General features: G+C 44.8%; 1 protein-coding gene across 2 annotated transcripts; it reads right to left on the bottom strand.

Moving 5' to 3' along the window:
* Positions 1-34,829: 34,829 nt before the first annotated feature.
* Positions 34,830-53,177, bottom strand: SUCLG1 (succinate-CoA ligase GDP/ADP-forming subunit alpha). Of its 2 annotated transcripts, XM_035103083.3 has the most exons (9): positions 53,084-53,177; positions 48,759-48,862; positions 46,234-46,350; positions 45,824-46,036; positions 43,303-43,360; positions 41,885-41,968; positions 39,756-39,907; positions 36,088-36,276; positions 34,830-35,245 (listed from the first exon to the last, which is right to left on the bottom strand). In XM_035103083.3, the coding sequence occupies exons 1-9, from the start codon at positions 53,142-53,144 to the stop codon at positions 35,219-35,221; spliced, it is 1,005 nt and encodes a 334-aa protein (XP_034958974.1). In that variant the 5' UTR covers positions 53,145-53,177; the 3' UTR covers positions 34,830-35,218. The 2 variants fall into 2 exon arrangements, with proteins under 2 accessions (XP_034958974.1, XP_088516788.1); XM_088660662.1 differs by lacking the exons at positions 34,830-35,245; positions 36,088-36,276; positions 39,756-39,907 and adding an exon at positions 40,193-40,472 and having other exon boundaries at positions 41,857-41,968.
* Positions 53,178-72,089: the final 18,912 nt, after the last annotated feature.

Raw genomic sequence — 72,089 nt, 5'->3', positions numbered from 1 at the left:
GTTATCTAATTGCTGGGTAGTGAACTAGGACAGGACCTTAACCACCCATCCCATGACAATGCACTTTCATCTTCAAAACTTAAGAATAACTATTTATAAATATCAAAGGAGCAAACCCAATAGAAGTCTTGCCCTTTTTTGTCTTCAGCACTTTCCTCCCCGCCCTCCTTTGCCTAGGTGAAGTCAATTTCAATGAACAGCTCTGATTTTTTTTCGCCAGCGGAGCGGAGGAGGGATAGCAGGAAAATAGGGCTTTCGAGGCAGGTCAGAATGTCCCCTGGTGTTCAATCCTGCTTTGCCTACTTTGCTCAACCCATCAGCAGCCATCTTTGGCATCTTTTTTTTTTGGAGGGGGGGTTAGTCATCTCATTAGGAATGAACTGATTTCATTAAGGTTTGTTTGTTTATTTCCATTTATAAAATATTCCATTTGAATCATTTCAATGCGATTTCACAACTAAGAATGAGAACAATAAGAGCATCCACAGTAAAACACAGCCCCTCCCAAAAAAAAAATCAAAATCATATATAAAAATAATTAAAGCCATTTCAAATCCAAGACAGAAACCAACCTTCCAATTATAAGGCTTGTTGAGAAAGTTCTTCGATGGGTACCAAAAAGGCAATAGATAGTGATGGTGCCCATCTGCTATGCAACGAGGAGGGAATGCCAAAGGATTGGTTCCACCACGCTAAAAGCTTGATTCCTTCATCATACAGAATGGACCTCCTATCAGATGGTATCTGCAGGAAGTCCTCCTTTGCAGGTGGTTGGTTATATGCAGGGTGAGGCAATCTTTAGCTGGTTGGCGATTGTGTGTGCATGTTGGACCATTTCACTTCCTTCCCAAACCTCAAAATTATTCTCTGCAAGGTTTGATGGTGAATATTCCACAAATCATAGAATCATAGAATGATAGAGTTGGAAGGGTCCACAAGAGCCATCTAGTCCAACCCCCTGCCAAGCAGGAAACACCATCAAAGCATTGCTGACAGATGGCTGTCAAGCCTCCGCTTAAAGACCTCCAAAGAAGGAGACTCCACCACACTCCTTGGCAGCAGGTTCCACTGCCAAACAGCTCTTACTGTCAGGAAGTTCTTCCTAATGTTTAGGTGGAATCTTCTTTCTTGTAGTTTGAATCCATTGCTCCGTGTCCGCTTCTCTGGAGCAGTAGAAAACAACCTTTGACCCTCCTCTATATGGCATCCTTTAATATATTTGAACATGGCTATCATATATATCACCCCTTAACCTTCTCTTCTCCAGGCTAAACATGCCCAGCTCCCTAAGCCGTTCCTCATAAGGCATCGTTTCCAGTCCTTTGTCCATTTTGGTTGCCCTCCTCTGGACACGTTCCAGCTTGTCAGTATCCTTCTTGAACTGTGGTGCCCAGAACTGGACACAGTACTCCAGGTGAGGTCTGACCAGAGCAGAATACACTGGTACTATTACTTCCCTTGATCTAGATCAGGAATCCCCAAACTTCGACCCTCCAGATGTTTTGGACTACAATTCCCATCATCCCTGACCACTGGTCCTCTTAGCTAAGGGGATGCCTGATCTAGATGCTATACTCCTATTGATGCAGCCCAGAATTGCATTGACTTTTTAAGCTGTCCACTAGGTTTGAAAATAGGCTCTAAATATTTGTTGAGCATAGCAATATGATATCTACGTATATCCAGATTTGATATGCAAACATTTAATTAATATAAAACTGTGTTAATCCTGCCCAAGCCCCTCAATTTTGCTTGAATCCTAGCCTGTTTGTGTTGTGATCCAAATTTAAGACAGTGTCCTGGACACTAACAAGCAGGGGGTCAGTGCGGGGCAGGTGGGCATGGGCCATCAGTTCCCCATCCCTGTTTTGGACTGCACAATAATTTGGGAACCTTTGTTGACTTTGTGGTTCCTAAATTTCACAGCTATCCCTCTGGGGTTTGTTCCTTGGAGAAAGAGCACCTCACCTCTGCTTTTCCAGTTGTGCAAAGCAGCAACTCTCCCCTGCTCTTAATTGAAATGAAACATACAGGGTCTCTCACTCCCCATGAGAATACTTGGAAGCAAGAATGACCCACAACTTCCGTTCCCAGTTACAAATGGACATCAAAGATTGGGGTGGGGTATCCGGTCGGATAATTCAGTGGGAGGTGTGTGACCTTCTGAGGCCTGACTTTGCCTGCCTCTGCAGCCAACTCCTGTTTCGTGTCATTAAGGCTTTTATCACATTTGATTTAGTTCACACCAAGGAGTGTTGTCACCACCACTTAAGAGTGCAGTTCCCCAGGCTCAGAGCTCTGGAAGGGCACTTCACTTTTCATACCTCTTGGCTCTGATTGCCACTTCTCACCTGCTGCAGGGAACTGTTCTTCCCATCTCAAGCAACAGCTAAGAGTCTCTCTTTCCACCTCCAGCGGAGGGAAGCAATGTTCAGGTCGTGTTGCTAGAGAAGGAAGTATTGCCTGAACCAAATGTACAGTATTAGATTTTGGAAGATGCTGCATTCATCTTGAAGGTTTTTCCTCTCATTTATAGCCTGACATTCCTCCAAGAGGTTCAGGGTGGTATGGAGATCGTGACTGTAATATTCGCTGCTTTAACAGTGACACCACAGGAGACAGACTGGATTATGGAACAAACAAGCTTCAACGTAACATCATGTAGTTCTTCTGACTGCTCTTCTCAGAATGACTTCAGCTACTGGTGTTTACCAAAACATTTTCCTTCCGTGAGCCCATGTGGGTTTCTGCTACTGTTATAACTCTTCTAACTCAAAAGCAAGTCTCCAAACTAAAGGTAAAGGACTCCTGGATGGTTAAGTCTAGTCGAAATCTACTATGGGGTGTGGCACTCATCTCCGCTTTCAGGCCGAGGGAGCCAGCATTGGTCTGCAGGCAGCTTTTCCTGGTCATGTGGCCAGCATGACTAAACTTCTTCTGGTGCACAAAACACCGCGAGGAGTGCCAGAACACACAGAAATGCCATTTACCTTCCCACCGCAGCAGTACCTATTTATCTACTCGTGCTGGTATGCTTTTGAACTGCTAGGTTGGCAGGAGCTGGGACAAAGCAACGGGAATTCATCCCATTGCAGGGGTTCAAACTGCTGACCTTTAGACCACAGCGCCACCTGTGTCCCATTACCTTTACCCTCACCAAACTAAACACAACCCATTATGATATTTCTAGAGACCTGCTTCCAAGTCATATGGTTATTTCAATGCAGAGATGAGGTGGTTGTGGTCCTCCAGAAGTTATTGGACCACAGCTCCCACCCCACTCCAATCATAAACCATGCTGGCTGGGTCTTATGGGAGATGGAGTCCAACACATCTAGAGTGCCGCAGGTTCTCCACTCATGGGTACGTTAAGCATGTTGACAAGCAGCAAATCCACTGTCCCATATCAGATTCCCAGAAATATGACCCTGAGAGCTCAAAGATGGCTCTGCTTCTTGGTCTCAGCCCAACCCACGACTGTAATAAATTTGCCCCTTTACACCTGCCTTCTTATCAGCCCCAAATGTAAATGAACTGTGAAAAACACTCCATGAATCAAAAGTGGAGATGGTATATGTACTTTCCCTTTTTTATTTGTTTGTGACACGCACATATTTTTTTAAAAAAAATAAAAACTATTTGAACAAAATAAAGAGGGTGTTCTAAAGGCTCAAGACCCCAAATCACATCCCATCTGAAGTAAGAGGTAGAGTTCAAAGTCTTAAAGACCAGAGAGTTCTTGCTTCCTGAATGACGTTGAGGCATCACTGAATTACTGCCCCTGCTAGTGTGGAATAATTTCCTGATTTGATTCTTCTTTCCATTTGTGTTAGCCTTTAGACTGTAAGCTTGCAGAGAGGGCTTGTGTTTTGCTATTTCACATACTTTTATAAAGAAAGCAACAGTAACCTTTGTAATTCAATTGTAAAGGAAATATCTCAAGAAATGCAACCTACTTTATAATGAATGTCAGTCTTACTTGATATTATGGTGTGTGTGTATGCATGCATATATATATATATATTCTCACATTCAGAAGTGGATAATAAAACTGTTTGTTTGTTTTTAATTAAACTAGTATTTATAGCCCCTCTTTCAGTTGTAACAGTTTACAACATGGCTAACGGTAAGTCTAAAACCACGATGCAGAGTTTAAAGCCATCCATTAATAGTATTAAAAAAAACTTTTTAGTGCTCCAATCAAAGGAAGAACAACAAAAAAATAACAGCAGGAGCATCTCTTACTGGCATACTGTACTAGTAAAAGCTGGAATGATATTTCAGTAAGTTTAGGTTTGGTGCAGTGGTTAGCATTTTGGGACTAGGACCTGAGAGACCAGGGTTCAAACCCTCACTCATCCACGAATCTTGGACCAGTTAGTCTTACCCACCTCACAGGGATGTTTGTGAGGATAAAATAGAGGGAGGAATGTGTTGAAAGTGCAACAACATTCAGTTCCCTTCACTGCTGGGTTCAGCATTATAACAATCCAGACAGGGGTGTAGCAAGTGGGTGGGCAATGGGGGTGGGATGCCCCAGGTGCCACCGTGGAGGGGGGTGACACTCGGCGCCCCCCCTCCACAAGTCCCAAGCCAACGAGCCCCACAGCCTGGTAAAAAGCCTTGCTCCTGCTCAGCGCGCGCTTTGCTTCTTCCTGCTCCAGCGGGCGGAGGGGAGGGGCGTGCCAGGGAGGGGTACCAGCGCCATACGGACAGTGCCGGGATCCAAATGCCACCACTGGCAACCCGCTATGCAGCACACATGCACAGCAACACCCCGCCCCCAGATGCGCATCAGGTTTGCCGCTCCGGGTGCAGGAGCGGCTTCCTACGCGTCTGAATCCAGAGGTTTAGGAGAAGGTCTCTGAAAACACACAAGGGCAATGCAATGTAACCTCTACTTACAACCATAATCATAGCTGCCAAGTCTCCCGTTTTTCGCGGGAAACCCCCAGATTTTAATACATTTCCCACTGTTATCCCAAATAGAAAAAAATCCCGGAAATCCCCCGGATTTCCTACCTGCCAGGGAGGCTCCATTTCGGGTGCCGCTGGGCAGAGCGGTACTGGAAGTTGCTTCTATGGTGCTGCACCACTGCTGATCCCACATTTTTCAGTGGGAGACTTGGCAGCTATGACCATAATCCGTTCCGGAGGTCCGGTCATAACTAGAAATGTACATAAGTAGAGGCACACTTTCCCATAGAAAGTAATGGAAAACTGAATTGATCTGTTCTAGACGATGAAAAACACCCCCTAAAACAGCAATTTAACACAGTTTTTACTTTCTAACGAGACCATAGATCCATAAAATGAAGGCAATGATCAATGTACTGTACTATAAAATAAATAAGACAGTATTGTAGATGAAAAAAATTAACACTTTTTTTTCCTTATGTGCACTGAGGGTGGGTGGGCTTGCCTGGCTACAAGCTGGGGGTGGGGCAAGGGTCAGTAAAGAGCTGATTCACTTTGGCCAGGGTCACTTTTTTTCCTTGGCAAGCCAGGTTCTTCTCTGGACTTCCTCAAGTTAGTTCCTCGGTGGAGTTTGGGGCTGCAGTGTGCCCTGCTGTGCCTTTTGCAGGTGGCACCTCTTCCACAGCTTCAGGGGTGGGATGAGGGACCTCTCCCCGGAGGCGGAGGCCTCAGCGCTACTCTGCAGCCGGCCAGGCGAGCTCCGGGCTGCTGGCAAGGCCTCTGTTTGTATCTAGAGGAAAGTTCGTAAGTCGAAGCACCTACTGAAAGTCGTAACTGGAATCGTATGTAAGTAGAGCCATACGTAAGTCGAGGTTGACTATATAGCGTCATCGCTGAAGATTTCCTATCAGTTTGCTGAAGGGCATATTGATTCAGGGCAAAGTTTAGGGAACACATTTCTGTACTAAAATACAGTCATACCTCGACATCCCAATGCTTCAACTTCCGAAGGTTTCGACTTCCGAAGTCGACAACCCCTGGAAGTCTTTTCTCCGCACGTGCCCGGCGCGTACGTTATGCGCCTGCGCCGAAGCGGCGCTTCGAGAACCGAAAACCTCGACTTACGAAGACGGCCGCGGAACGGATTGTCTTCGTAAGTCGAGGTACCACTGTATCACCAAACAATGCACAGAAAAGAAAAACAACCACTATTTTTAAAATAAATACTAGTAAATAAATAGATTGATACAAATTACTAATAAATACATAATGATATAAATCCTTTCTCCTTCTGATATATCTCCCCACGCATCAGCTCTCAGCCTACTGGCTCTCACTCAGCACAAAAACGAACTCAAAGCTCACTCCCAAAATTACACAACAAAGAGGGTCCCTGGAACCTGCTGACATCACCCTGGTCTCTAACTCTGGTCTCTCACTCTTTTGTGGGCATGCACCAGGGTTGATGTGACTTCCTCTAGCTGCCCACAGTTGTGTCTCATTCAGCTGCACTGCACATACCCAGTTCCAGTCTACAGCAGGTGTGCTTAGGTGAGTTTCCCAAGGGAACAATATGGGGGCAAGATCTCAAGCTATCCATCGATTTTGCCTTTCCTGAATTTTCCGGCAGAGTAATTGGCTAAAGAAGCATGGTCCAAAATGTGATTAAAATGCATACTTTGAGAGAAAATACACTTGAGATTCATACTTAAATAGGTTGTTGTTGTTTAGTCGTTTAGTCGTGTCCGACTCTTCGTGACCCCATGGACCATAGCACGCCAGGCACTCCTGTCTTGCACTGCCTCCCGCAGTTTGGTCAAACTCATGTTCGTAGCTTTGAGAACACTGTCCAACCATCTTGTCCTCTGTCGTCCCCTTCTCCTAGTGCCCTCAATCTTTCCCAACATCAGGGTCTTTTCCAAGGATTCTTCTCTTCTCATGAGGTGGCCAAAGTATTGGAGCCTCAGCTTCACGATCTGTCCTTCCAGGGAGCACTCAGGGCTGATTTCCTTAAGAATGGATAGGTTTGATCTTCTTGCAGTCCATGGGACTCTCAAGAGTCTCCTCCAGCACCACAATTCAAAAGCATCAATTCTTCGGCGATCAGCCTTCTTTATGGTCCAGCTCTCACTTCCATACATCACTACTGGGAAAACCATAGCTTTAACTATACGGACCTTTGTAGGCAAGGTGATGTCTCTGCTTTTTAAGATGCTGTCTAGGTTTGTCATTGCTTTTCTCCCAAGAAGCAGGCGTCTTTTAATTTCGTGACTGCTGTCACCATCTGCAGTGATCAAGGAGCCCAAGAAAGTAAAATCTCTCACTGCCTCCATTTCTTCCCCTTCTATTTGCCAGGAGGTGATGGGACCAGTGGCCATGATCTTGGTTTTTTTGATGTTGAGCTTCAGACCATATTTTGCGCTCTCCTCTTTCACCCTCATTAAAAGGTTCTTTAATTCCTCCTCGTTTTCTGCCATCAAGGTTGTGTCATCTGCATATCTGAGGTTGTTGATATTTCTTCCGGCAATCTTAATTCCGGCTTGGGATTCATCTAGTCCAGCCTTTCGCATGATGAATTCTGCATATAAGTTAAATAAGCAGGGAGACAATATACAACCTTGTCGTACTCCTTTCCCAATTTTGAACCAATCAGTTGTTCCATATCCAGTTCTAACTGTAGCTTCTTGTCCCACATAGAGATTTCTCAGGAGACAGATGAGGTGATCAGGCACTCCCATTTCTTTAAGAACTTGCCATAGTTTGCTGTGGTCGACACAGTCAAAGGCTTTTGCATAGTCAATGAAGCAGAAGTAGACGTTTTTCTGGAACTCTCTAGCTTTCTCCATAATCCAGCGCATGTTTGCTATTTGGTCTCTGGTTCCTCTGCCCTTTCGAAATCCAGCTTGCACTTCTGGGAGTTCTCGGTCCACATACTGCCTAAGCCTGCCTTGTAGAATTTTAAGCATAACCTTGCTAGCGTGTGAAATGAGCGCAATTGTGCGGTAGTTGGAGCATTCTTTGGCACTGCCCTTCTTTGGAATTGGGATGTAGACTGATCTTCTCCAATCCTCTGGCCATTGCTGAGTTTTCCAAACTTGCTGGCATATTGGGTGTAGCACCTTAACAGCATCATCTTTTAAAATTTTAAATAGTTCAGCTGGAATATCATCACTTCCACTGGCCTTGTTATTAGCAGTGCTTTCTAAGGCCCATTTGACTTCACTCTCCAAGATGTCTGGCTCAAGGTCAGCAACCACACTACCTGGGGTGTACGAGACCTCCATATCTTTCTGGTATAATTCCTCTGTGTATTCTTGCCACCTCTTCTTGATGTCTTCTGCTTCTGTTAGGTCCTTACCACTTTTGTCCTTGATTATGGTTATCTTTGTACGAAATGTTCCTTTCATATCTCCAATTTTCTTGAACAGATCTCTGGTTTTCCCCATTCTATTGTTTTCCTCTATTTCTTTGCATTGATCATTTAAGAAGACCCTCTTGTCTCTCCTTGCTGCTTTTTGGAAATCTGCATTCAGTTTCCTGTATCTTTCCCTATCTCCCTTGCATTTTGCTTGCCTCCTCTCCTCCGCTATTTGTAAGGCCTCGTTGGACAGCCATTTTGCTTTCTTGCATTTCCTTTTCCTTGGGATGGTTTTCGTTGCTGCCTCCTGTATAATGTTACGAGCCTCCATCCATAGTTCTTCAGGCACTCTGTCCACCAAATCTAAATCCTTAAACCTGTTCCTCACTTCCACTGTGTATTCATAAGGGATTTGATTCAGATTATATCTTACTGGCCCAGTGGTTTTTCCTACTTTCTTCAGTTTAAGCTGGAATTTTGCTATAAGAAGCTGATGATCTGAGTTACAGTCAGCTCCAGGTCTTGTTTTTGCTGACTGTATAGAGCTTCTCCATCTTTGGCTGCAGAGAATATAATCAATCTGATTTCGATGCTGCCCATTTGGTGATATCCATGTGTAGAGTCGTCTCTTGTGTTGTTGGAAGAGAGTGTTTGTGATGACCAGCTTGTTCTCTTGACAGAACTCTATTAGCCTTTGCCCTGCTTCATTTTGAACTCCAAGGCCAAACTTGCCAGTTATTCCTTTTATCTCTTGATTCCCTACTTTAGCATTCCAATCCCCTGTAATGAGAAGAACATCCTTCTTTGGTGTCATTTCTAGAAGGTGTTGTAGGTCTTCATAGAATTGGTCAATTTCACTTTCTTCAGCACCGGTAGTTGGTGCATAAACTTGGATTACTGTGATGTTAAAAGGTCTGCCTTGGATTCGTATCGAGATCATTCTGTCATTTTTGAGATTGCATCCCAATACAGCTTTTGCCACTCTTTTGTTGACTATGAGGGCCACTCCATTTCTTCTACAGGATTCTTGCCCACAGTAGTAGATATGATAGTCACCCGAACTGAATTCGCCCATTCCCTTCCATTTTAGTTCACTGATGCCCAGGATGTCGATATTTATTCTTGTCATCTCATTTTTGACCACATCCAGCTTACCTCCATCCATGGTTCTTACATTCCAGGTTCCTATGCAATATTTTTCTTTACAGCATCGGACTTTCCTTTCGCTTCCAGGCATATCCGCAACTGAGCGTCCTTTCGGCTTTGGCCCAGCCGCTTCATCAGCTCTGAATCTACTTGTACTTGTCCTCCGCTCTTCCTCAGTAGCATGTTGGACGCCTTCCGACCTGAGGGGCTCATCTTCCAGCGTCATAACTTTTATATGCCTGTTGTCTTTGTCCATGGAGTTTTCTTGGCAGGGATACTGGAGTGGCTTGCCAGTTCCTTCTCCAGGTGGATCACGTTTAGTCAAAACTCTCCACTATGACCTGTCCATCTTGGGTGGCCCTGCATGGCATAGCTCATAGCTTCTCCGAGTTATTCAAGCCCCTTCGCCACGACAAGGCATTGATCCATGAAGGGGTACTTAAATAAGTACTTAAATAGGTACTTAAATGTGAATGTTCAAATGCTGGGTTGTTTTTTTTAAAAAAAGAAAATGTAAAAACCGGACAGAGCAGACTTATGGATGGGCATGTGTGAACCATAGAATGGTAGAACCATAGAGTTGGAAGGGACCCCAAGGGTGATCTAGTCCAACCCCCTGCTATGCAAGAATCTCAACTAAAGCATTCAAGATAGATGGCCATCCAACCTCTGCTTAAAAACCTCCAATGAAGGAGAGTCCACCACCTCCCAAGGGAGACCATTCCACTGTCAAAAGCTCTTACTGTTGGAAAATGAGAAGGATAAGAATTCGTCCACTCCTACTTTTTGGTGATGGCTGGAATCTTGGGGAGAGTCAGCATGAGTTATCGGTAATTGTGATTAGTCTTCCAATGTATCATTTGCCTTTCTTTAAGAGGCTCTTGGTTCTCTCCTCCCAAAAGGGATTTCAGGTGCCAAAGGGGAAGGAGGGAAGAAACTGGGAGAAAGAATAAAACTGCCTTTCCTTCGTGTGGACAACGATTATCCCACAGTTTAAAATCACGCTCATTAAAGTCAGTTTCTATAGGAACAGAATCAGAGGTCTTTTTCATTGCTCAGAAATGATTTCTCCAAATAGAAAGGAGAGAGAGAGAGAGAGAGAGAGACCACAGTTTCATTTCTAGCTGTGATAAAAAATATAGTATAAATGATACATAAACAGCACGAAGCATCAGTGGAAGACTGAATATATGTGTGCGTTTTGTGAATCTTTGTACTTTTGTCCATTTACTGTATTTATTTTTCCTGATTCGAACTATAAAATTGTGATTTTATTGAGTCAAAATGAGAGTACCCCTAAATATTTTTTTAAGAAAAAAGGCACTGCACACACCAAATCCTCCAGATTGAAAAATAATTTTGAGGTCTCAGTGTTCATGAAATAAATAACTGAAGCCAAGCCCATTGTCAGCAACATCTTAAGCCCAAATAAACAGGATGAACATTCATTCTTCTTGAATCTTAATCTTCTGCCCTGGAGCTCTGAAGATCAGAGACTCACTTGTTGAAAAGCCTTCATTAGCCATGTTGGCCACTCATTGTTAACCTGGCAGTGTTTAGCTGCTCCTGCAGTCAGGGCTGGCCCTACGGCAAGGCTGGGTGGCGCAGGGCCGCCAGGGGGGGGTGCTGGGAAACGGGGGGGGCGCCAGAGGGATCTTCGCGCCAGGGCACCAGATATGCTTAAGACGGCCCTGCCTGCAGTCAATAAACACAGGGTCAAGGGCAGCCCAGGGCTATGGCACACTCCAACAAAGACATGGACAGTGTGTTCTCCTAACCAAGAATGTCTAAGAGAAGGGAGCCCTATTGAGTTCAATGGGGATTAATGGACCAAAGGATTGCAGTCTAAATGTTTTTTTGAGTTTGAGTTCTGAGTCCAAAAGTGGGAACCTGGACAGGAGTAGGTATCTGAAAATAGGAATCATATATAAAATCCTTGGTAAAGAATGACAGTCGGAGAGAAGACAAGTTTGCTGGTTCCCCCCCCCCCAAGCAATCAGAGACTGGGCCTGCGTGAAGCTAACCTCTCCTCCACCTTTTTCATGCCTCTTCTGGTTCTTGGAGAATGAGGGAAGCTTGTCACAGCAGGAGGGGGAGACAGCCATGATGCTTCACCAGCCTGAGTCATCTCTGCCTCTTGGCCTCTCGCCTCCCCTGCTTCAGCTTCTGCCTCTGCTTCTAGGCCTCTCTTTGACAAACTCTCCTAGCCCTGTTACCTCTTCAGCTTCTGACACCTCCTCTTTCCAGTCTTCTCCCTCTAACCATTCATGATTGTCCCACCACCAATTCCCAGGCTCTGAGTCTTCTTCCCTTGGTGGTTCCCCAGCTGGTTCCTCACACCATTCCTCTGCATCCAGCCAGTCCATGACACCTGGTAAGCTGCAGTGATGACGGTGACATGCGGTCAGGTGAGTGCTGTTGCCCCTCTCCTCTAACCGCTACTACCTCCACAACCCCTGAAGGCAGCAAACTAGGTTAGGCATTCAGGGCAGGCTCTGTGGCACACTCCACTCTGTCATCTTACACCTCGCTGCCATTCCTTGCCCCCAAGCATCCTCTAGCAAGCTGCCATCTATGTGCACTGGAAATCACACTGATGCTGAAGCAGGGAAGAAGCTGATCTTCCAAACTACAAATGACTCTGCGTGCAATTTTAATATGATTATCGTAGGGTGAAAATACAAGAAGATAATCTGTTATGGGGAGGGTGGAGGAGTTATAAACGAAACCTTAATGGGCAATTTAATTGACTTCATCCATCTAAGGAAAGAGAGCGTAGCATAGGAGACTTGGGACCACCAGAAAAGTTAAGCCAAACATCTTGACAGGGCTAGTATTAATAGCTCACTTGACAGAGGATGAGAGATCTCAGTCGCCATATCCCTGCCTGCATCAGGTAAACCAGCCTATAAATCACCCTAATCGCCATGCCTCCTCTAAAGGCTGGAATGCAACTTTTTCCACGTAAGCTGCAAGTGAATGACTAGTGCAAAGCCCAAAGGTCCAAGTGCATCAAAGAGCTGTGATTAACGCAGATCAAAAGCCTCTAAGTTAACCAGAGTCTCAAAGACCATATTGAAACTGCAATGCTTTTGGGGAATCCGGTATTCATAACACTTCAAAATACAAGTGCTGCCGCGAGTGTTTACTGCTAAGAATACCGAAAAGAAGGGGCTCCTGGGCCGGTTTGTTAAGTGTTCTGTATCCCATTTGCTTTACTCAGTGGTTTAGCAAAGTTGCTAATGGAGGAGACCGGAAGCGCTGCCTTAAGAGTGTCTGCTTCAAAGGCCTTCACAGCCTTAGTTGTGGTGACTCGTTCCAATTCACTTCTACATCCTACCTTCCTTCCTTAGTCCATCCTATGAAGGACTCCCCAAAATTGTTTTGAAGGCATGTTTCAAAATTCTTTTGAATTTCCATAGCTTGCTCAAGGAATTCTGCGTATTATCATGCAGGGATGGACAAATCTGTCAGTTTTGTTTTCTCTTGGTTTCAAATTCAGTTCTCCATATTGCACATCATTCTTCTTTCTTTCTTTTTTCAAGGTCCTCGTGGAAATTCATTAGCATGCTTGTGCAAATTTATTCTAACATGCACATTTTTGTATGCAGTCCTGCCTAATTTTGACCTTGGGCCAGGCACCATTTCTCAGCCTGACCTACTTCAAAGGGTTGCTGCGATGATGCAGTAGGTGGGAAACCTACCAGTGCCATAGCGGGGGTTGCCAGCACCCGTGCCCACACAGAGAGTGGGGAAGGGAGGAAAATGCATGTACACTCAATGGCCTAATGGCATCCACGTCACCCAGGAGATCACAGCTGCAGAGATAAGAAAAGAAGAGTTGTTCCGTTGTCTGAAGAGGTCACTTCCTGGTTCGCACGGAGAAGCTGCTTCCAATTGAGCCCAGGGATAGAAGTGTGCAGCTGTACTGAGGCAGCACCGGGTGTTGAAATGTTGTGCTCCTAACAGTTTTGCGCCCAAAGCAACCCCCCTATGGCTCCTCCCACACTACACCACTGAGACCTACAGTTTGTAGTTCCTTGAGTTCCTTGGAGTGTGATACAAATAGACGGAATCAAAACTTTTTCTGGTTTATCTTGGTCCACACACAGTCCTCTTTGCCCCCATAGGGGAAAAGCCATAGCTCAGTGTCAGAGCATCTGCTTTGCATCAAGAGGGTCCCAGTTTCAATCCTCAGCTTCTCTAGGTAGGGATGGGAAATTCTCATCTGAAAACCACTGCCGGTCAGAGCAGGGCAGGGATGGGGAACCTGCTTTGCTTCAGAAGCTGTTGTGACTGGACTCCAACTTCCACCTGCCCCAGCCAGCATGACCAAGAGTTAAGGATGATGGGAGTTGTAGTCCCAGCATCGTCTAGGGGTGCATGAATGAGGGACCAGCGGTCTGATTCAGTATAAAGCGCCTTCCTATGTTCTGCCTAGTGGTACCAGCTACTAAGGATAACAATCCTTTCCCCCTGATTTCCTTTGCAGCCAAGCATATCCAGTCCCCACATGTACAACCGTGACTACTTTACACTTACTGTGGTGTTTTATGTTAACAGTTTTATATGCATATTATTGGCATGGGGTTCTGCTTGTTGGGCATGGTCTCAAGCCATTGGCTTGGAGGCATAAAGTCCAGGAAATAATAAGGTCCTTAAAAGAAAAAAATGAAATGAAAGGTAGTATTGCAATATAATTATGCAGTTACTGCTAGAATACAAAGTGGATGCAGTCTCTCAGCCACAGTTTAAAGCTCAGCAGGGAGTGTGGGCAATGAGTTAGCCTGGCTGCCTCTTCTCGGAGGTGAAAAGAACAACCCATTTAAGGATTTGTTCAGAAACTGTATGGAGCGAGAGAAAATGGTATCCAAGAAAGGGGGCGAAATGACTCAGCTGGCCAATAGACCTGGGAAGTTTAATCTTCAATAGCATAAGAAGAGCACACCAGATGGCCAATCAGACGCTTCTATGGGAAGCCTGAATGCAGCAACACTTTCCCCATTTCTGATTCCTAGGAACTGGCATTCAGAGGTATGTTGTTTCCAACACTGGAGGGAGAACATAGTCGTCGTAGCCAGCAGCCATTTGCAGCAAGCATGAACAGCCCCTGTGGCAAGCCATTTCTTTTGCTTGACATATAGAGTCTTTGCTTAAAAAGAGAGAAACAATAGCAATACATCTAAAAACATCTGCAGGGTTGTGACATGGAAGATGGAGCAAGCTATATGAATAGAGGACTGTAAAAGGTAAAAGGTAAAGGACCCCTGGACAGTTAAGTCCAGTCAAAGGCAACTATGGGGTTGTGGCACTCATCTTGCTTTCAGGCCAAGGGAGCCGGCGTTTGCCCACAGACAGCTTTCCAAGTCATGTGGCCAGGAAGACCAAACCACTACTGGTGCAACGGAACACCGTGACGGAAGCTATAATAGTAATTTATTATTTATATCCTGCCCATCTGGCTGGTTTTCCCCAACCACTCTGGGCGGCTAGAGCACACGGAAACATGGTTTACCTTCCCACCACAGAGGTACCTATTAATCTACTTGCACTGGTATGCTTTCGAACCGCTAGGTTGGCAGAAGCTGGGACAGAGCAATGGAAGCTCACCCTGTCGCGGGGATTCGAACTGCCGACCTTCCGATCAGCAAGCCCAAGAGGCTCAGTGATTTAGACCACACCGCCACCTTTGTCCCTGGTGGACTGTCTATTCGAGTCCTATCCTCCTTTTCCAGCAGGGGTGCCAACTTGAATAAAATGTTAGTAGGAGGGCAAGCAAGCCCGGCCCTGCATAATCGATCACATGACCCAGTGTATGTACATCATTTGAATGGCAATGTTCTTTAACTATATGGGGGGGCGAAGACCCCTCAGCTCCTAGGGGTTGGGTCCTATGTGCTCGGGAGGGTAGGACTCGAACCAATGTAACAATAGTGAGAACAGTTACTGTAAACACATGAAAGGGAAGCACAGTTTGAGGACCCTGTGTGAGAGGCAGCCAAGGGGAGAACTCACAGGCTGAGAGACTGTGAGAAGAAAGAGATGAGCCCAGATGGGAGCTGGGAGGGCACACCATGGTCTGTAAGAAATGAAAGTTGATATACAGTCATACCTCGGTTTAAGTATGCCACGGTTTGAGTATTTTCAGTTTAAGTACTCCGCGGACCCGTCTGGAACGGATTAGTCCACTTTCCATTACTTTCAATGGGAAAGTTCGCTTCAGGTTAAGTACAGACTTCCGGAACCAATTGTGTTTGTAAACTGAGGTACCACTGTAGTGGTGAGAGAGGATTTTGTAGTTTCTGTTTCTGTTTATTCTTCCTTTAGTTTCTCTCCCCCCCCCCATTTCTCATAAGGTTAATGTAAAGGGACCCCTGACCAGTCGCGGATGACTCTAGGATTGTGGTGCTAATCTCGCTCTATTGGCCGAGGGAGCCGGTGTACAGCTTCCGGGTCATGTGGCCAACATGACTAAGCCGCTTCTGGTGAACCAGAGCAGCACATGGAAATGCCGTTTACCTTCCCGCCAGAGTGGTACCTATTTATCTGTTTGCACTTCATGCTTTCGAACTGCTAGGTTCTTTCTTTAGTTTCTCTCCCCCCCCCTTATTTCTCATACATTAGTTTGTTATTTTAATTGTATTGTGAAAACTTCAATAAAAAATCCCCCTCAAAAAGAAACAATGGATTGAAGTTACAAGAAAGGAGCTTCTAACTAAACATCAGGAAGAACTTTCTGACAGGAAGAGCTGTTCAAAGGTGGAATGATGGTCCCCCTTGTGAGGTGGTGGACTCTCCTTGCTTGGAGGTTTTGAAGCAGATGTTGGATGCCCATCTGTCATGGATGCTTTCATTGAGATGTCGGCAGTTGGACCAGATCGCCCTAGATGGGATCCTTTCCAACTCTACAAATCTATGATTCCATAAATATCCAAAATTAGGCATTCTAATCTTCAACAGTGACAGGTTGTGTTGATCAAGGCTGGTCCAAGATGCTTTCCTGCCTAAAGGGTTAAGGGTGAGGAAAGAATTTAATTCAGTTCACATTTAAAGGTGAATCGGCCTAATTTGCACTTTGCAGAAATGATATGAGAACCGAAAACACAACCATCCTTTGGCATTTGCTCTTTTATGAATTTTGCAGTGCCATTCTCCAGCCAACCAATGTATACTAGAAGGATACTTTGGGACAGGGATATATTTTTTTTGGAGGGGGGGCATAGATGCTTGCATTAGTGGAAACAACACAGAGAAATGCATGATACGAAGGGAACCTGCTTGCAAAAGTATGTATAGCGGAGAAAATTGCATACCGATTGCAATTGATGACCCTTGGGATCTCTTCCAACTCCTCAGTTCTGATTCTATAAGAAATACGTACTAAAATGCTGACAGGTCCCGTCCCCCCCCCCCCGAATGGGAGATTTCTTTTTAATGCAAACTGATGTGGAAATGTGGACAACTGAACTTGACCAGAAAAATGAAAATCAGAGAGAAGTGGACATACAGTGGTACCTCGGTTTACGAACTTAATCCGTTCCTGAAGTCCATTCTTAAACCAAAACCATTCTTAAACAGAGGGGCGCTTTCCCTAATGAGGCCTCCTGCCACCAGTGCCCTTCTACCATTCGGATTCTGTTCTTAGACCGAGGTAAAGTTCGCAAACCGGGACACTACTTCCGGTTTTGTGGAGTTTGTAAACTGAATCATTCGTAAACAGGACGGTTCGTAAACCGAGGTACCGCTGTACAGTGGTACCTCGGTTTAAGTACACAATTGGTTCCGGAAGTCTGTACTTAACCTGAAGTGTACTTAACCTGAAGCGAACTTTCCCATAGAAAGTAATGGAAAGTGGATTAATCCGTTCCAGACAGGTCCGCGGAGTACTTAAACTGAAAGTACTCAAACCGAGGCGTACTTAAATCGAGGTACCGCTGTACACTGATTCACCCACCGCTAGAAGTGGTACAACAAATAGACTTTCCCCCCACTGCATCTAGTTGAGATGCAGAGCACCCAAAGGCTGGACAAGTTACTTTGATGCAGGAAATACTATGAGCAGCTTTCCCAGGCAGTAAAAAACAAAAACAAAATAAAACAATAAAAACAAATCTGTCTGTTTTAATGTGTTGCAAATTATTATTGTTAGGGATTGTGATTTATTTATTTCCCATAACAACACCAAAAACCACTTGCCTGAGCTGGTCACCTCATGGTAGGGCTGGCAACAGATTCCATATCACGGAGAATAGAGCTGAGATGATGAGTGTGCAAGACAGATTAGTCCATGCCGCTGTCTGTGCACTGCAGTTTGTGAAAACCAGCATTGATCTTGATGCTTACAATGTTTTCCCCTGAACTGCACTTGGAACTTACTTTGGGGAGGGGGGGGCTGGTTTCCCCCTTCTTCTCACAGTAGATGCTACCCTCTAGTGCTTGCAAAAGTTTATTACAATGCAGCCAGTATATGTTATTGATCTATATACGCCCAATTAAAGCTGGTGGCTGAGCCTGCTCTACCACCTTCAACAATTTAAATTTAAATTCATTTTAATTTGGGTGGAATTATTATTATTTTATTTAATCTAAAGCTTGCCCTTCCTCCCAAAGGAGCAAAAGCTTGCAAACACCAAACGTTTAAGACAATGCAATTAAAAAGAAAAGGAAACCGTATTTAAAATAGTTTCAAAACAAATTAAGAACATCTAAGAACAGTTAAAAACCAATCACATAATTTCAGGGTGGCCAGGAACTGTATTTTTCAGTCATCAAGTGCTTGGAAAAGCACAAATGTTTCTATGTTCCTCCTGAATGTTATTAATGAGGAATACGGATGTACCTCACCAGGAAGGGCATTTCAGAAATAGGGAGCTACCACCAAGATGTCCCTGTCATGGGTCAATGCCAATGGGGCTATGTGTCCTCCCCAGGATCTGAGGCAGCATGCAGCTGAACACCACTTCATGGGGCAACTGGTTGTGCCCTTGTCTTCTTGGTGGGCTTTGCAGAGAAATCAGGCTGGTCGCTATGGAAAAGAAGACACTGGTCTGGATCCACTTTTGTTCTGATGCTTTGCTGCAAAAATCAACATGTGGTCTCAAGAAGAAGCCACAATCAGACATTAATATCAGCAAACTCAGATGTTAAGTGTAAAATAACAATAATGTCCAAATCCACCCTTTGAAGAAACTGATTTTCTAGATTCATTTCAATTGAAGGTCAGGTCTGGTTTTGTGACTGCCTTTGCCCTGAAGATAGACAGGGAGTGTCAAGTTTCCTAGACTTCTCAGCTGCTTTTGATACTGTTTGTATTTTTCTGGGGAGGCTGCCTTGATGACCTTTTAAATAAGGTGGAGCATGAATGATCTGAAGAAATGAAATGAAGAAGTAATATAAAGAAGTCTCCCTGCAATCATCTCTCATCTGTGGCTCCTAGAAGATTCAACTAGCCAGTTAAACCAGATGAGGGTTGCCAATGGGTCTCTGTGAGTTAGGGACTTCCACTGCATGCAAAGACAGGCTCTGGAGAATTCAGCGGACCAATAGTGGGTCCAAAAGTCAAGAAGGCAGTTTCTGCATGTACTGGAGAGGGAAGTGAGGGGCAAGTGAGGTTTGTCAACTTGGGCAGGTAGCCCCTATCAGATTAGAGAAAAGAAACTCTACTCCTAAACCTCCACTGCCTTGTGGGAAATGTTCAGAAAAAGAAATATAGGGAAGTTTTTAACGTTCAATGTTTTACTGTGTTTAATCTGTTGGAAGCTGCCCAGAGTGACTGACACAACCCAGTCAGATGGGCAGCATATAAATTGTTGTTGTTGTTGTTGTTGTTGTCATTATTGTTACTATTATTATTAACTAAGGAGTAAATCCTACCCAAATCTGGAGTGAAGTCAACTCCTGGTGCCAAACATATTGCTCTGTTTTCCTTAGGATCACACCTGCATGGCTGAGAGGAGGGTCTTGTCCTGGGGACACGGGTGGCGCTGTGATCTAAACCACTGAGCCTCTTGAGCTTGCCAATCAGAAGGACGGTGGTTCGAATCCCCGTGATGGGGTGAACTCCCATTGCTCTGTCCCAGCTCCTGCCAACCTAGCAGTTTGAAAGCACACACACCGGCGCAAGTAGATAAATAGGTACCACTGCAGCGGGAAGGTAAATGGTGTTTCTGTGCGCTCTGGTTTCTGTCATGGTGTTTTTGTTGCACCAGAAGTGGTTTAGTCATGCTGGCCACATGACCCAGAAAACTGTCTGTGGACAAACGCCGGCTCCCACGGCCTGAAAGCGAGATGAGTGCCACAACATCATAGTTGCCTTTGATTGGACTTAACTGTCCAGGGGTCCTTTACCTTGTCCTGGGCAGCCCAGGACCTCCAAACACTCTGCCCAGGCTTGCGCCCCAAAGAGGTGACTTCAGTGCTGCTAACACAGCGCTTTGACTTTACTCCCAGAGGCGCACTGCATTGTCTCCCGAGACAGGCAAATGCCAACAGTAAGAAGTGAAATAAAGGGACGTAGCTCTTGCATGCAAAAGGTCCCAGGTTCAATCCCCCAGCATCTCCAGGTAGGGTTGGAACTGAAGCTCCAGAGACCCTCTTCTGGTTGGTGTATAAAATACTGAGCTAGATGGATCAAGGGGTTTATTCATCATAAGGTAGCTTCTTATGCTTCTACACATCATGGACACAGGAGAGAGAGCTGCTTGGTTTCCACTGCCTGCAAAGATGCGTTCCACCTTAATCGCACCTTCTCTCTCTCTCTAAAAAAAGAATGAAATTCCATAAGGCTCAGCTATCTTTGCAGGGCTGGCTGGCTGAAGTGCCAACAACACGGATTAGCTGGAGGATTAATGGTTTCCTATCTCTGAAGCACAGGTACAAAAGCTCGCGAGGGATGCGAGCTCCAGAGTTGAAGCCGCTGTTGAAAGATTTAGAGGCCAAAGGACTTTTCTTCAGGGGAAGAGGCAGACCTGCAGAACACCAAGCCAGGTTGACAGATGTGGAGATTTGCCTTCAGAGGTTCTCTGCATGGTCTTTTCCACCAAATTTAGGGCAGCAGGAATTCTCCATCTGTCCAATTCTATGATTCTGTGAGATAACTAAGAGTCAGAAGTGGCTACACGAGTCAAAATGCTGCTTCTGGCATTTCTGACTCTGAAGGCAAATTGACCTTGCTCAGATGCGTCCCAGTCATTCTCCCCTTTTCCTCCAAAGTGTGAGAGAACCCTAATAAATTGGTGGTACTATTACTTCCCTTGATCGGGACACCTCTGTTAACGCAGCCTAGAACAGCATTAGGTTTTTGTTTTGTTTTTGCTGCTGCATCACAGTTTTCATTTGTATGTTTTGATCTCATCCAGCATAACCCTTCTAATGTTTTTACCCTGTTTGGGACAATAACCCCCCACCCACCTACTTGTACCAGCAGCGGAAGGGGGAAACTAGGCTTTATTAGGTTTATTAATCTTCCAGGCTGGTCCTGATTCACTGTCTTGGCTTGCATGCTGAGAACTTCTAGAAGAGTGCTTACCGGCCCTGGGGGGTGGGGGGAAGAGATTGAGTGTTTATTTCACATTAAATAACCCTCATCCACAAAGAGGACTCTGCCACTCAAGCTGCATTCCCTTCCTGCTTTCATTTCCAGATTGCATTCCCTCTGTTGTAAATTCTCCAGGATGCTGTTATTGGTTGACAGAGTATAGGAAACAAGCAAGACGAATTTGAGCACTTAAAACAGGATGAGCTCCTGTTGCTCTGTCCCAGCTCCTGCCAACCTAGCAGTTCAAAAGCACAACAGTGCAAGTAGATAAATAGGAAGGGGAGCTGTCAGGAGTGGGTTAGGAAGAGTAGAGGATTGGCAGGGGAGGTGGCAGCGGGGGGGGGGGAGAGAACAGGAATGGGGGAGGGGAGACACTGGAGAATTGGAGTGGGGTGGAATTTGTGAATAATAATGTGTTAATTGGGAGAAAGTAATCTGTAGTTATGAAGAGGATGGAAAAAACTGGAAATAGTTTTTTAAAAAAATAATTATATATATTAAAATTTAGTGAATATGAATTTTTTGGAAGAGATGTATAGGCTAAAGGAAGAAAATATTTTAAGATTGTGTGAATAAAAAGGAAAATAGGTAATGAATTAGAATAGATTAATTATGGTATTAGGGAATAATGGAGTTCCCCTGTTCCCCTACTCTTCACCCCTTGTCTCGGACATTCTGGTGGCAGGGGGAGGTGCTGGGATGAGGGATGGGGGGCGGGGGGGGGCTTCTATGAGAAAAAAGGACTCCCTCCTCTGTCCTACTACACCTGAGGATTCCTTGGTGGCAGGGGAATCTTTGGGAATGGGGTGGGGGGCAGTATAATATATGTAAGAAAAATCGAGATAAGGATTGGAAAATTATGATAAAGGAGATTGCTAAAGAAGGTTATATATTGAAGATTAGAAAGGGGTGAAAGGGGGGAAGTCTATAAGATAATGATTTGAAAAATTGATGTTTTAAAGTTTCTTTTTTCTTTTCTTTTTCTTTTTTTATGTTTGTGTTTGTTGGTGTATTTGTTACGAGTTTGACCAAACTGCGGGAGGCAGTGGAAGACAGGAGTGCCTGGCGTGCTATGGTCCATGGGGTCACGAAGAGTCGGACATGACTAAACGAGTAAACAACAACAACAAATGTTTATTCGCTTAATTATGTTTAAAAAAACCAATAAAAATCAGTATCAAAAAAGAAGAAGATAAATAGGTACCGCTCCGGTGGGAATTGAGGGGTATAACCTGCCCAAAAGGAATAAACCAAACAGGAAGGGAGGAAGAGGAGCATTATATGTAAGGGATGTGTACACTTGGGAAGAGATCTATGACCTTGTGCATGGAAGGCAGATTGGGAGCATATGAGTAAAAATTGTAGAAAAAAGAAATAACGCTGACCTTACTGTAGGTGTCTGCTATAGACTTGGATGATCTCTTCCTACAGCAGTTTACCAAACATTCAAAAAGGAGAGATATGGTTGTTGATGTTTAGTCGTTTAGTCGTGTCCAACTCTTCATGACCCCATGGACCAGAGCACGCCAGGCACTCCTGTCTTGCACTGCCTCCCGCAGTTTGGTCAAACTCATGTTCGTAGCTTCGAGAACACTGTCCAACCATCTTGTCATCTGTCGTCCCCTTCTCCTAGTGCCCTCAATCTTTCCCAACATCAGGGTATTTTCCAATGATTCTTCTCTTCTCATGAGGTGGCCAAGGTATTGGAGCCTCAGCTTCACGATCTGTCCTTCCAGTGAGCACTCAGGGCTGATTTCCTTAAGAATGGATAGGTTTGATCTTCTGACTTCAATTACCCCAATATCTCTTAGAACTCAAACTCTGCTGAGAATGTAAGGGATCATATCACACTGACTGGTAGAACTCTGTGCAGCACATTCTTGGACATTTGCCAAATAAGCATATATTGACACCCCTAGGGGGGGATGTCTTCTTGGTTGCGTACCCAGAGGGCTGCAAAGATTTAAATAAGGCAAAGCTTCATTATAAGGAAAATGATGCACCTATTTCAGTACAGCACAAGGAGCAACAAGCTTGAGGGCCACATTTCCTCCTGGGAAACATTTGGGGGCCAATGTGATGGACAGTGTCGGGGCAAAAGCAGACAGAAGAGGAGTTTGGATTTGATATCCCGCTTTATCACTACCCGAAGGAGTCTCAAAGTGGCTAACATTCTCCTTTCCCTTCCTCCCCCACAACAAACACTCTGTGAGGTGAGTGGGGCTGAGAGACTTCAAAGAAGTGTGACTAGCCCAAGGTCACCCAGCAGCTGCATGTGGAGGAGCGGAGACGCGAACCCAGTTCCCCAGATTATGAGTCTACCGCTCTTAACCACTACACCACACTGGCAATAAATAAGATTTTTACCTGTGTACAGTAGGAGAGGTTTTTTTTTTTTTCATACTCACACATTTATCTCTGTCCTCCAGACAAGCAACAAATATCAGCTGAGTACAAGGACATATTCCAGTTAGGCAAATACACCCAAGAAAGGTGCAAAGCTGGACTGGCGAGTGGTGCAGCTCAGGAGGGTGGGTGCCCTGGAGAGAATCCTGAGGGCCGGATGGAGAGGCCTGAGGGCCACATTTGGAATCTGGGCCTGAAGTTCCTCCTCCCTGCCTTACAGCTTCTAAGATGCTCAGAGTCAATCCCCCAAGGACTAGCTACCCGTTCAACACTTTTATCTGGTGCCATTTTTCCTAATTACGGGAAGAAGGATTGGCTCTGTGAAGAGAGGATGGTGTTCTTTACACTGATGCCGCTCTGGGGAGGGAATTATACAAACCCCAGATGGTGGTCTAGGTGGCTGGTGTGCTTTGAAACACTGAAAGGCTACAATTGTGGGGATGACTCATAGTAGTTATATAAGTGAGTTTAGGCTGGAAGGATTGTTTATTGGCGAACATGAAAAAGCACTTGTCCCTGGTTTTTCCCCCATTGTTAAAGTGTAGTTGTCAGTGTATCTGTGATTGCACTTCATGAAAATGGCCTAAATTGATCTGGCATGGCTATACAAAGGACTCAGTTTCATTTCTTGCAAACTCAGTGCAAAGTTAAGGAGTTGCCAAAGAGTCACTGGTCCCCCTGTATTTGGGCTTAATCCGTTGTCTGGTTTACAAGGGCCACTAGAATCCATGTGAAGACCACTATTACAGAATCATAGAACTGTAGAGTTGGAAGGGACGCCATAGGTTATCTAGCTCAACCCCCTGCAAACTAACAAAATGAATTTAAGCAGGGACAAATGTAAGGTTCTGCACTTAGGCAGGAAGAACCAGATGCACAAATATAGGATAGGGGATAACTTGGCTTACTAGCAGTACATGTGAAAAGGATCTAGGGGTCTTAGCAGACCACAAGCTTAATGGAGTCAACTATGTAATGCAGCAGCAGGAGGGGGGGGGGTCTAATAGTATTCTAGGCTGTATCAACAGAAGTAAAGTATCCAGATCAAGGGAAATGCAGTACTGACTTGGTCAAACCACACCTGGAATACTGTGTCCAATTCTGGTCAACACAGTTTAAGAAGGATGTGGTCAAGCTGGAACATGTGCAGAGGAGGGCAACCGAGATGATCAAGAGTCTGGAAACCAAGCCTTATGAGGAACAGTTGAAGGAGCTGTGTACGTTTAGCATGGGAAAGAGGAGACTGAGAGGAGATAGGATAGCCATCTTCAAATATGTCAAGGGCTGTGATGTGGAATATGAAGCAAGCTTCTTTTCTCCTGCTCTGGAGGGTAGGACTCAAACCGATGGTTTCAAGTTGCAAGAAAGGAGATTCCGGCTAAACATCAGGAAAAACTTTCTGACAGTAAGAGCTGTTCAGCAGTGGAACAGTCTTTTGCGAGAGGTTGTGGACTCTCCTTCATTGGAGTTTTTAAAGCAGAGTTTGGATGGCCATCTGTCATGGAAGTTTGAGCTGAGATTCCTGCACTGCGGGGGGGTTGGATGAGATGACCCTACAGGTCCCTTCCAACTCTACAGTTCTACGTTTCTAAGATTGAATGCAGCAAACATAGCTAAAAAAATCCCTGACAGATGGCCATCCAACCTCTGTTTATAAACCCAGCACCTTCCAAAGTTCCACCGTTGAGCTGCTTTAATTATTAGACTTACTCAGCTTATTAGTCGCTTGCTACCTAAAAGGTCTCCAAGCAAAATACATTTAAAACTATAAATATAAATTCATACTTCATGCATTCCAACTATTTCATATGACTTTAAGCATCAGCTCTGAGATTGTAGCTGCACACCAATCTCTACCCGGGTGTTCCCTGGTTCATATTCTGCTCTTTACAAAGAAGTATCATAGAATTTTAGAGTTGGGAGAGTTTTTGGAGACCAACAAGTTTGACCTTTCACTCAGTGTGGGGAGCCTGTGACAACAGCATCCTTGAAAAATAGTCACCCAGCCTCACCAGTGAAGGAGAACACAATACTTCTGGAGGAAAGTTGTTCTGCTGTCTGGCCACTCTTCCCATTGGAACGTTTCTCCCAATATTTAGTCCAAATCTACTTCCTTGCCATTGCCATCTACTGGAACTCATCTTGCACTCTGGAGCAGCAGAGAAGACACCTGCTTCATCTCCTCCCAAAGCCCTCCCAGCAGATGTCAAACAGATAAACAGCTATCTGATTTTTAAAGGACATCTGAAAGCAGCCCTGTTCAGGGAAGCTTTTTGTGTTTGATGCTGTATTGTGTTTTTACTATTTTTTTGTTGGGACCTGCCCAGAGTGGCTGGGGCAACCCAGTCAGACGAGCAGCATATAAATATTAGCCGTTTGAAAGCACACCAGTGCAAGTAGATAAATAAGTACCGCTCCGGTTTCCATCACGGTGTTCCGTTGTGCCAGAAGCGGTTTAGTCCTGTTGGCCACATGACCCAGAAAGCTGTCTGTGGACAAACACCGGCTCCCTCAGCCTGAAAGCGAGATGAGCATCGCAACCCCTCATAGTCGGCTTTGACAGGACTTAACTGTCCAGGGGTCCTATACCTTTATATAATTGCAACTACTAATACTGCTACAGTCATACCTCGGTTTAAGTACGCTTAGGTTTGAGTACTTTCAGTTTAAGTACTCCGCAGACCCATCTGGAACAGATTAATCCATTTCCATTACTTTCAATGGGAAAGTTCGCTTCAGGTTAAGTACGCTTCAGGTTAAGTATGGACTTCCAAAACCAATTACACTCATACTTCGAGTTAAGTACGCTTCAGGTTGAGTACTCTGCGGACCCGTCTGGAACGGATTAATCCATTTTCCATTACTTTCAATGGGAAAGTTCGCTTCAGATTATGTACGCTTCAGGTTAAGTACAGACTTCCAGAACCAATTGTGTACTTAAACCAAGGTACTGCGATGGGGTGAGCTCCCATTGCTCGGTCCCAGCTCCTGCCAACCTAGCAGTTCAAAAGCACGTCAAAGTGCAAGTAGATAAATAGGGACTGCTACAGCGGGAAGGCAAACGGCGTTTCCGTGTGCTGCTCTGGTTTGCCAGAAGTGGCTTTGTCATGCTGGCCACATGACCTGGAAGCTGTACGCTGGCTCCCTCGGCCAATAATGCGAGATGAGCGCGCAACCCCAGAGTCGGTCATGACTGGACCTATTGGTCAGGGGTCCCTTTACCTTTACCACTCTACTACATGGCAGCAATTCACGTCCTTGAATGTGACCATCATTCCCAATGGGCAGTGTGCGGGCTGGGATTGGCCCATGGCAGCACTTTCCAGTTTTAAGGGTGCTTGTAGATAACTGCTGTTTTGGGGTTGATTCAATGGCATATCAGCAAATTCAGGCTGCACAATCAGAGTTGATTTGGAAGTTTCATTCAACAAGTCCCCTTCTCCAATAGATGAGGCATTTTTTTTAGTTCAGTGATGGGGAAATGCAGTTGGAAGTGTGAGATAGCGCTTGGTTTGAGGCATCACCATCTAACCTCTCCACAAACAAATTGGAATGAATACTATTTAAGCTGATAATCTCCTTGCAAACAAAACAGGATGAACACTCAAGAAGCAGGTCATCCAGAAGCACCCAAAGGTGTCGAGAGAGAAAAACCAGGCTGCATCTTTTGCATGCAAGATCCCAGATATGATGGGAAGTTCTCTCTTTTAGATGACACCTGATCATCATCATTATTATTGCATCTGGCAAAATCCATTTGTGCCTAGCCAGCTGCTCTTTTCAGAGACAATCCAGTATCATTGCAGCAACTCAGCCCTTACATCTTTGAAGATATCTCAAACAACCTTCACGTTTCTCTAGCTCGGAGACTTCCACATCTCTGAACGGGATGATGATGCTCTTTAAATCAATTTCTGCCAGATATCAGACAGAAGTCAGTACAGAAATTCTAGGAGCATGATGAACAAAACTGCAGGAGAATGCGTTTCCCCTCTAATACTGTTATTGCTCAGACATTAAAACAGGACCTGACAAAGCAACCTTTTCACATGAGCTGTTTCTATTTCCCTTTTCATCATGAGAAAATAATTCCTAGCTTTTTAACAACTCTCAGAGGAATCAGAGCAACACATCGTTAGGATGATGGCGCCTATCTTCACGCTGGCTTTATTTTTTTACTGTTCCCAGACTTTAACAAGACAGCAGAATCGAGTGTTTCAGAAAGTTGCAAAGACATTCCCTTCCTTTTATCCTCTCCAACAGGGGAACTTGTTGAACTACTTTAAAGCGTCTGAATACATTAGCTTTTTATAGGCAGGGGTAGAAATCCTCGGGCCCAAATGTGGCCCTCCACAACTATCTGGCCCCTGAAGCCACACTGTACCCCCTCCCTAGACATGCCCTTCTCTTCCCCTACTTTGCTTCCTCCTTCGGAATATTTGCTTGGCTGGAGTGGGCCCCTGAACCCCGATACTCTTCCGTGCTTGGATGAGGAGGAGGAGGAGGAGGAGGAGGAGGAGGAGGAGGAGGAGGAGGAGGAGAGAGAGAGAGAGAGAGAGAGAGAGAGAGAGAGAGAGAGAGAGAGAGAGAGAGGAGAGAGGGGGAGAGGGAGAGGGAGAGGGAGAGGGAGAGAGCATAGCCTACTGCACAACAGTGTAATTTAATTTGTTTCTCCACCCTCTTTTGCCTCCGGTCCTGTCCCCCATTGGCATATTCCCCACTCCCAACCCCTGAAGGGAATATGGTCTTCAGGGCGAAAAATGTCCCAAGCCTCTGCTCATGATAACAGTTTCCCCAGACCCTGATTGTCAACAACAGATAAGTTAAGTTTTCAGTGTCTGGCCATTCTAAATGCCAAACAGCCCAATCTTAGGCACACCTGAGTCCATTGGTTTCTGTGGGCTCAGGCATACTTGACACTGCGGAGGTTCTGAACACTTTGCATTTCAGATTTATGAATGCACGGCTCCTGCAGAAACCCCCGCTGCTATTGCTTTTATACCAACCGTAAAACTGGATGCAATAAACTCCGGCTTCTGCATTTGCTGGAGCACAGAATAGCAAAGGGCAAAGTCCAGTGATAAATGCTGCTGTACTAAAAAGCAGTGAGCTGTAGGGCGAGGGGATGCAGTCTTGATTTTCTCCCGGGTCCCTCGGCTCCCTAGCATTCGATCACAAAGACTCTCAGCCGTCTGTCTTGCTGTATGGATTTAGATGAGTAGGAGAGGATATATTATTTATTTATTAGGTAAAGGTAAAGGGACCCCTGACCATTAGGCCCAGTCGTGACCGACTCTGGGGTTGCGTGCTCATCTCGCATTATTGGCCGAGGGAGCCGGCGTATAGCTTCCGGGTCATGTGGCCAGCATGACAAAGCCACTTCTGGCAAACCAGAGCAGCACATGGAAACACCGTTTACCTTCCCGCTATAGCGGTTCCTATTTATCTACTTGCATTTTGATGTGCTTTCGAACTGCTACCCTGTTTCTCATATTTTAAGACATACCCATAAAATAAGCCATAGCAGGATTTTTAAGCATTCAAGGAATATAAGCCATACCCCGAAAATAAGACATAGTGATAGGCGCAGCAGCAATGCTGGCCGCGGCAGGAGAAGGAGGAAAAAAATAAGACATCCCTTGAAAATAAGCCATAGTGTGTTTTTTTGAGGAAAAAAATAAATATAAGACATGTCTTATAATATGAGAAACACGGTAGGTTGGCAGGAGCTGGGACCAAGCAACGGGAGCTCACCCTGTCACAGGGATTCAAACCGCCGACCTTCTGATCAGCAAGCCCTAGGCTCAGTGGTTTACCCACAGCGCCACCTGGGTCCCCATTTATTTATTAACCTTCCTCTTTTTCTCACTTGTGTGAGAAAGCAATTGCCTATTTCAGCAGGGTAACATCTCCATCCGTGTGCCGCTTATCTCTAGAAGCCTTTTTTTAGGAGAAAGTTGCATAACCTTCTAGAACAATTATGATATCAAAGGACGCTTTAGGCAGACTTAGGTCATCTTCCCACTTTCTGTTTCCCTCCTAACAAAGAAATCACTCTCAGGCTGTTTAAGTGAACAAGAAAAATATAAAGTTTACTCACTTAAAAGTATTACCAGGATTCAACAGTTGCAGTGTTGAAAGGAAGCCAGGCAATAATCCTTAAAAGTTACAAAAGTCCAATTACAGTTCAAACTAGACTCTAGAGTGTGCTCCCTGGAGGAGAGCTTAGCTACAGGCATTCTACACCAGGGGTGGCCAACTCCCAACAGACTGTGATCTACTCACAGAGTTAAAAACTGGCAGTGATCTACCCCTTTTGGGGGCTAAGATGTTAAGCTTTTTTTTAGGGAGGAAGGCCCATTTTGGGGGGTTCAGGTCGAAGTTGCTGAGCTTTTTTAGGGAGGAGGAAAGCCCTGGTTTTTTGGGTGCAGAGCAATGTTGTTGTTAAGCTTTATTAGGGAGGAGGAAAACCCCGTTTTTTAGGAGGGCAGGGCACAATTGTTGAGCTTTTTTTAGGGGAGCCAAAGTTGTTGAGCTTCTTTGGGGTGAGCCAGTGATCTACCAGATGTCCAGTGATCTACCGGTAGATCACGATCTACCTGTTGGACATGCCTGTTCTACACAATCACAGGTAAGAAGAGTGTGCTGTGGCAGGAAGATTAAGTTTCTATTGTTCTCCCTCCCCACACGAAAGTTTAGATATGGCATCATAGAGTCCTCTGTTTGTGACTCTCTAGCAATCAAGCATTTGTGCTCTGGCTGTAGATCCTTCCGCACATCTATTGCATAGACAGAGATGTATCGCATGCCAGGAGAGCACATGTGATCCACCTCCAGCATCCCCAGCTAAAATGGTTTTGCTGCAAAGCTAAAAAGGAGAGGGTGGGAGGGAGTAGATCTACACCCAGAGTAGATGACAAGCAGTGTGGTGTAGTGGTTAGTGTGGGAGAGCAGGGTTCAAAATCCCATTCGACCACAAAGCTTGGGCCAGTCACTGCCTCTCAGGCTAGTTTTCCTCACTAGGCTGTTGTGAGGATAAAATGAAGAGGGGAGAACCATGTGTGCTACCTTGAGCTCCTTGGAGGAAAATATGGGATATAAATGCAATAAATAAAATAGCTGGCACCTTGTTTGATCCAAGGAAGCTTCATGTGATGGTATCTTGCTGCACAATTTAAATGCCCATCTCTGCAGCACACAGGCAATGTGGGCTGCATCCAGTTGTGTACATGGGTGCTCTGCTCATGCAACAGGATTTCTTTGTGCTCACTCTCAAAAACTGCCCTGGAGAATCATCCAAGCCTCTGGAGCCCCTTTTCAGGGCATACATGGGGAGAGAAGGGAGCTGTACTGAAGAGGACGTTCCGCTGTGCAAGTGGAAGTCTGGGTTGCAAGTGGAAGAGCAACACTGGATAACACGTTGTATAACCCACCAAGGGTTGAGGAACAGTTTGCGACGACCTCGGAAAGTGGTGGGCTCTGCTTCACTGGAGGTTTCTAAGCACAGGTTAGATGGCCACCTGCCAGGGATTCTTAGTTGTGATTCCTGCTTTGCAGCGTGTGGATTAGATGAGTCTCAGGATCCCTTCCAACTCTACAATCCAGTAACTATGGACAGGACCAATATGGATTCCCCTTCTTCCGTGTTGCCTAGCAGTTGAGGGCAGGAAATTAGACTTCCAGAGACCAATGATGGTGGTCACAGTATCGTGCTAATAACATCGCACCCCTGGCTTTTGAGCTCCACGTTGGTTGACGTGGGCGGAAAAGAGACCAATAGTTATCTTCCCTTTGGAGAAGGGCAAAGCTCAGTGGCAGAGCACCTTCTCCACATGCAGAAGATGTCAATGTCAGTCTCCAGGCATCTTCTGCAAAAGGCTGGGGATATCTGAAATGGAGAGCTGCTGCCATTCAGTGTAGACAATACAGGCTAGAGGGATCAACAGTCTGACTCAGTGTATGGCAGCTTCCTATGACATCCTTTCAAACAGACAATAGTTCTCTGGAAAGGAAGACACATGGCAACCCTTATCTGCAGCATGGGAAGTGTATACCTGCATACAGCTGCTCCTGGGGGAAGGGGTGCGCTGAATGCAGGGATAGCTCAGTCATGAGACTATTAATTTCAGAGTCATGGGTTTGAGCCCCACATTGGGCAAAAGATTCCTCTATTGCAGGTTGGACTAGGTGATCCTTGTGGTTCCTTCGAACTCTACAATTCTATGATCTCCAGGAAGAACTAGGGCAGTTCCCCATCTGAAACCCCGGAGCACCAATCAGTGCATAAAATACCGCACTAAATGGACCACTGGCTCAGATGCACCTCCTTATGTTGTTTCTAGTTAGTGTCGCTAGAGTGGCTCCCTCAGCAGTCAGCAGCTGCCAGTTGAATTCAAAAGCAGGTGAGCAAACTCCAATTAGGACCCTACTTCCCCAAAATAATTTTTGCTTTAAAACACACACACACACACACACACACACACACACACACACACACACACACACACACTGGGTTTGCTTGTTAGAGAGGTGATATCCAACATTCATCATACTCAGAAATTTAATGATGTAAAGCCGTTTGCCCATTGATTTCATTGGGTTTATTCAGAGTATGGCTGAGCTGGGTATGTGGCCTCTGTATTCACAAGAGATAACCTTGAGCATTCTAACTTGTTTAGAACTTGTTTAGGATGTTTAGAGCTGGTTCTCTGCGCTGGATTGCACCCACATACTTTCATCACAGCCTTAACTCCTAGTAGCATCTCCCCCCCCCAAAAAAAACCACCCAGAAATCTTACAAGCTGTCATTTTCGTTAATGCCAAATTCTATGCTTGCATGATTCACCCAGGGGGCACACAGTCTCTGAGTCTGCACAGAGTGCAAGTCCCTCAGCACTGAAACACCAGAGCCTGCCACAGCTTTTTAATTAGGAATAACACAGGCACTTTGAGATGGGCTCAGAATTTGCCGCTTTAGTTTTCCCACGAAAGGCGGGCAGCGGACAAGAACAAAGTTGGGAATCCGTCTCAATTTGTATACAGAAAGCACTCTGGGGTATGTTTGATAAAAACTAGCAACACCGACATTTTGAAAAGCATATCCACAGGTTCTCTCTCTCCCAGCCCCCCGCTTCCCCCTTTCCCAAAGCTCCTCCTTTACAGATCGGCTTTCTTTTTAAAGGTACCCCAATCTACACAAGCAACCAGCTCCGTTTTGCGTTACTTGATTTTATTTCCGTTCATAATGAAAGCAAACCGAAACACCATCAAATTCCGCTATAGCTCGTAAAGCTCATTTACGAGCGTAACATTTTTAAGTAGCAAAACTTGCCAGCAGAGGATGATTGGTAATTATTTGCAGAAAATATATTCCCGTAGATGTGTGGGGTTTCCCCCCCTCTCTCTTTTTGAAAAGCTGCAGTAACTCATTAGCAGTTGCACAGAAAAAGCTAGGGTACAACACAAGAGCAAGAGAAGTATTAGGCCAGCATTGTACAAAGAGGTATAAATATAGCCTCTCTCGGGATAACTACGGTTGCAGTGGAAAAGAACCACCTTTAGACATGCCCATGGGGGGGGGGTTCCGATACTTCGTGCCTCTGATTAGCTGAAACTCCCTCCCATTTCACAAACTGAAGGCCAGGAAGGTTAAACACCTCATGGGCTTCAAAATTTGCTGTGTGACTCTTTGGAACCATAAAAAAATTTCAAGGTGAAAATACTAAAAGGCAGATGAAAATCAGGATATTTTATAAATGGGGACATGCGTTGTTCTGCTCAGACATTTTGCAACTGAAGCCATGTTGTTGAGAGCCCACACAGAAAATTGCACAAGAAGTTTGGAATTAAAGAGAAAGCAGCACAGAGGCAACAGCAAACAGGGGGCTGAACCTAAAAAAAGAAAAGCACAAGGGCTATGAAATGACTTTTTCTGAAGCAGGATTTTATGTATGAAGTCAGCATGTCTGCTAGAACCAGCTTAGGCGAAAATACATTCTGAGGATACCAACAGCAGCAGTTGCTTCTAAGTAACTATAAAACAGAACTCCTTATTACATGAAAGAAACTCCCTATTCAAGAAAGAAGATTCCACCTAAACATTAGGAAGAACTTCCTGACAGTAAGAGCTGTTTGGCAGCGGAATTTGCTCCTTCTTTGGAGTGGAGTCTCCTTCTTTGGAGGTCTTTAAGCAGAGGCTTGACAGGCATATGTCAAGAATGCTTTGATGGTGTTTCCTGCTTGGCAGGGGGTTGGACTGGATGGCCCTTGTGGTCTCTTCCAACTCTATGATTCTATGCTTTAGAAATAATAAGAGATCTGTGTAGTAAAAATCAAGGACCTGCCATCATCCAATGGACAGTGGCTTGTTTTCAAGAAGCGGAAAGGGGAAATATCAGATTTGTCATGGCTGCAGCACTTTCCCTATAGCAAGTAGTGGGGTTTTGTGGCTGAGTCACAGCTGCACACAAGGATGGAGAGGGGGAGGCGGTGGTGAGGTTGGTGCAGTGGCGAGATTGATGCGGTGTAAACGTGTTGCCAGGATTGGCTCCGCTGATGACCTTGCACCGCACCAACCTCGCCATCGCCTTGCCTCTCCCAGAATGCAACTCAAATGGCTTAAGGTCACTTGCCACAGGACAGACCCCATAAGCCTTTTGCTAAAGCATTTGCTGATCAATGAAACAATTAAAAACATCCAGGGAGAACACTACTCTTTGCTCTCCCTGCATGCATTCTGGAGTGTTTTTAAGATCATTTCCATCTATGCAAGTTGATCTAACAGCTACAGCCCCACCTACCTGTAGAATGGGGACAGGGCTTGGCCTTCATATAAAATATCTGGACACAGTGTGAGTCACAGCTGGCTTCAGGCACTACTTACAGCCTCTGCCAACCTGGAACCCTACAGATACATTAGACTATAACTCCCATCTGTCCTAGCCAGCATGGCTATGAAGTGCCTGGAGTTGATGACACCATGGCCAATGGAGGCTGGGACTAATAGCAGCTGCAGTCTGAAATATCTGGAGGGCATCAGGTTGGCGAAGCCCACTCTACTACTTCCAACTGAGTCTTCAGACCCCACTGCATTGCTGGTGAATAAATTCACGGTTTTCTGAAAGTTGTGTACATTACAGTTCCCTCCTGAAGATATCTGCGATTGCCACCAGCGCTAGACCTAAACACTCTACGGACTCGGCAAAACTTAATGATTCATTTGCATGCCACTAAGCTCTGCCTGATGTACTAGACCAGGCACCCCCAAACTGCGGCCCTACAGATGTTTTGGCCTACAACTCCCATGATCCCTAGCTAACAGGACCAGTGGTCAGGGAAGATGGGAATTGTAGTCCAAAACATCTGGAGGGCCGAAGTTTGGGGATGCCTGTACTAGACCAATAGGATTTGGCACCAATTTCTATGTCAAGGACAATTGTCCATCAAAAATACAAGCTGAAAAGCCCATAGCAGAAACAATTATTTCTTTACTTTTTAATTTAAAGTATATCCATTCTTTACTTTACTTAACTTTACTTTAAAGTATATCCATTCTTAAAGCTTCCAGATAATAGTTTATTTTAATAAAGTGATTTGAGGAAAGTTGTAAGAAAAAGCTACCAAGCTCCAGGATTTCAAATAATCAAGTATAGTGGTAGATTTATTCGTTTGCTATGATGTACAATTATGTCTGGACAAAGGAGCCACTGAAATGAAACCTGATGGCTTTAAAGCTGAATTCAGAAGGCTGTTGTCAATTATATTCGAGAAAAGAAAAATCAGCAGGTGAGCAGCACAGAGGGAGGTGATATTTCTGCAGTGGCATGTTCGGACGGATCCCCCTCCTCCTCCTCCTCTCACAGCATTTTCCTCTTCTCAAACTCCTTGATGGATAAAGACGGAGACAAGGTTTCATTAAGAGTTGGGAAAAGCATTTGCCAAAGCAACCTTTCTGTCAGAGTTTACCACCTTTAAATGTCTGCAACCTCTTCCATAACCTGGGCCCTCTCTGGCTGCTCTGCCCTTCTCGGTGACATTGGCTGGCCTGTTCTCAGGGTCACAATGGGCTTGCAAGGACGTATCTGGAGAACACTAGGAACATGCTCTGTTGTCACAGAGAGGCCTGGTCGCTTCACTACAGGGACCTCAACTGACAGCTTTTAGACTCTGAGCAGCTTCTGAGGGTCTGTGGCAACTTTCGGCAAACTGACTGCCATCTTCGATGTCCCAACTATGACTTCCGCTGTTTTTCCTAACCCACATTGCAAGGGAGCAAGAGCCGCTGTTAATTCTGCCGGCTCAGCTCTCTCCTGCCTCCTGTAGGGGCCGGCGATTAACAAGAGCAGGCGCTGGCAAAAATCATGATGCGGGGAAAGCCGTGAAGCCAGCCAATGCCTCTGCACAGCTCCATCCTTATTTCAGACATGGTGAGATATCGGTATATGATGATGGTGATATATCACGACATTGAAAACTGGAGTGGCCAAGTGGGAACCTGAACCCAAGTATCACTTGTTCATATCCAACAACCTAAATCTGCATACTTCTACCACACCTGTTGTATTGAAAGAAACCCAACCCAACAAAAATCTTATTCATAGGAATGAAGCAGAACATATTTCACAGTGCCCAATGTTTCTGGCAACATCCTGGCAAGCTCCATTGCCTTCAAGTTGCAGAGAAGTAGCATTGTTTCCTTGAACTTCTAAATGGCTGCTGAACTAACCTTGTATATAGTAGAGCCCAGCTGAGCGGGAGACATACTGACGATGACGCCAGCATTCTGTAGGGCAGCGATTTTCTCTTTCGCTCCACCTTTCCCACCGGCGATGATAGCCCCCGCGTGGCCCATCCTTCTGCCTGGAGGCGCAGTGACTCCAGCTATAAACGAGACGACTGGCTTGGCGTTTGGACCCTGTGACAAAAGAGGAATCATTTAATAGAGGGGCGAGAGAGAGAAAGCAGAGTTGCAACGACCCCAGTGAGCAGTTATTGGCATAGTTGGACAAGAAAAAGACAGCCAAGCCGAAACAGCAGCCTGAGGATTAGGGGTAGAGATAAGGAACCGGCCTGAGAGTTCTGGGCAGAGAAAAGGAGGGAAGCGAGTGCAACAAAATTCCCGTAAGGATCAAGTTTGTATAGGTCATGTATAGGCCACCAAGGAAATATTTAAGTGGTTTTGATTTTAGAAGCCAGCTCCTGCAGTAGATATACCAAGAAAAAGCCCACTCTGGGGGAGAGAGGATAATGATTACAGTTACAATTTCATCTTTAGTGCCGTTTGCTAATTGTTTTGCAAGCCAAGGTGTAAAATTGAAGTAGATGTGTAGTAGTTGGGCCATAAAAGCTTTTGCGTGAAGAATGGTGTGCAAAGGCTGACTCAAGAAACCAAAATCCAAATCTAGCCATGTTTTGTGGCCTTAAAGAAGCTCCTGGGATTGGTCCAATTATTCAAGAAACCTCAATATGATGCGCCCAAGAGTTTCCAGAAAAACAATCATGCAACTCTGGCCACCTATGGACTTGACCACAGCCTCCTGGCAACATATTCCACAAACATGGGAAATCACTTCCAAGTAAAATGTGACTGTGCACAAAAAAACATCATCATCATCTGGGTCAGGTATTACTTTTTCCTTATGGGACAAACACGGATTCTGAATGCCTTAAACCTGCCCCTAAAGCAATTCATGCAACACTGTGGGTTGAGTCCTACTCAATGTAGACCCACTGAAATTAAAATACACATATGGTTTTTTAAAAAAGGTAAAGGACCCCTGACAGTTAAGTCCAGTCGCAAACGACTCTGGGGTTGCAGCACTCATCTCGCTTTGCTGGCCGAGGGAGCCAACGTTTGTCTGCAGACAGTTTTTCCGGGCCATATGGCCAGCATGACTAAGCCGCTTCTGGCAAAAACTAGAGCAGCGTAGGTAACACCGTTTACCTTCCCGCCGGAGCGGTACCTATTTATCTACTTGCACTTTGACATGCTTTCGAACTGCTAGGTTGGCAGGAGCTGGGACCGAGCAACGGGAGCTCACGGCATCGCAGGGATTAGAACCGCCAACCTCCCATTCGGCAAGCCCTAGGCTCAGTGGTTTAGAGCACGGCGCCACCCGCGTCCCCACACATATGTTAAGTCATGCCAATTAGCTTCTGAATACCACCTTGTATGTCACAAATAAGTAACCCACACACACGACTCTCAATCCTGTGAACCATTCCCAAGTTTGTGGGCTCAGTCTGGTTGTATGAGCAAATTTCACTCACTCATTGCCCATTTCCCTGTGTAGGCAATTTGGGGAACTGCAGTATTTGCTGCAAAATGGTACCGCTGAAAATGAGCCCACGGGGGCCAAAGAACTTTGGTTATAATATGCAGCTAAAAGACTGGGAGAAATTATGGAATGAAGGAACAAAATTTACTGCATGCAAGAAAATGTAATGAAAATGATGTATAGATGGTATATTACACCAGTGAAATTAGCTAAAATGTATAAAATAAGCAACAAATGTTGGAAATGTAAGGAAAATGTCAGCGGGCTCCCACAGGGTCCACGGGAGGAGGTGAAAGGCAGATCGGGATACAGGGACCCCCGGCCCCTCCTCTCCAGCAGCATCTCTTTCAGCTAGGAAAGCAGCAACACCTCAAGTGGTGAGGACAGGGAGGTGGTCAGCAAGGGAAGGAGGGGGCTCAAGGATGCTAGGTCAGAGCCCTCACACCACCTTCGCATGGAGGGCTCAGAGAGGGAGACGCCACTTCCGTCGCCCCAATTACGCAGGGGGGGTCAAATGCAAAGAGGGTAGGAGGAGACTGGGGGTGCCTAAGATATTTTGCTGGGAGCGTAACCGGAAAAAGGCACTCCCGGATTCTGCTACGTAGTGACTGAGACGGTCATGAACTTGTAGCTCTGCACTGTACATAATATGCACAATAAACCTGTAAATAAGTCAGGTTGGAGTTTGGTGTTGTTACTCGTGAGCAACCACCAGACGATCCTGACAGAAAAGGAAGGCATTTTTTTATCATCTGTGGTGGGAATGTAAGAAAGTGAAAGGTTTCTGGGAAATGATTTATAATGAGATGAAAAAGAGGTTGAAGTATACATTTATATTTTAAGAAAACCAGAAGCATTTTTGCTTGGTATTGTAGGCACTGACATTAAAAGACAAGATAAACTGTTTTTATATGTGACAATTGCAACAAGTGTATTATTGGGACAGAAATGGAAGCAGGAAGAACTACCGACAAAAGAGGAATGGCAGATGAAATTGATGAAATTGGGTAAGATGACAGGGAGAATTCAAAACCAGCCGGACCAGAAATTCTTGAAAGACTGGAGTAAATATACGAGTTATCTGAAAGACAATTGTAACCAACTGACTATGCTTGTAGGACTACAAGAAGTTTTGTAAGGAGAACTATATGAAATATTGCAGAAAAGATTTATGAGAATGGATTTTAAGTTATGGATTATTAAAAGTAATAGTTAGGATAAGAAATATAAGATTAAGAAATGAGGTTTGAAAATATTAGACGTGGTTGATGGAAGTCTCAGGCTAAAATAGCCAAAATGTTGTATAAGACGAGATGAGATGATACGTTCTGTTTGGAAAATATATGTAAAAACTAATAAAAATGTGTATTTTTTTAAAAAAGGAAATGAGCCCACGGGCTAAATTTATGGGGTTAATCTTCCTTTCCATTTGGTGAGATAGTCTACATCATTATTTCCATCATGTTTAATGGGGAACGGTGAGGAGCTAGCAAATATGTAGCCGCATGTAACAACCACTTAATGCTTTTACCCTGCAAATGTCAGGCTTTCAAAAGGTTATTGATTAATCTCTCTGCTGGGCTTGGTGTACTTAATTGTGCTATAGACAACTTTCATGTGAGTGATTTGGGATGCTTCCGGATGGCAGCTATTTTGTTGGTGGGATACAGCTGCACAGTGGCAAATTCAGGTGGCACAGTTATAGTTGATTTGGTGCTTGTGTGCAACAAACCCACTTCGGACTGGGCTTTTGGTGTTTTGGCAGTAAGGAAAGGGACAGGAAAATGCACTGCGAAGTGTGACATCGCAAAACCTCTCTGCAAATTTTATGCAAAGGAATCAGGGTGAATGTTCCAACATACATGCCATCTGGAAGCAAGCTCAGTTCTTATACTTAAGAGGTCACACAAGTACATCTTTGGGATTTAGCTTCATCTTCCTCATGAAACATTCTAGTGAGGGGTGTAAAGTCCTTCCAAGGGGACCTTTTGACCCAACCCAATGACTTTAAAAGAGTGGAATACAAACAGGTGAACTTTTAAAACGGTTATCCCTTCTCCTTCCTCAATAAGCAGAATGTGCACAGGAGATGCTCTCTCGAAACGTATAAGCTTACAGAATTGTTTTCCCTAAGGAAGTCAGCGGCATCTTCTTCTGCGTTTCCACCAATCTCGCCTATCAGTATAATTCCTTCGGTGTGTGGATCCTTCAGGAAAACGTCCAGACAGTCAATAAAATTTGTTCCATTGAATGGGTCTCCTCCAATCCCTGAAAGGTTTCAAAGAGTCCCATTAAGAGCAGCACATTTCTTCCAGAGACCAATTCCACTAAGAGGGGCTGCAGAACTTTCAGGATCACCAACTTGAGTTGCCCGCTTTCAGTCTTGGAGCTCCATTTCAGCTATTAAATAGCTGGCAATTGGGTTGCTCAGTTCTGCCCCTACCAATATTTCTGGTTTCAGAAAAGGACAACAAAAAGTTGGTATATGGCTAATAAAAAGTTAGTTATAAAATATAAGCAGCTGCCTTGAAACCATCTATGTTAATAGGGTCTCAAGAGAAGTCATTCTTAACCCAATGACCTACAAATTTTTAAGAAGGGATCTCGGGGATTGAATCTGGGGCCTTTTACATGTAAATCTCTACCCCTCCACAGGGCTAAACCACAACCTTTACATCCAGAGATTTTAAGTTGACTTGTACCTTGTGATTCAGAGCATTCTCCAATGAAGTAGTCCTGCCAGAGCAAGGATCTTTGCCTCTGTATAGGAACTTCCCTTCCCTTCCCACTCGGTTCCCATCCCCTGTTCCAGGGGTTACCCTTGGAAGCAGATCTAGGGAAGGTGAAGAAGGTGCCCAGGGAGAGGAGAGGGAAAGTTCCATTGTGAAAATGGAAAACCTTGCGCAAGTGCAACTACTTTGTTGGATGCCGTCCCACAGGTTGGAAAATATGGCTGCAAGCACCAACCAAAAGAGCCAAGGCAAACATTTTGTATGGTAGCCAATTTTACTCATACTCTGAGTAGACCCACTGAAATTAAGGTACATTATTTGCTTTGGTCAATTAATTTTGAATGGTCAACTTTGCATAGAAGTTAGTTGGGCATAACCCCATATATCCATATATTACGGTAAATGCAGAATTACCAAAATGACGTAAATTCACAATCTGTTTCCAGCAAAAATTGTGAAAAATACAGCCCTCAGATTAAGTTAAAAGAAGATTGAAGCATCATTCCTTTCCTTTACATTACATATTTAGCACGAATCATATTTATGAATATCCTCTTTTAGCACAGGAATTCGTACCCAAAGTGTACGGCTACCATGGCAATCCTTCAGTAGGCGACAACTCTGAAGCAGGAATGCAGTTTCTAAGACTTGGCTTAAGTCACCACCTTCATTTGTAGCAGTTAAAAAAAACCAAAAACACTTTTGGGAACTTACAGAATCCTCTTCTTCTAGATCAAACATCCCCAAACTTCGGCCCTCCAGATGTTTTGGACTACAATTCCCATCTTCCCCGACCACTGGTCCTGTTAGCTAGGGATCATGGGAGTTGTAGGCCAAAACATCTGGACGGCCGCAGTTTGGGGATGCCTGTTCTAGATTCTCACCCTGGTGTTGAAATTCTCTTGTGCTGGGCACATTTACCAGGGCAAAACTCAAAATGTCAGTTAACAGTTCCAGAGGTAAACTGCCAGAATTTTGTAAGTTAAGTGAGAGAGAATTCCTGCTTCCTTTTCTGCCTCTTTTCAATCAACATGTCAAATGTAAATTAGAAAATGAATTTGCGAAGGCAACTCTTTCTTTTCATTTGCAAATAATACCAGTTTGGGAGACACGTGCAAACTACGGCCTGAACTTCCTAAATCTGAAAGCCCCGCTAGAATTCAACCAGAGTGGAAGCAAAGGGATGCCAAAACAGATACAGTATAGGATAAAAGAGTGGGGATTCCCTCATCCCCTCTCTTCTAAGAGAAACTGGTCTTTCACTCTCACTTGCAAAATTGAACTCTCGTCCATATAGTCCACCTACTTGCCACCCCAGGCATCAGACTGCCCCTTCCCAGTTGTGTCTCCTTACCCTGTTCGCTGGCTGCCAAGGGAGGAAATTTTGGTTTAGCACTACTGCAAAACATGCATTTAATCCAAAGTGGGATGGGAGTCAGCATCTCTTAACTGGTTTCTACAATCGTATGTACTGTATTTTCTTACACACTGACTGAGCCTCTCTCAAACCCACCAACACAGATGGATTGTCCCAGTCCAACTTGAGTTGTCTGATGAACAGCTTCGTACGTCAGAGTGCCAGATCTCGACACAATACCTGAAGGGTGAGGAAAGGAGAAAACAAAACAAAAAAAAGATTTATAGATAGACATAGCTATACAAATTTTTATAAAGCAACTTATGGAACAAGCTGACCTTTGGACCTTGTAAGTTCTAATTTCATGATCAGCACGTAACATTCCAAAAAGTGTCCTTGTCTTAAGTTGAAGGTCATGTAAGTTAAGTTCCACTAGATTCCTGAGCCACACAATGCAACGGAAGAGCAACACAGGAGCATTATACCAGCAGCCCCTGATGTATCAGCCCCATTGAAACAAACCCACACCAACAGCACCTTCGCAAAGATTTCCCGTGGGTCTGGAGTGTACTTATTCAAAAGTGTAGAGTGTGCAGCAAAGTCCGTTGTGTTATCAACCACTGTTTGAAACAGTACGTTTCCGAGCACAATTCAAAGTGTTGGTGCTGACCTTTAAAGCCCTAAACAGCCTCAGTCCTATATACCTGAAGGAGCGTCTCCACCCCATTGCTCAGCGCCAATGGCCTTCTGGCGGTTCCCTTACTGCGAGAAGCAAAGCTACAGGGAACCAGGCAGAGGGCCTTCTCGGTAGTGGCACCCGCCCTGAGTTTTGAAATAATGCTCACCCATGCAGCACATGGTTTTTATATGAAGTGCCTGCCTTTTCTGCATGTGCGAAAATAACAGTGCATCACCACTTGAGGAATCTAAAAGCCACTCTTTGGTTGGGGAGGGAGCACTCAAGTCAACCTGGGGGTTATCTCTCTTTTGAAGCATGTATGTCATGATGGCATGGGTTAGCACTTAACACAGGCTGCAGACTAAGGGCAGACTTGGTTGGGTGTTTCAAGACTGGACTCAGCTGGGCCTTACTCATAAGGCTGCCATTCCTATTTCCCCCTCCAAAGACTTTGGGTTCTGCATGGAAGCACTTGGCCCTAGCTAATATGGTAAGGTGGCACACGTGTTTTGTTTGAATTTGTCCCTGAAGCAGGCTCTGCTGCTTCAAACCTGCCTCTGTGATAGTTCCTCCACAGGACCTGCCAAATCAAAAGAAGGTGGATATGTCCAATCCAATCCATTCAGCATTGTGTCATTCTTATTTTCATTATTATTATTATTTAAACTTGTTAGCTGGTTGTTACTCAAAAGTCTCCAAGGCTCACAACAGGTTTAAAAATACACCTCTCATGAAATTGAAGACATCATCAACATTGACTAATATCTTGAAGGCTAGGGTTTTAAGCCAAATGCACGCTCTATTGTATTAGAGTGAATACAACTGCAGGTTTTTGTTATTATAATTGTTGTTGTTACTTTTCAAAATCACATCAGAAAAATCTTTGAGGTCTTACCAATTCTTCCTTTCTTGTGAATGTGGCCAGGCATGATACCAATTTTACATTCTCCAGGCTAAAAACCAAACAAACGTGATCAATGTCATTTCATACACTTATTTGAAGTCACCATCGCAACCTTCCTCTATAAGACTCCTTCCCAGTGTGTCTAGCCCAGTGTTTCCCAACCTTGTGCCTCCAGATGTTTTGGGACTACAACTCCCATCATCCCTAGCTAGCAAGACCAGTGGTCAGGAATGATGGGAATTGTAGTCCGAAAACAGCTGGAGGCACAAGGTTGGGAAACACTGGTCTAGCCTGCCCAAAGCAATCTCTGAACTTGCTGCAAGTCCTCTGTACTTTGCACAGAATTGTGGGGCATGTTCCAGGGCAGAGGTAGCCAACCTGGTGCCCTCCAGATGCTGATGGAAGAGGGTATGCAGTCAATGTTTATGGGGTGTTAGCTATGCCTTGCATGAACAGAGCGCACTGTCCCCATGGCTCCAGGAAGACCAGCTGCGGCATGCAAGGCACTGTGAGAGAAAGCTGATCTTCTCGCTATTAAGGTCCAGGGGTCCCCAAAACGAACTTTGGAAAAGGTTGGTTTTTAATAATTATTAGTATTAATATTAATACTACTAAAAATACTCATTTTAACATCCTCAAAATATCAGTGACTTCCTTTCCTCTCCTTCCATGGTTCGTTTTGCATATCATAGATTCCTGCACATTTTACAAAAACTAATCCATTCAATATTCCATTAATACATCCATCAAACTTTATTTACACTGTTGAATTTATCTTAATGCTACCAACCTTTTCAGGTGTGCACAATTCCTCCCCCCCCCAATATTCAATAAACATTTTCCAATCTTCTCTAAACGTATGTTCTTCTTGTTCTCTAATTCTATACAGTGGTAGCTTGGGTTACGAACTTAATTCGCTCCAGAGGTCCGTTCTTAACCCGAAACCGTTCTTAACCTGAGGCGCACTTTCACTAATGGGGCCTCCCGCTGCCGCCACGCCACTGGCACGCAATTTCCGTTCTCATCCTGGGGCAAAGTTCGCAACCCGAGGCACTACTTCCGGGTTAGCAGAGTTTGTAACCTGAAGCATTTGTAACCTGAAGCGTTTGTAACTCGAGGTACCACTGTATGTTAAATCTGCAAGCTGTTGGCTTAAATTGCCATTCTTCTTTAGTTGGGACCTCGCTCGTTTTCCACGTACCCTGCCCATCTGATTGTGTTACCCCAGCCATTCTGGGTGGCTTACAACAGAATATAAAAACACATTCCGCTTTGATCTCACAGCAACGCTGTAATACTGCCTGGGCTAAGGGATAGTGACAAGTGGGGTTTTGAACATGAGTTTACAAATCTAAGACGGCTGCATTAGCGGGATCAGAGATGGGAAACCTGTGGCCCTCTCAGTGCTGTTGGACTACACATCCCATCAGTGTCCAGCCAGTGTGGAAAATGGTCAGGGAAGCTGGGTATGCCACTACTGCGGCCCATGTCTCGTTAGTCCCTGAAATGGAAAACAAGCGAGGTCTCAACTAAACAAGAATGGCAACTTAAGCTGATGGAATATGTGCAGCTTGCAGACTTAACACAGAATTAGAGAACAAGAAGAACATACGTTTAGAGAAGATTGGAAAATGCTTATTGAAAATATGGGGGGGAATTGTGTACACTTTAAGTCAGGGGTCCCCAAACTACGGCCCCCGGGCCGGATGCGGCCCAATCGGCCTTCCAATCCGGCCCGCGACGACTCCCGCCGCCCGCTGCCGCCGCCCGCTCTCACGGCGCGCGGCGCAGCGACGATCTAAAAAATCGGCAAAAAATCGCCGAAAATCCTTTGTGCGCATGCGTATGGGCCTCTCCCGACCCGGAAGAGGTCATTTCTGGTGCACTTCCGGGTCGGGGGAGGCCCATACGCATGCGCACAAGCGATTTTTGGCGATTTTTTCCCGCCCGTGTGCGTGTGCGCATGCGCACGGGCGCGCACTCCCCCGCCCTCCGGCCCGCTGCGCGCGCACTCCCCTGCCCTCCGGCCCACTGCGCGGTCGGCGCGGCGGGCACCGGCCCGCCGCGCAGAAAGTCTGGGGACCCCTGCTTTAAGTCGTTGGCAGCATTAAGATAAATTCAACAGTGTAAATAAGTTTTGATGGATGTAATACATGGAATACTGAATGGTTTAGTTTATGTAAAATATGCAGGGATTTATGATATGCAAAATGAACCATGGAAAGAGAAGAAGGGAAGTCATGATATTTTAAGGGTGTTCAAATGAGTATTCTAAATTGTAAAACAGAAAAATTAATTTGATATATAAAAATGGTCAGGGAAGCTGGGAACTGGAGTCAAGCAACATTGGGAGAAAACTGCAGCTCACCAGGGTGGTCCCTCCAGGACAGACAAGAATGTTAATCAAGCGGCACGCTTGCCTTTAGCCAAAATATATAGGCTTCTACTCTCTTAAGAAGATCTTGGCTACATAAAGCATATCTACTAGTTTTAACTTTGCTTGAGCCCTTACGTTGATCACTCCTGGGCAATTTGGGCCAACGAGCCGAGTCTTGTCCTGACGAAGCAATCTGTGTTTGACACGCACCATGTCCTGCTGGGGAATACCTTCTGTAATGCACACAACGAGGGGGATTTCTGCGTCAATGGCTTCATTGATGGCGACGGCGGCAAATGGCGGGGGCACATATATTGCAGAGGCAGAAGCACCCGTTTTCTCTTTAGCCTAAGATACAATTACATTAAAAAAAGAAGAAGAAATCATCGATCTTTCAAATGGTTTGGCATGCCAAAAGCATATTCTCATCACCAGAAGCAGAAATTAGCTTTCTACTGCATGGATATTTAGCGAGACATTTAGATAATCTAGTCTGGATGTAACCAGGATGTGGGATCAGTTCTTCTATAGTAATATATTATTACCTCCCTCACGGAGTCAAAGACCGGAAGCCCCAAGTGCGTTTTGCCCCCTTTGCCAGGAGAAATCCCTCCTACTAGATTGGTGCCATATTCCAACGCTTGTTGACTGTGAAAGGTACCCTGCAAGAGAAATGCAAACATAACAAAAACTAGGTTAAGATAGGAGAACAAAAGTGATGCAAAGCTAGACTTCTCCTGCACAAGGCCAGTGAAAGAAATGGGAGCTGCATGAGAGCCAGTAACCATGATCCAATTTTTTTTTAAAAAAAATCAAGCATACTCTGCTAGCATGAGGTGCTAGATTTCTAAGTGCAGAGGAATAAATGCTTGGTTATTTTTATCAAGCCTGGGAAGCATGCAAACGTGCCATCTCAAACCTACAATATTAAGTGGAACAGTCCAAACAGAGATCACCAGATGTTTTTCGACTACAATTCCATGACTTCTGACCATTATGCTGGGTTGGACTAATGGAAGTCTAATGAGACCTGCAGAACCACAAGCTCACCATTCCTGCATTAAACCAAATACTCCCAAGGTTAATTCTGCTGCTTTCTTAAAAACAGAAAAGTCAGACGTAGAAAAATACACACGTGAACGAAAAAGGAATATGTCCTACTGCTTTCTAGAACTAAGGCACAGCTTCATTTCTGTGACCCATGATGGATCAGCATTCCAAACATTAAGTGTGGCATGAGAAGCTATAAATAGAAGACACCATTTGCAGTATAGGCAGATACAAACTGTACGCTAGTTTGTACTGATGTTTACAACTTGAACGATAGTTTCAGAACTAGATCTGTCAACCAGTTCTAATTACAACACATATACAACATAAAACTAACCTTCCATGACCTTGGGCTCTACTATTAGTTGGACTAAAATCCACTAGCTCAGTCAGTAGAGCAGGAAACTCTTAGTATTAGGGCCGTGGGTTTGAGCCCCACATTGGGCAAAAACACACCGATGTTGCCTTCACACTCGGAAGATCTCAAGAGCACCTGTTGCGGTCCTTTGCTGTAACCCAGCAGGCCTCTTATGATGTTCATGTTATTCTACCTCCAGGGATCCGCACAAACATTAGCATTCCTAACAACAAATCCATGTGTGTATCAGAAGACCTGGTGCCCCCAAACGTCTTCCATGCCCAGTTCTTAGTGAGTTCAGGTAAGTGGTTAGACCTATAGAGCAGCACTGGTATGGTTCATATATCACAGTAAGACTCACTGTGACTGCACAACTATGCTGGCTCCTAGAGAAGAGCTTGCAGTCTTTTTGCTCCTCCACAGGCTCTGCCGAACGCCTCTCCTTCTTCTGAGTAGGTGAGAGGAGGTGTTGCACCACCCAATTTTGACGCCAGGCTGGCAGGGGGGTGTATGGGTCAGTGTGGGACATCAAGGATTGACTTAGCACATCTTCTGAACCTGGGATCGTGGTTAAGGTGTCTACTCCTTAAACAAGACCTGAAACCATCGAACAAACATCGGCTACCGATTGTGATTCAGGAGAGACCTTAACCACAATCCTGGATTCAGAGAACTCATGAAGTCAAACCTTGGAGGTCTGGGGAGGGGCAAAGTGACTGAGATCTCCTCTTTAGCAGCCAGCACAACTGCACATTCACAATATGCCACAATATGCCATTTGTAGCCAGTGCTCTGTATAAGCTGGGAACATGTCCTAGAATACAGTGGAACCTCTACTTACGAATGACTCTACATACAAAAAAATCGACTTACGAATAAAAAAAAATAGGGGCGTGCTCACGAATTTCTTCGGCATCTGAAGGCCAAATCGGGCCCTCGCCACCACAGCCGTCGCTCAGCCAGTCTCCCGCTGGATCGCTGCTGGCACCTCACTGCCGGCTCCCAGCACCTCGCTGATCAGCCTCCGGCCGGATCGGACCCTCGCTGCCACAGCCGTCCGGCCTCCTGCCGCCCCCCCAGCTGCCGATCAGGCCTTCCCCGCCACAGCCATCAGCCTCCCGCTGCCTCCCCAGCTCCCGATCCAGCCAGAGGGCCGGATCGGGCTCTCGTCGCTGCAGCTGCCGGCCTCCCTCCGCCCCCCAGCTGCCGACCAGTCCCTCGCTGCCACAGCCGTCGGCCTCCCACCGCCCCCCCCCCCAGCTGCCAATCCGGCCATAGGGCCAGATCGGGCCCCTCACAGCCGCTGGTGGCGGCCTCCCGCTGGCCTTTAAAGTGCCTTTTTTTAGGCCCTGGAATGAATTAATCCATTCCCAATGCATTCCTATGGGAAACATCGTTTCTACTTACGAATGTTTCTACATACGAATGTGCATTCGGAACGGATTAAATTCGTAAGTACAGGTTCCACTGTATACCAGAAACTTCATCCCAGCTGTGTATTACAGGGGAAGACGAACAGCAGCAGCAAGCTGTCCTTCAAAGAAGCTGGTCTGCCACCCCAAATCTTGCTGATGGGCCATTGCAAAGTTCACCGAAGAAACCCCTGGGCTCCTCAAACCCAGTTTGAAAACCACTCTTCAACAGTATGAGCCAAACACGTACCTGTTTGCCAGTAAAACCCTGACAAATGACCTTTGTGTCTTTAGTGATGTAGAGATTCTTTCGTGTGGCCAAATAGGAACAATGCCGTACCCCATTTTTCTGCACTAGGGGAAAAAAATACAGGAAAAAGCTCGATCACCTTATTTAGTGAATGCAGGATAAATGCACAACTCAGAAAATTAAACTTTACCATACTTTTTTGACAAATTACAGGACAGCTATGTTAGTCTGCTTTTTAAAAAGAAAAAAAGATCATTACACCTTTAATAGAAATTCAAACAACTTTATTGAAATAGGAGCTTTCAAAAGCAATTACCTACATCAGGGGTAAGTAACTTTCAGAGCGTGATGCTATTTTCCCAAAACCATGTCCACCTGCCAATTAGCTGACATCACTCTGAAGGATGGGTGACATCAGCTGATGGTTGAGGTTCAATTCTGCATTGGCTGATTGTGTCAGTTCCCCACATGGAATTGACATGTGCAGCAAAAGCAGCAGCATTTGACCCATGCTCATCAGCGTGGGATTGAATCCTGCTGAGATCATGGCAGGGAGCAGGACTGAAGTCTCCGCTTATCAGCTGATGAGTGGAGACGTTAAATCAGGCATCCCCAAACTGCGGCCCTCCAGATGTTTTGGCCTACAACTCCCATGATCCCTAGCTAAGAGGACCAGTGGTCAGGGATGATGAGAATTGTAGTCCAAAACATCTGGAGGGGCGAAGTTTGGGGATGCCTGCTTTAAATCCTGCTGTGTGCTGCTTCAAAGTCCTTTTGCAAATAGTTCTGCCTTGTTCTTGAAACCTTAGAGGATAAGTTCTAGCAATCACATTTTAACTGGACCCTAACATTTGCAGTATAAGGAAGAAATCATAAACTTCATTCAGGCCCCAATGATAATTTATGATTTGTGTTCTATCACATCAAGTCACATGCTTCTTCCTCCCCGCCCACTTTTGTCAAATGTGGATTTTCAACAGCAAGAGAATGAAATCTAAAATGTGTAAGGGCCGGCATTCAAAATCATGTGCTTCCTTTTGCACAAGTGCGAGTACCTGTCATTCAAAAAGCAGTTAGGGATGGCTCAGAGCCCTTGAAGCTCCAATTAGCTCCAATTAGGCTGATCAACAATCTAATAAAGCTGAAATGTTTTAGTTTTAAGATGGCACAACTTAATCAATGGACTTAAATCCAAGTATTCTAGTCCCAATGAACTCCAGAATGTGTGGGCGCTATACACTCATCATCCTGAAAAATTAACGTCACCAAACAAGTTCTGAGACTCACAAAACTAATTACTGTAGCAATTGCTATATACCAGCATTGTTCATTGTGCTAGTTTAAGCAGAGACATGTTTGCAGTATTCAACCCCTGCACATGCCATGAGACCGGGGGGGGGGGGAGAGGGTTTTTTTTTGGCTGCAACCACAAGTCACTGCTGTTTACTAAGAACTCAGTAAAAACACATGTTTTCAAACTAGATAGATGCATATAAACTGGGTGGAATCCAATGCTGCATGAGTGAATGTTCCCTTGGCCAATGGAATTTTATCATCCTCGCTTCTGCACCACCCTCAACCCCGTGCACCCCTCAAATCTGCTCCAGAGGGTCGCCAAATCCCCCCCTGAGCAGATTCTGTGTACATGCAGGAGGAGAAAAGGGGGGGTGAGGTCCCATTTCACAAGCAAAAGTCCATTCTGCTCATACAGGGACAGCAAAGGATGCAATCAAAAGAGAAAAACTGATGGTGTCTCATTAAACTCCAAAAAAAGAAGTCGGGGTGGGGGTGGGGGAGAGAGAGAACAAGGAAACATGCAAAATCTTTGTTAGAATTCTACACTCTTCATCCAGGCAAACGTGAACAGCACCTAATGAAAGGCGCCACTCAACTTTCATTATATTGTTCCACTGCAAATGTGTACTCTTGGTTTTCTCATTGTTAAGCTATAGCTATAAAGCCATAAAGCAATTATGGTTGAGATGAGGTGCCTTTCCTCCAGTAAGCATTCAACTATGCACCAAGCCTCACATGGCCTGTGGTTTTTATTTTACCTGGGTTTTTTTGTTACTGTTGTTGTTGTTGTTGTTTAATGAAAGAGGGGGAATACATCTCAAGGAGCAGCAAAGTGTCTAACTACTGTACTGTATTTTTAATTCCGAGGTAGCACCGAGTGTGTGGTCTGGGGAATTAAGATCTGCACCAATGAGTGCCCAGGCAACAAACAAAACCACCCAGGGGGAGTGGAAGATTTTGCAGTACAAGCATGTCACAAACACCTGCTTGCATACATCTGAAGCTAACCAGCTGTGTTACAGCAAAGGGCTGCAACTCATGGGTCGAGCACATGTTTTGCATGGCAAAGGTTGCAGGTTCAACCCCCACCCCCCTCTCTGCAGCATCTTTGGACTTGGAAAGCCCCTTCTGAAACCCCCGAGAGCCTCTTCCACTAAGGTAGATGGATCAAGGGTATGACACGATATAAGGCAGCTTTCTATCTTCCTAATTACTTTTTTTAAATCTACAGATAAAAATTTAGGGCTCAGATCAACCTAAGATGGAAGGTACCATCAACAGCGCTATGCTTTGCAGCATGCCCAGCGACTATGAAAGCAAAAGGGTTTAATAACAGTAATTCTTACAAGGTAGGGAGGAGGCCACGATCTGGTGTCAAGCAAAAAAAATGATCTGGGGCTCATGCCTAGCTACACCGCTGGAACTAAACTTCCCGGGCAAAATTAGCCTAGCCTTAGCCCAAGCCAGAAACTAGTGTTTTCTTGAGATTGATAGCACCTAAATGTCATGATGGCACCAGGCGAGCCTCCCTGGGGAGAGCCTTCCACAAAAGGGGAGGGACCACAGAAAAGGTTGCCTTTTCATGTCACCACCCTCCAGACCTCCTGCGGAAGAGGCACACAAAGAAAGACCTCTGAGGATGATTAGAGGGTCAGTTCGTATGGTCTAGACCAGCGCTTTGAATTGGCCCCGGAAACCAAGTGAAAGCCAGTGCTAGTCGGACCAGGATGGGTGCAAGATGCTCAAACCATCTTTCCCCAGTGAGCGTCCAAATGGCTGAACTTCTGCACCAGCTGAAGTATAAACACACATAACTAGGCTTTAATCCACCCAGGTCAAAGACTCAGTTTGGCACAAATACCCCATGTTTTATTATGATTATGATTATTTGTATTTGCATACACGCAGAGGCTGGGAGCCTCAAGGACGCCCCCTCTGGGGCAAAAAACCCTGGCTACCACACACACCCCATAGCTTGCTGATTGATTGATTGAATTTATGATTGATTGATTATTGAATTTATATACAGTGGTACCTCAGGCTAAGAACTAAATTCATTCTGGAGGTCCATTCTTAACCTGAAACTGTTCTTAACCTGAGGTACCACTTTTGCTAATGGGGCCTCCCGCTGCCGCCGCACGGTTTCTGTTCGCATCCTGAAGCAAAGTTCTTAACCCAAGGTACTACTCCCGGGTTAGCGGAGTCTGTAACCTGAAACGTCTGTAACCCGAGTTACCACTGTACTGCCCTATACCCGGAGGTCTCAGGGTGGTTCACAGAAAAGATCACAATATATAAAATCAAAATAAAAACAGTAACCCAATCACACACACACACACACACACACACACACACACCAAAAGAGCCACGTTTTAAAAAGGGCATAGGATGTCAATCATATCACCTAAAGGCCTAGTTTAAAAGATGTACAGCGAAGGTGCCAGGCAAACTTCCCTGGGGAGAGCATTCCACAGATGGGGAGCCACTGCAGAAAAGGCCCTGTTCTCGTGTTGCCACCCTCCGGACCTCTCGAGGAGGAGGCACACAAAGGATGATCTCAGGGTCCGGGTAGGTTCAAATGGAAAGAGGCGGTCCTTGAGGTATTGCGGTCCTGAGCTGTGGCTCTGATATGCAGACATGGGTGTAGCCAAGGGGGGAGGCAGCTGCCACCCATTAAATCAAGTAAATCCATAAAAAAAATACTTAACTAACTGAGGTTCTGCCTCCCCCCCCAAAAAAAACCCACATTATCATTATTAGCATTTATTGAATTCATATGCAGCCCTACATGTTTTATTTGTGGCCAAGGACAGCTCTCTGGTTGCGAATTCCCCCGAACGTGCAATAGCTTCCTTTTAATTCCATTTCAGAACGGAAAGGGGGAAGTGGGGGAGAGAGGGGGAACTCCACCCCGAAAATGGCAGAGTTAAGGGTTATTTGGGGAGGGGGGGGTTAAGTTCAGCGTCACGTGACGAAGGAAGGACCCCCCCTCCCGTTGGCCCCGCCCCCGCCGGCCGCCCCTCACTCACGGAGCAGGAGGAGGCGGCCGAGGCCTCGTGCGCCCACGGCGCCGCTCCCGCAGCAAGACATCTCCCCGGCGCCTTCGCCCTGGCTGCCAATGACAAGGGGGGGCCTTGCAAGGCCGGCCCCTTCCTGTCACGACATCGCCACCAGGCGCGCAGGCGTCAGCGGGGCTTCTGTAGGCGCACCACGCAAGCGCCTGACAAGAGAAGTTAAATATAGATAAAAAGAGTAGAGGTGGGTAAGCGGCCTGTCACGGTACGGGCGGGATTTCCTTATTTCGGGGCAAGGTTTTCCGGGCTGGAGGCTGTTTCGGAGAGGACGCGAAGGGCAAAGGGAATCAGGCGAGACCATGGGCAGCCGCTCTGAGAAAGCCATGGGAGTGGAAGGACCCCGGCCTCCCGAAGCTTTCCGTGCTGGCGCAAGGAGTTGTGGGGGTTGTAGTTCTCGCGGTGAAAGGCATATATGGGAAGCCCCGTTGCACTCAATGATAGTTGGGTTGGTCGCTGCGCCCTTAAGGGAGGCTTATTGCTCAGCTGGTAATTAAATACAAAATTTCATAGCTCAGCCTCTGCATTCTACGTCTACGCATATGCAGGCTTCCTCGGAAATCCCAGTGCGTTCAAATGAGGTTTACTCCCAAGTAGGTTTGCAGGCATTGCTTGCTGCCAGAAAATCCCATACATGATTATCCGAAGTTAAGTCCCATTGTATCCGTTTAGGTTTACTCCTGAGTAAGCGTGCAGGTGAGTGTGGTGCATGGCTGTAAGTCCCAGACCCAGTGATCTAAGTCCAATGAACCATAATAGAATTTGCCTCTGAGCAGAATTTTTTTTTTTTGCATTTATTAGGGATTTCCTTAATATGCTATAATAATAATAATAATTAATAATCTTATTGGCGGTAGAGTCAGGACAGGGACAAAACATCCACACTACATATTTCCCATAACAATCTGTAAGAACTCGGTCACTTAATGTGGCAGCATCCACACTTTGGAGCTCCCTGCCTATTGATATCACTTTATTCTTTTCGGTGTCCGCTGAAAACGATCTTACTTATGGGGCATAATATTGAATATGATGCGTGGTTGAAACTATGGAATCAAACTTTAAGATTTACAGCATGTACTGCCTTGAAAGAAAATGTATATAAGATGATGTACAGATGGTATTTAACTCCAGTTAAGTTAGCTAAAATGTATAGAATGAGTGATAAAAGTTGCTGGAAATGTAAAGAGAAAGATGGTGAATTTTATCATATGTGGTGGACATGCGAAAAAGTTAAAAGATTTTGGGAAAGTTTATATAATGAATTGAAAAAGATGTTTAGATATACCATTCCAAAAAAACCAGAAGCATTTTTGTTAGGAATAATAGGAGGAGAGATTAGAAAAGAAGATCAAACACTGTTTATGTATGCAACAACCGCGGCTAGGACTTTGTTAGCCCAAAAATGGAAATTACAGGAATTACCTACAATTGTGGAGTGGCAGATAAAAATGATGGACTATGCTGAACTTGCTAGATTGACATGCAAGATTCGTGACCAGGGGGAGACAAGGTTTCAAAAGGACTGGAGTAAATACGTGGACTATATGGAGAAAAACTGTAGATCATTAAAAACTCTCGCAGGATTAAAATAAACCTTACGAATTGACCAATATGTTTAAAAAGGAACTGCAAAAAAAAGGAATTAACAAGAAACCCGCATGAAGGGAGGGGGGGAAGTCATAGCTCGGCGGAGCAAGGTAAAAGATGTGAATATAAGATTTTGTATAAAAGATTGGTTTTGTTAATTTGTTGAATTTGGAAAATTGGAATAAAATGTATTTTAAAAAAAAAGAAAACGATCTTACTTAGACAAGCCTACCCAGATGTTTAGAAAGTTGATATGAGTATCAATTTGTTTTTGTCCATTTTATTGTGGTTTTAAATTTATTTGTGGTTTTTTGAAATTATGGTTGTAATATTTTAGTGATAATTCTGTTTTATATTATTTGTAAACAGCTTTGAAGTCCCCCCTACAAAGAAGCAGCATATAATTTTTATGAAATAAAAACAAGTTAATAAAACTTCAAGGACTTCAAAAAGGGTATTTTAGAGCTGGGTTTTTTTTTTTGTTTGTTTGTTTTTTGAAAAGGGCAACCGAAAAGGGTAGCATTTGGGTCTTTTTAGAGTGCTGTGGGGCACAGCAGACATGTATAAAATTATGTGTGGTAAGTGGGGAGAGAGACATTTTTCTCCCTCTCTTATAGTAATAATAATAATAATAATAATAATAATAATAATAATAATAATAATAATAAAAATTTATTATTTATACCCTGCCCATCTGGCTAGGTTTTTCCAGCCACTCTGGGCGGCTCCCAACGGAATATTAAAAGCACAATGAAACATCAGTCATTAAAAACTTCCCTAAACACGGCTGCCTTCAGATATCTTCTAAATGTGAGATAGTTGTTTATTTCTTTGACATCTGATGGGAGGGTGTTCCACAGGGCAGGCACCACTACTGAGAAGGCCCTCTGCCTGGTTCCCTGTAACCTCACCTCTCCCAGTGAGGGAACCACCAGAAGGTCCTCAGCGCTGGACCTCAGCATCTGGGCTGAATGATGGGGGTGGAGACGCTCCTTCAGGTATACTGGGCTGAGATCGTTTAGGGCAGGCATCCCCAAACTGCAGCCCTCCAGATGTTTTGGCCTACAACTCTTATGATCCCTAGCTAACAGGACCAGTGGTCGGGGAAGATGGGAATTGTAGTCCAAAACATCTGGAGGGCCGAAGTTTGGGGGTGCCTGGTTTAGGGCTTTAAAGGTCAGCACCAATACTTTGAATTGTGCTCGGAAATGCACTTGGGAGCCTCGTGGACGTTAAATGAAGCCGAATGTTGGAAAATTCAGAACAGACAAAGGAACGTACTTCTTCACACAGCACATATTCAAACTTTTGAACTCATTCCCACAAGAGGCAATGATGGCCACCAACCTGGATGGTGGACTTTAAAAGAGGAGTGGATCAATTCATAGTCGGAGACAGCAATTTTTTCTGAATACCAGTTGCTGCAAACTGCAACAGGGGAGCGGGCTTTTGCTCGCAGGTCCTGCTAGTGGGATTCCTATAGGAATCTGGTTAGCTGCTGTGAGAATAGTATGCTGGGTTGGGTGGGCCTTTGGCCTAATGCAATGGTGCCCTTCTTATCATCTTAACATACTTTAGCCTCAGATGTGGATAACCCCAGGGAGTGTTTGTCCTTGGAAGGTGCCTGGGGCTGTAAAACACTTAAGAAAACAAAAATGCACTCCAAGAATTGCTGCTGGGCTGTAGGTAAACACTGTCTTCAAAGGCTATAAACTCAAAGAGACCGAGAAATAAACCAAAGGCCTTGAAAGGCAGGCTAGACTTTGCCCCTTTCCCGTCTGTTTCACAAAGATGAAGAAAGTCATGCAGTGTGCAAAATCTTCTGAAGCCAAGGGGGCTCTCGAGGAGGGATGTGGGCATAACCCTTCCACCTCCTTTAATTATGTTTATTCCCAGTAGTGATTCCAGAATAAAACAAGATCGGTGATGCAATTATAAGGGATGCAAGATTTATGCAATATGGAAACTTAAAAGATTTGCTGCGGGGGCAGTTTAGTCAAATATTGATTAATTTTAACTTCACAGAATCGAAGAATTATGGGTGACTTGCTCCAACAAACTCTGGCACCACAAATCTATCTATCTATCTATCTATCTATCTAGTTAGTTAGTTCGTTTTAATTCTATCAATGTTTAATTGTTGTTTGATGATGCCCCCCACAGCTGTTCTTATTTTTATCTGTAAGCCACCTTGAGTCCCTGTCAGGGGAAAAATAAATAATAAACAAGAACAATGTAGTGGTTAGAGTGTTGGGTTAAGACTGGAGTTCAAATCCCCACTCGGCCATGAAGCTGACTGGGAGACCTTGGGCCAGCCACGGTCTCTCAGCCTAACCTACCTCACTGGGTTGTTGTGAGGATAAAATAGGGAGGAGGAAAGCCATGTATACCATCTTGAGCTCATTGAAGGAAAGGTGGGATCTAAATGTACTAAATAAATGTTATAAAGGAGAATGTGATAGCAAAAAATGTTATTGAGAGGTACTGGCTACCCCTTAAATCAGTGTTTCTCAAACTAGGGTCCCCAGGTGTTGTTGGACTACAACTCCCATCATCTCTAGCTAGCAGGACCAGTGGTCAAGAAGGATGGGAATTGTAGTCCAATAACGGCTGGGGACCCAAGTTTGAGAAATTCTGCCCTAACAATTCTTCATACCTTTAAACTACAGTTCCCAAGATTATTTGGGGGGGGGGGAGATCACGTTACAGTTTCAGGACCATGGATAGTGTCCTTGCCTTAGAGGTCAAGCATCAAACTTTTCTCAGCAAGTCCAAGCAGCAAGAGAGTCAGTTAGGCGGTCATTGACTGTAGCCTCTCCTTCCATGTTATATCTCCTAGCTAGAGATGGAGAAACCTGGAAGAAAAATAGGGAAAGAAGCTGTTTACCAACCCACATACCTTCACATCCCTATTCCTGGCTAGATAAAGGGCTGGTGCCACCTTCAGAAGTCATTGCCTCCTTTGAGGCAATGGGGTCTCCAGTTCTCTTGACCCCCCCTAAGAAGCCTGTGTGGACCAATCATCAAGGCACAAGCAACCCCCCCAGTGGAAGAGATCTGAGTTCCAACATCTACAGACCCACTTGGGACAAACCAGGAATCAGGACTATCCCATCCTGTAAGATGCAGTTCCTGAAGAACTCTGCCTCCTTTGAGAGCTGGTCTGCAGCCAGGGCATAAATAAGGTGATTTCTATCTTAGCGGGTGGCGCTGTGGGTTAAACCACAGAGCCTAGGGCTTGCCGATAGAAGGTCGGCGGTTTGAATCCCCGCGACGGGGTGAGCTCCCGTTGCTCAGTCTCTCCTCCTGGGAAGGTAAACGGCATTTCTGTGCGCTGCTCTGGTTTTGCCAGAAGCAGCTTAGTCATGCTGGCCACAACTGTACGCCAGCTCCCTCGGCCAATAAAGCAAGATGAGCACCGCAACGCCAGAGTCGTCCGCGACTGGACCTAATGGCCAGGGGTCACTTTACCCTTTACCTTTATATTAGCGCAACTGGCATGCCCCCCAAAAAACAACCCAAAAAACACCCTGGAATTTAATTATAAGGAGGGTGCTCAGATTTCTCTAGAGCATCTGTTCCCTGGCTTTGTTTGTGGGGGTTTTGGCTGAGCGGGAAATGTCCTGTATACCTGAAGGAGCGTCTCCACCCCCATCATTCAGCCTGGACACTGAGATCCAGCACTGAGGGCCTTCTGGTGGTTCCCTCATTGCGAGAAGTGAGGCTACAGAGGGCCTTCTCGGTAGTGGCACCCGCCCTGTGGAACGTCCTCCCAACAGATGTCAAGACAATAAGCAATTATTTTACTTTTAGAAGACAACTGAAGGCGGCCCTGTTTAGGGAAGTTTTTAATGTTTGATGCTGTACTGTTTTTAATATTTGGTTGGAAGCCGCCCAGAGTGGCTGGGGAAACCCAGCCAGATGGTTGGGGTATAAATAATATATTATTATTATTATTATTATTATTATTATTATTATTATTATTATTATCATCATCATCATTATCATTATCATTATTTAAACCACTTTAAACCTATTTTGTTGATAGGTCTTTAGAAATGTGTCTTGCTATTTTCCTCAAAAGTCCACCAGGTGTCACTAGTATTCCATTATGTAAAGGTCTGATTCAGGTTTTGAGACTGTTCTCAAAAGGTAGGCATCCACTTGCCTAAAGAAATTTCACTTTGCCCTTTGCAATACAGGGACTCGTGCTTAAAAGACAGAGGGAAGGGAGAGGGCAGAACTGCCTCATCCCAGTTTAGAAAGCAACCAAGACTCCAGGGTGACATTTCAGAAGGGCGTAGCATCAGTTCGCCTCTCTCCTCTCTTCCCCCAGCTTTCAAGCAAAAGAAGACTACTTTCAAAGATGATTGGAAGCAAAATAGATATGGAGGATCAGTCTGTTGTTCGTGACAGCTGAATGGAGCATCCATGTTCAACAGTAGTGTATTTTGGAATATCAAGAGGTGAAGGCAAATGGGAGGGGATAAATTCATATATCCTGCTTGTAGACTTCCCAGCAAAATCTGGCTGGCAGCAACTGGAAATAGGATGCATGATGCGATAGCCAGAAGAGCCTTGCCAGAGCAGGTCAGAGGGTCATTTAACCTAATATTTTATTTCCAACAGTTGTCAAATCAGTGATGATTTCAGTTATAAACTCCTGGTCTGCAAGCGAGCACACAAGCTTCTGGAAAATTAAATAAGCCCTGGTGGTTGTTAATTAGAATTAGAGACTTTTGACAGAATACATTAAAACAGGGGTCAGCAAACTTTTTTAGCAGGGGGCCGGTCCACTGTCCCTCAGACCTTGTGGGGGGCCGGACCATATTTTGAAAAAAAAAAAAAGAACGAATTCCTATGCCCCACAAATAACCCAGAGATGCATTTTAAATAAAAAGACACATTTTACTTATGTAAAAACATGCTGATTCCCGGACTGTCTGCGGGCCGGATTTAGAAGGTGATTGGGCTGCATCCGGCCCCCAGGCCTTAGTTTGGGGTCCCCTGCATTAGAAGGACAAGGGACTAGGGTTGCCAGGCTCAATAGTGGACAGGACGTCTGTGCCTTTAATTGCCCTCCTCTCTTTTGAGTCTGGAAACCTTAAAGAGAAACCAGCAGACCCTTTACTTGGAAATTAAACAAAGAGTCTGCTGGTTTCTCTTTCAGGTTTCCAGACTCAAAAGAGAGCAGGGCAATTAAAGGCACAGAAGTCCTGTCCACTATTGAGTCTGGCAATCCTACAAGGGACCTCTGGCCCACAGGCCTATTTAAGCCTGTTAAGTCTCTGCATTTGGCCTGCAGTGCAACACCTAATGACATTTTCGATGTCAGCTGTGGGGCAGATAAAGTCACAGCTGGGCCATCAAGAGGGTTTGTGGTACTGACCAAACCCTATGCAAACCCTCGCACAGCTCTTTGCAAATCCTGACAATCAGCTGATGGGAAGTGTTTGTAGGGGCGCCCCATGTGGTGCTTTGAAGCCCCGTGTCATGAACTGGTTGGATGCAGAGGAATGGGGGGAGGAACCAGCTGGGGAAACCCCCCCCCAGGGAAGAATGCTCAAAGCCCAGGGAGTGGTGGTGGGATGATGAAGAGGGGAAGGAGGAGAAGACCAAGGGGAGGAGGAGGTTTCGGAAGTTGAAGGGGTAACAGGGCTTAGTGAACAGGGAGAGTCTGTGGCAGAGAGAAGTCCAGCATCAGAGGCAGAAGCTGAACCAGGAAGGTGAGAGGAGAGAGGCCAATACTGGTACAAGCTCCCCTCCACCCTAGTCTCCCACAACCAACAGAGGCATGTAGCAGGAGGAGCAAAGACAGCCACAAAGGTACAGCCTTCAATTGCTTGGAAGAAAAACCTGGGGAGGCGGAGACATAGACATCTGTGGGGAGGTGGGGACCTTTAGTCTCAGCAACTGATCCATGAAGGCAAGACAATACCGGGGATGAGTTCCTGTGCTCATTAGGTCCGACACTCTGCCAAGTCTGTGAAGATCCTGTTCTTGCCAATAATGAGTTAACTCCAATATGCATGGTGTGATTTACAGCTGGCTAGCTTAGACACTTGTCGGGGCTTCAAAGCGCCACGCAACAAACCAGGCCTAAAAGGGTCACCTGATATCATAGTGGCATCAGGTGATTGGCCAGTGGGGGGTGCAATCAAACTCGGCATGCAGGGGATGCGGGGAGATAAGGATGTGGCTTACTGGTCAGATGTAACTTTCTGATCCTGGCATGCACATATGCTTGAAAGAGAAGAATGTCAGGCTGTTTTGAAAGCCCTCTTAAAACCAGTTTTCTTTTTCTTTCTTCTTCTACTTTGTTGCATGGATATCTCATCTTTTTCTCCCAGGAGCTCAAGGTGACGACATTCATTATTTAATCCCCAGGACAGCCCTGCAAGGTAGGTTAGACTGAGAGGCAGTAACTGTCTAAAGGCCACCGAGTGAGCTTCATAGCTCAGTGGGGATTTGAACTCTGGTCTTCCTGGTCCTAGTCCGACACGCTAACCACCACACTACATTGACACTCTTGTTTTACCGATTGTCAGGGTAAGGGCCCATTTAAACCAAATGCATGTTTTATCTGCCTCTTCATTTCATCTTGCTGCTCTTTCAGACTTAAGCCCACCCTTTCCAACATCTGCTTGCCGCTTTTCCACTTCATTGCAATGAACCTTTGATGCAGCCCAGGGTTTTAACCTGATCTTTGGAAGAATGGAGGAGAACCAGCCTTGCTGATCTGCCTCTCGGGAACAGAGAGGACCAGTAGACATTGCCAGGTGTCCGCACAATCCCGTCTCGTTGGACTGGCTGTCTTTGCAAAGCCCTCTGTGTTTGTAGGAAGGTGGCCCAGCTGGGAGAAGAATGGGTCCCTTCTGCCTCTTGGGTTTGTTTACTTACTGAGCTGCTGGACCAGCGCTTAACTAAACTCAGTTCATCATGCCAAGATTCAGTCTAATCCTGCAGGCCCTGGCAGCGCTGAGCAAAAGGCGAGCGCAGACAACAAAAGCATCCCAAAGAGACTGCAGAACATCTGCTTTGCATGCAGAAAAACCAAGGTTCAACCCCTGCCATCTCCAGGTTAGGGCTAGAAGTGACTCCTGCAGGGCAAATGCCAGCCATTGACAACACTACTGAGCTACATGGAGCAGTGGTATAGGTTACTTTTCTATGTTCCTATGTAGAGATTCAGATGGGAGTTTGTTTTCCTTCTCATAGAATGGTAGAGTTGGGACCCTAACCCCAAGAAATGCAGGAATCATCTTTGGTTCCAGATAGTACATGGGCAGATGAGTCTAAAAAGCCAGGGGACACAAATTTGCATGGCCCTCTAGCAGCTAGGGTGGCTCATTTACCAGAAGTAACATATTTAGTGTTAATTCTGGAAGTGTATACTCGATTCTGACCAAACTAAGCCTCCTGATGTATATTTTGCTCTAGGAAGCACACACAAACCAGGACGCTGTACACAATGCATTAATGAAACAATACATTTGACATTTAAATTTACAATTGCAGCAATCCATGGCAGAAAACAGATCAGTTTTTTTTAAAAAAAATCACTAAAAGCTTGTTCTAAATCAGCAAATTTCATTCACTCCCAATAATTCTGGGAACTCTAGTTTGCTCATTGCAGACTTACGATCCCTAGCATCGTAAAGAAACTACATCTACTCGGGGAGCCTGTTGAATATCGTGTGTGTGGTTTGTGTTTTCCATCACCTGCATATCTGCTGTTTAGATCTGATGCAAGTCTCTCTCTCTCTCTCTCTCTCTCTCTCTCTCTCTCTCTCTCTCTCTCACACACACACACACACACACACACACACACACACACATACACACAAACCTCCACTCTCCTTTCCTTCTGCATGAACAGCACATTCTTGTGGGAAGCTTTACTGGAAATTCTTCACCTATAAAGCACCCGCTTCACTGTTAACTTCCAGGAGAAACAGGGGAAAGAATGTTGTGTATCGCGGTGGTACAGTATTTCAGCCGAAAAGGGCATCTGGCCTCATCTCGCTCTCTCTGCTCCGAAAACAGTGATCCTGCCTAGGCAGAGAACGGGGTACTGTGCTTTCGTTGACATGGGCAATGGGTAGCAGGGGATTTCACAAGGAAATGGCATTGCACCACTGGAATATTTGCAGGGCAGGAGAGGGAAGGTCTCTCGGGATGCACCTGCCACTACCTCATCCTTTGAATAGCAAACAGACATTCACGGAAAATACAGGTGAAACTCGGAAAATTAGAATATCCTCGAAAAGTGCATTTATTTCAGTAATGCAACTTATTAGTTTTTATTTTTCTTTTAATTTTTACAAATGCTTTCTTTTGGAAATTTCACAGTAATAAAACAAATAGTTACAATAATGCAAAAATAAGCAAAAATAAACATCGCTATTACATTTCATTAATTACATTCCATTTATAATTGACCTGCCTAATGACAAATAATTACAATTACAACAAATAAAGGCTTGACATATCTTGCTTTGCATGTCATGCATCTATCTCATATATTGGTTTCACCTTTTAAGTTGCTTTACTGAAATAGATGCACTTTTTGACGATATTCTAATTTTCCGAGTTTCACCTGTATAACAAAACATGAAACGAAAAACAAAAAGCCATGACAATAGACAGTGAAAAATATTAAATGTATTATAGCAGGCATCCCCAAACTGCGGCCCTCCAGATGTTTTGGCCTACAACTCCCATGATCCCTAGCTTAGAGGACCAGTGTCAGGGATGATGGGAATTGTAGTCCAAAACATCTGGAGGGCCGAAGTTTGGGGATGCCTGTATTATAGCAACAGTGAGAAGAAGAAGAAGAAGAAGAAGAAGAAGAAGAAGAAGAAGAAGAAGAAGAAGAAGAAGAAGAAGAAGAAGAAGAAGAAGATATCTATGAAAATGCAATGGCCTGACGCATACATTCAATGGTGCACAAACATTACTTATCTCTGTCAGTCTATAATGCAATAGTTCACTTGGGAATCATAAATGTTCCAGGTAAATATAAAGTTGATATTCAATGGTATTCTGTTTCCAGCAAAGTTCCTCGACTATCCTCGTCTATCCTGATGGGTTGCTAGCTGAAAATCCTCCCATTTCACTGGTGAAACTCCAGTTTCCTCAAAGGAGCAAGCTCTATCAATGGGAACAATATAAGAGAGAATTAAACAATGGCCAAAAAGCTCCAAAAAGCTACAATCCTCAAGGTCGGCAAAAGCCATTCAAACCTCCAGCAGGTGTCCATGTTCTGAGCAGAGTATCGGGGAAGGAAACCGTTGACACATGCCGGTGCTTTCTTTAGAAAGGGTTAGCCATGTCTCATTGGAAAGTTATTTGATATGATATAGTGAATAATATATTTTATTTATGCAAGAGCACAGCCGGTTACGTCTTGTGTGTTGGTTGCGTGTATTTTACGTAACCACAGGTTTGATGTTGCTTTCCTTGGATATACCAAGCAAATACTTGACTGCACAGTTTTGCAGATGACCCAGAGAAAAATGGGTTTAAAGCAAACAATTGGGTTGCTTTTTTCTCAAATCTCTCTGTGTGTGTTTTGCGAGTGAGGAGTTGAAGGATTTGATGCTCTTAGGCCTTTTGTTCTTGATTCGAAAGCCGAGTCTGAAGCTCTTGCTTGTAAAAGCAGCTTCTGAGAAGGACTTTTTGATGAGGAGCCAGCGCTGCCGAAACACACATGAAGCCAGCATTGCACCAGAAGATTGCACCTGAAACAAGCCCTGGGACCAACATTTTGCAGAACTGTTGCCAGGGATTAGATGTGAGCTACTAGCCCTTTGCTGGCCTCTCGGTCTGAGCAATGGCAGACCCTGGGGTCTCAGATTGCAGGGTGCCCTATGCAACACCAAAATTTGTCACCTCCTGCCTCTCACACTCCGTTCTAAATAATAATTTCTGCATCCTTTGTGGCACGCCCGAGTCTCTGCCCTCAGCGCGACTGAACCCTTAAATCCACCTCTGCTCTGGACAAGGGGTGCTGAGGTTAGCACTCCTTCTCCTTGCTCATTCCTTTGCTGGACTTTCCAGAGGGGGCAGGTGAACAGGCAGAAACCACAGGGAGCAGCACCTGTGGCAGGCGAAAGCCAACACCAGGCCCATACTCCAGCAGGGACCCCACTGCCAGTACCTGGGACAGGCCATAGCTCAGTGGTGTAGGATCTGCCTTGCATGTAAAAGCTCCTGGGTTCAATCCCTGGCTTCTCCAAGTTGGGCTGGGAACAACTCTTTATGAAACCCTAGAGGACTGTTGCCCAAAGGTGCAGACAACACTGAGCTGGATGGAACCAATGGTCTGACTCTGTAAAAGGCAACTTCCTAAGTTTCTCGTACAGGGATGGGGAACTTGTGACTCTTCATCCCTGAACACTGGCTATGCTGGTTGGCTGGTGCTGATGGGAGTTGAATGGCCATGTGTCAGGGATGCTTTAGTTGAGATTCCTGCATTGCAGGGGGTTGGACTGGATGACCCTTGGGCCCCCTTCCAGCTCTACAGTTATAAGACTTGTGCCCAGACTTGCACCCCAGGGAGATCACTTTGGTGCTGGTAACACAGCGGTTTGACTTCACCCCTAGAGGTGCACTCCATTGTCTCTTGACTGAGTCACAAACATGTAGTTGGCTAAACACTGAGAACCGGTTCCAGCTGTTCAATGAGTGGTGATGTGACAGTTGACTGTCAGTCGTAAGCACTGCCTTTGGAATGTATCGCAATGAGTTCTCAATCTCATCCGCAGCTTGACTTTTGTTTTCTACCTATAATCAGCCTGAGCAAATACGTCTCTTAAAAAAAAACACCAAGCAAAGTCTAAATGACTTCCACTTGGTGGAAGTAAGGAGTGCAATTTCTGTTTTCCTCTCAAATTGCCTCCACATGTTTGTAGAATTTGACCTCATTAGTACGCTTGTAGTCTGTAACATTAGCATTAAATCATTCAAGGGCATGCACCCCTCCCTCTGCCTTATAAAGAGTGTTCGATTCAAAAGAGCTGAAAGTCAGTTGATCTATAGATGGGTTTCATTATTCCTAGGGGAGTGGGGCAAACAAATGCCAAATTGTTTCCGGGGATATTTAAAAGGTGCTTTCGGTATGATCTCAGTTGCTCAGATTTATGATGGGAAGCCCCTCCAGGATTTTACCATCAGTAAAATCGGTGGCAACTGCAATGATGTTTTTAAAGTGAAATAAAAATAGGGGCAGAGGATCAGAACCAGACCATTGGGCCCACCTACTTCAGTTCAGTCTGCACTGACCTGCAGCTGCTTCCCAGGATTTCAGGCAGGAGGTTTCTCCTAGCTCTACCTGGAGATGCAAGGGGTTGAACCTGGGACCTTCTGCATGCAAAGCAGAGGCTCTACCACTGAGTTATGGCTGTTCTCCAATGGCCTATGCCTACTGAACTAGGGCAGGTGGCCTTTGGTTCTCCAGATGTTCTTGGACTCCATCTCCCATTATCCCTGACCATTGGCCCTGCTGGCAGGAGCTGATGGGAGTTGGAGTCCCACAATGTCTGCAGGAGAGAGGGCATAAGTTCCCTATCCCTGCAATGTAGAACTTTCTCTGGTAGCACAATGCACAATGGTCCTTATCAGTTTCATCTTTGCAATCACCTTGGAGGTACAGTGGTACCTTGGTTCTCAAACTTAATCTGTTCCCGGAGTCCATTTGACACCCGAAATAGTTCACAAACCAAGGCACAGCTTCCGATTGGCTGCAGAAGCTTCCTGCACTCAATCAGAAGCTGAAGAAGCCACGTCGGACGTTTGGCTTCCGAAAAACATTTGCAAACCGGAACACTCACTTCTGCGTTTGCGGCATTCGGTAACCGATTTGTTCAGGAGCCAAGCCATTCAAGTACCAATGTACCACTATATACAGGTACAGTATTTTATTCCTATTTTACAGACGACAATCTGGGGCAAAGGCAGGTTTCCCAATAAACGAGAGAGTGAGGATGTGATTTGATCCCTGAATAATGTGATCTATCCTGCTTAATTCAGAGTTCACAAGTCACTATGGGGTGTCAGTGTGTGTAAAAACCTCCTCCCCTCCGAACTCTTGTTTGTTAGTTCTTATGTGAAAACTGCAGGCACACTGGCGAAGCTAAGCAGGGTCTGCTTTGGTTTAACATGGATGGGGAGCCACATACTGAGATTCCGACATTGCAGGGGGTTAGATTAGATGGCCCTCGGGGTCCCTACCAACTCTACAGTTCTGTGATTCTATGTCCAAGCCATGTTGCACGGCAAAGATCCCAACAAGAACACAATCTGTGGTCTATTGCGATCTAGTTTCCCCAGAACCTTCAAAGTGACTAGGATTCCTTCCAACCGTTCCATACAGTCTGTGTTGGAGGAAGGTCAGTTCCCCGAGGGGACAAGTTGACCTCAATATGGGACAATCAAAGCTCTATTTTTTTTATAACAACAATAATAAATTGTGGTGTCCGGTCACTGGTTTCTCCAAGCAGTCAGGCTTGTGAACCGCTGACAATGGTGTTACATTTGGAATGCCTCTTGGCTCTCCATCTTGAGGCTAATAGCAACCAGCTTTCCTGCAGTATGTTATGTTCTCTGTTGGCATGATCCTGTCCTATTCTCCTTGCAGCTGCATCTTTTGCCCTTCAATATGGGCTAGACATCACACAAGCGAGAAATAATTTGTTGGCCTTAGATACAGTTCTTCACCAAAGGCCGGGGGGGGGGGGTGATGAAAAAATGCACCTTGAGCTCTGTTCAAAGAAGCTGTGCGAAGATCCAGCAGAATAAAATAAGCAGGCTGTTCTTGCTTTCTTTTTTGCGTCTTCAACTGGATTGGTAGCATAATTCCTGGTGATCCCATCCCTCCCTCCCTCCCACCCATTTCTTTTTAATTTTCAAAAGAAACATTATTAAATGAATAGCTTGTTTACCATTACAATCAAGAAAGAAAAAAATCCCAGAACTTTTTGCCATAATATCGCAACTACAACAATTAATGAAATAAATAAAATAAGATGGTTGTCTGTCTGTTGCTTCCCGAAAACATTTCATAAACCATCAAACCAATCATTGGAGGGGGTTGGACTAGATGATTTTGGCCCCTTCCAACTGTACTTCCAACCTTCTATGATCAAATGTAGCCAGACTCTGAATAAGAATAAGCAGCTGAGATTATTGGTCCCATATAAATGCAAACAGTCTTCCCCCACACCTGGTTTTTAATCTTGTATTTAAATTATTTCTTTAATCAATCTGGTTAATGTTTTTATAGTCCACCTTTCTCCTGAGCGGAGATTCAAGGTCACTTCCAACATTTAAAAACATCGTTATGAAATACATAGTAATGCAAACAAACTAGTTACAAACAGCAGTTAAAATACACCGAAACACTCTGGTTCTTCTTGTGCAATCTACCATTGCATGGCAAGGTCCCACCCCCGGGAAGTGGAATAAAGACACATGAAACAGCATTTTTGGTTAATGGGTGAAAAAGACCACAACTACAGAATGTGAGTGGTATTGGCTTAGGCATTGGAAACCACATGACTATACAGTATCTGATTCCTGCCCATCCACAGGAAGTCTTGGAAGGGTTAAACACCAGTAAGGGGGGGGGGCTTCCGGTCGCGCCGCACGGCCATTCAGTCGGGTTTAGTTCAGCGGAGCTAAACCCGACACGTCAAGGACCGGGCACCCTGCTCCGGCGCAGCGGGTGCCCTCAGAAATCTCAAGAGGGGCTTCTTGAGAACGTGGACGATCTGGCAGCGCAGTTTTGCGGGCTCCCCCCTCCCCGGAAAGGCTTAATTTTGAGCCCCCGAGAGTGAGGGGGTCGGAGCTGCAGCGCTATAGCGGACGCAGCACTTTCCTTGACAGCGTGAAGCCGCAGGACTGAACGGCAACAGCGGGCGATTCTTCTCAATAAAAGGTTGAAGAATGTACCGTGAGTACTTTGGATACTAATTCGATTTAATTTGGAGTAAATTGGCCACGGATAAGGGGTTTAAAAGAAGGAAGCCAGCCCCTATCTATTGATTGAAGCGGCAGCAGCAAAAATCACTGAAGCCGCAAAGACTCTTTGAAGTTTAAGGCTGTTTCTGGAGAGCTGTCAAACCTCCCCTGTCAAACTCACAGAGAGGGGGGGGGGAGACTATTTAAGAGACTATTTAAGAAGAGAGCAATTAAGCAATAAAGATCTGGAAGGGAGTAATTTGTTGGAAAGGAGGACCTGTCAGCTCAGCCAGAGAATAGAGGCTTTGTTAGTGTAACAAAGCCTCAAAAGAACTGGGAAAGAGCTGTGAAGTCTGCCTCTTTTTAACCATTTGAAAAGTTGGAGACAGTGTTATTTGGAACTTAAGGACTTGCCACATTGTTGGAACTAAGTAATATTAAGAAGACTGCAATAGACTGTGTTGGATTTTGACTATACCCCTATGGTTAGAAAGAAAGTACTTGCCGCCTGTGAGAAAGGAGCTTGGTTTCCAGCACCTACCCAGTTGTTTGGGCTACATGAAGGCTTGGTGACCTTGAGAGCCAGCTGGGGAAAAGTGAGTGTTTTTCAGCATTGCAGCCTCTGTTGGCAATACAGGGGTGTTTTGAATTAAGAGGAAACGAAAGTAAATTCCAGCACGTTGGCTGCTGTGTGGATTATAAAATATTTTGGGTTTTGGAGAAGAGAAAGTGTTTTCCAGCACATCAGCTGCTGTGTGGATTACAAATGACTTCTGTTTTGGTTGGGGGAGAATCTATGTGACTTCCAGCACGTTGGCTGCTGTGCGGATTACAAAATAATTTTAAGGGCAGGAATTCTACTGGTCTAGCACACTAGCTGCTAAGTGGATTACAAAGTTTGGGACTCTGCAAAGAAGGTATTTCTCTGGAATTAAAGACATAATAATAGCACTGTGGATTACAGTTTTCTGGTTTGGAAAGGCACATTAGCTGCCTGGTGGATTACAAATTATTTGGCAATCATAAAGGTGGAATATACAAATAAAAAATGTCGGGTACCGACAAAAAGATGCAATTGAGAAGGAAATCCAGAGATCAAGCTTTTCAAGAACAAATTTTGGAATTTATGAAAGAAAATAAGCAGAGCCTACAAACTTTAACTACAGAGGTAAAAGCTACTACAAAGTGCCTCCAGGAATTTAAAGAAGAATTTGGCGTGCTGAAAAAAGATCTTCAGGAAGTAAAAACACAGGTCTCTGGTTTAAATGTAAGAGTAACAGATATTGAAACAACTAAGCTAACGGACTTAGAAAAGTTGCAGGAAGAAACACAAATTAGGCTTGCTTTTATTGAATTACGAGATAAGGAGAATCAATTACGACTTAGGAATTTGCCGGAGCTGGAGAAGGGAAAAGGAGATTTGGGAGATTTAATCGCACAAGAATTTTCTGACTGGTGGGGCCTAGATAAAGAAGAGATAAAAGCCACTATTTTGAGGGCCTACAGAGTAGGCCCAAAAAAGAAAAAGGATTCTAATTTTTTGAATGATTGTATAGTGGTGTTTCAAACAAAGGAGCAAAGAGATAAGATACTAGGCCATCACTACCAGAAAAAATTGGAAGTCCTCCAGCACACGATAATTTTGTTTAAAGAAACGCCTAAATTCTTTTTGGCTAAAAGAAATAAATATACAGACCTGACAACGATCTTGACAAGGAAAAATATTTTCTTTAAGTGGAAATTTCCAGAGGGCCTGGCGTTTAAATATAAACAAAAAGAGTATAAGATCCGATCGGTTGAAGACAAAAGAAGATTTTTGGAAAGTCACGCAGAGGATTTTAAACTACCAACTGGAGGAAGCCAAGGTTTGGGAGCAGGAGCTGGACCAGGAGCATTCGATCTAGAATTGCTGGCAGGTGCAGGAGTGGGGACAGGTGCTGGACCAGGGGAAGACGAGTAAATTACAAAGTAAGACAAGATGGCGTTAAGAGTACTTTCGTGGAACGTGAATGGACTAAATTCATGCGTTAAAAGAAGGAAGATTTATCATGTGGTTAAAAAACAGAATTTGGATATTATTTGTCTACAAGAGACCCATGTAATTAGGACTCACAGAAGAATTTTACAAAATAAATTATTGGGCCAAGAATTTATATCTTCTGATAAAGTTAAGAAAAGAGGGGTAGTCATCTACGTAAAGGAAAAATATAACCCTAGACTGTTGTTTAAGGATGAAGCAGGGAGATATATCGCAGTGGAAATATCTTTGCAAGGCGAAAAATGTTTGATACTTGGAATTTATGCACCAAATGAAGCTAAATCAGACTTTTTCAAGAATATTCATACTGCGTTGTTGGAATATTTGGATTATAAGATTATAATGATGGGAGATTTTAATGGGGCTGTATCGACTATGATGGACAGAACTCAAAGACAAAAAATATCTAATGATGGCAAGCTTCCAAAAACATTCTTTGACTTGGTGGAGAATTTTGACTTAATAGATGTTTGGAGGCTAAAAAACCCACTAGAAAAAGAGTTCACTTTCTTTTCGGACTCGCAAAAGTCAGGAAGTAGATTGGACTACATTTGGATTACAAAGGACTTATGTCCAAAAGTGACAAAAAGCGAGATATGCCCCAGAACATATTCAGACCACAACGCAGTTTTAATGGAGTTAAAACAGTACCTGCAGGGTTCTTTTAGATGGAGGATGAATGACTCTTTATTGAGAAACGAGCAGATAAATAATAAGGCCCAGAAGATGTTGAAAGATTATTTCGAATTAAATTTGAACAAAGGACAGAATATTACAGTGGTTTGGGATGCCAGCAAAGCGGTAATGAGAGGATTTTTGATTCAGCAGAACACAATTTGGAAGAAGAGGAGAAATGAAAAGAAGGAAAAGATTTTGGACAAATTGAAAGAAAAGGAAAAAAAAACTGAGAGATAATCCGAAAAGTCAGGAAATCCAAAAAGAGATAAAAGCTTTGCAGGTGCAGTATTCCCAAATAATAAATGAAGAAACTGAGTGGAAAATTAGAAGAATGAAACAAAGATCTTTCGAATCGGCTAACAAATGTGGGAAATTGTTGGCCTGGCAATTGAAGAAAAGACAAAAAGAGAATACAATTATAAAGATCATGGACGAAGGAAAATCTATTGAGAACCCTGCTGAGATACGGAAATGCTTTACGAAATATTACAAACAGTTATATAAAAGGGAAAAAGAAGATTTAGATGGAATTGAGAAATTTATAAAAGAAAATGGGCTGCAGAAAATTCCAGCACAACAAAAGAGCCTACTGAATGGACTGATTACAAGACAAGAGGTTGAAACAGCAATTCAAGAATTGAAAAACGACAAAGCCCCAGGTCCTGATGGACTCACCTCCAAGTACTACAAAGCATT

Source organism: Zootoca vivipara, chromosome Z1 (assembly GCF_965207765.1).
Source record: "Zootoca vivipara chromosome Z1, rZooViv2.hap1.1, whole genome shotgun sequence".
NCBI lineage: Eukaryota > Metazoa > Chordata > Lepidosauria > Squamata > Lacertidae > Zootoca > Zootoca vivipara.
This window is presented reverse-complemented; position numbering and strand designations above follow the sequence as displayed.

Coding starts and splice junctions, on each gene's coding strand:
- SUCLG1 (XM_035103083.3), bottom strand. CDS start 53,144: ATGTCTTGCTGCGGGAGCGGCGCCGTGGGCGCACGAGGCCTCGGCCGC. Junction 48,863..53,083: donor CGGCCGCCTCCTCCTGCTCC/GTGAGTGAGGGG, acceptor TTTTTCCCCTAG/TGCAGAAAAATGGGGTACGG. Junction 39,908..41,884: donor GGGACAATCCATCTGTGTTG/GTGGGTTTGAGA, acceptor GAAACCTTTCAG/GGATTGGAGGAGACCCATTC.